The sequence below is a fragment of the Apus apus genome, chromosome 1 (genome assembly GCF_020740795.1).
Source record: "Apus apus isolate bApuApu2 chromosome 1, bApuApu2.pri.cur, whole genome shotgun sequence".
NCBI lineage: Eukaryota > Metazoa > Chordata > Aves > Apodiformes > Apodidae > Apus > Apus apus.
In genome coordinates this window covers 48,700,864-48,772,952 of record NC_067282.1, presented here as the reverse complement: position 1 = coordinate 48,772,952, position 72,089 = coordinate 48,700,864, and the positions used below count along the sequence as shown (strand labels likewise).

General features: G+C 37.4%; 1 pseudogene; it reads left to right on the top strand.

Annotated features, from left to right (window-relative positions):
* Positions 1 to 51,944: 51,944 nt before the first annotated feature.
* LOC127385593 (ras-related protein Rab-30-like) lies at positions 51,945 to 52,727 on the top strand (annotated as a pseudogene).
* Positions 52,728 to 72,089: the final 19,362 nt, after the last annotated feature.

The window sequence follows — 72,089 nt, the reverse complement described above, 5'->3', positions numbered from 1 at the left end:
TTTCCTCCTACTTGAAGAAATCTCAGAACAAAATTTTCTAGATTAAAATAAATAAATAAAATCAGCTCTATAGCTGAGAAATCTTAAGACAGCTCTTGCTAATGCTACTCTTGAATGTAAGAAAACTAAGCAGCATCAGTGCAGAGATTTTACTTTATACTGTGATGTAGGCACTGTTAGATTTCAAATTCTAAATGCAATTTTGTTATTTTTATGTTTAAAAATTTATTGACACAAGGAAAAAGACTCTATATCCCCTTGCAGCTGTAAAGCAGATATTCTTTATTGCAGTGATGGGTGCAAGGGGGGTTCACTCCTCTAAACACACACACCAACGGACAAGAACTGTACATATTAATTAACTTAAAAATACACATATGCATTAACTAACAAAAGAATAGGTAGGGTTGTACAGATTAATTCCCTGAGTTCATTATAATATTTAAATATTTTCCCCAAAGTCATTAACATAAAGCTACACCCATTCCTGCATGCACACTGCCTCTCAGTGGTCATGGGCAGGGGTCTCTTGGAGGAAGGCTGGTAGTCTTCTTTGCTGTGCTGGGTCGTGTTATTCCTCATTCTGGCTGGTTGGCTGACGTACTCAGCTGAATCCTGCTTCTGGGCTTTCAGGTGAGACACATCCTAGTTCAACACAATGCCTCTAACAAACATTAACAGATTCTATTCTACAGCATCATATAGGTTTAGCAAATTTAACCCTTTAGTCTCTAATTCAGTATGTTGAAATACTGAGGGGAGCTGAGAATGGTGAAATGATTTGTGCAGCTGATGAAGCATCTTAAAGTGGGAATTTCCAACTCTTGGCAGCTTAGTAGGTCATAAGAAAAAACATCTCTGATGGAAGATACATTTTCTTCCCTTGAAGGAGAGAAAATGCTGAGAGGCAAGTAATGTTTATTTTTTCCTAAGAAAGAGAGATATATAATGAAATTGGTGGATAGAAACCAAATTCAAGCCTTCATTAATACATTTTAATTAATTTTGAACTGATTTGCACCAATGGCTATTTTCTAAAGCAGTCACTGACACCTTTCACCATCCATGGAAATTTGCAGTACCTGACAAGACATGGGACTGAGCAGGGAGATTCACCCCCTTTGAGAACACTTTCCAGCCAGTGTTTCTGTGATTCTTTAATTTTATTTTATTTTATGTCATGCTTTGTGGTCCAAACACCCTCACAGTTTTTAAAAGGAAGCCTTAACTTGTCTGCTCACCAAAACACAACAAAAGAAAATGAAAAAGCAAACAAAGCCCAACTAAAAAACCCTGAACAAAACCAAACCCAAACCCATGTAATTGACAAGAAAAACAGTTTTAAGATGGTTTTCAAATATTTCTTCAAGGTGATGATGCAAGAAACACCAATAGCAGGATGGGACTTATTTTCTAACATATTTCTCCATAATTTTTTTCCATTTCATAGCTTAATATCTTGTGTCAAAGGTTAACAGTACTAAGGAGTTTTAGAACAAGTTGGCCAGACAACTAAACCTTTCATACAAATTTATTGTGCAATAAATAATAAATCTGCAATGTTGAATCAATGTTGGCTCTAAATTGATTTTATGTTATTTTTAATTAAGTGCTACTTCAGCTGGATATTTCTTAGGTATTAGAAATTATTATACTAGTCTAAGTAAAGATTAAATATGAATTTTTTTCCTACTATAATGAATAATTAAATGGTCATTTTCAAAAAAGAAAATGTGTTTTGTTAAGGAAAAAAATATTTTTTTAAAATAATCAATAAGTTACATTTAACTTCAGCAACACTTGAGTTACATTCATCACTTGTTGGAATATAATAATAAATAAGAGATAAAACATTTAAGCTAGGCAATATTAACCAACATGGGATATACTTAGGAACAGCATAAGTATTTTCAGAATTTTGAGATAACTTTTTGTAAATTTCAAGGACCAAAATGATATGTATTTAGCTGAAATTTTATTTAGAAAAAATATAAAGTGGAAATTGTGCATATTTGCTTTCCTCAGTTTTCGTGGTGGAATTCTTAAAATTGTTTTGTATGGAAAGGAGACTCTGAACATTTTGATGAAGTGAAATTAAACATTTAAAAACATGTTAAAAGAGAAAGCTATTGTCTTGACATTCCAGCTCATCCTGGCAATCTGTAAATTTTAACACAATTAAATGAATTTTATTACTATTGTTTTCTGAAAACTATACTTTAGTAGGTTTTGCTTGGTTTCACTGATAAAAAAATTAAATTAGAATGTTTTATTTCACCTTTAAAATTTAAACTAATGTGAGTAGAACCAAGGGGAAAATTAAAAATTCAGAAGAGTTTTTAAGTAAAGATAAAAATAAGGCTACAGGAACCAGTAGATTAGAGTTCATGATGCACCTAAAAAGTTCCACAGGATTTTGATGCAGAAGGATTAAGGCCTAGGCCAGGTGCTTATAATCTATCACTATTAAAAACATGATTCAATTCAATTAAAAACAATCCAGTATATTGAGCTCTTAAATTGGTAATTAAAAAAAAAAAAAAAGTGAGGAAAACAGAAGGCTTTTTAAATTAATAAGAAATACAATTACTTTTTTAAAGATTAAATGCTATAGAGAATATTTTAACTGTATCCAGAATTTCTGTCCTCTTATTGCATGTCTATGCAAATATAAGCCAAAATCCTGCAAGAACACACAAAAGAGGCTTGACTCTGAACTTACAAAAGGCCACATAATTACCATTATATGATTCAGAATTAATCTCAGTGTCAATTATATGTACTCTGTCTCAACAATGATCAAGAATAAGAGATTTTCCCTAAAAAACTGTATTCACTATGACTTCCAGAAGGCTCAATGAGCATTAATACTGTTTGAGGTTTATTCACATATCTGTGACCTCCCCAACCTTGCTGTACACGGAAAAGAGTACATGTTTCGTAGTTTTCAAATATTAAAGCTCCCCATATAGTCTAATAAAGACTAGGACAAGGAAACATGGTCACACATTCTGGGAGAAAAAAATAACTCAAGCGCCTTTCTTATGTGTCCTTTCTTTCTGCTAATCCTTTACAGTTAAGGAAAAAGGGGAGAATTGAAAGGTCTGCAGTTTGATTTCTTAGTAAATTTTGTTTCACACAAATGCTTCATTTGGGTTTCCCTTCATGTTGACCCAAGTTTATGAAGGAGGTTTCTTCTTTGAATAACTGTCTTACAGTCAACTCTAAGTCTACCAGTTCTTACTTTGTTGTTTTTTTTTTTTTAATTATTGAAACAACCTCATAATATGAAAAAAGTCTTAACAAAATAAGTCATGCCAAAACTGAAACAATAGCCTATTAGTCACTGCCAAGAACAGTTTTATTTAATTTCCCACTGACACTTCTTAGCAAATGCATTTGTAATTTAAAATCTCTACAGCAGTACAAGTACTTAGTCTGAAGTAGCCCAGGGTTGCTGATGCTAGATTTGGAATTAGAAATAATGTGGCTGCATGCCCAGAGTGAAGCAAGTCTGTTGCATGGTATTTTGGTTTTGTGCTTAAATTGTAAGGAGAAATGCAGACATGTGTCAGTTGAGTCTCTTGTCTGATGTCGATTTCTGATTTTGCCAGTCACATCCTGATGCACAGGATTACTGAACTATTCCCTTTTTTAAGCAAACATTTTTCCTAGTGGTTCATCCTTATTTTATCTCTTGTTTTATGCAATCAGTGTCCACCTACTGCTGCAGTTTTATCAAATGCTAGATTTTAATCCCTACATGGTCAAAGGGAAAGTCCTGGAACATTCTTTTTTCCTTCTTCCAATATTTAACAATATTTTAAAATGTTGCAGTATTAGTCATTCTACTTACTGGCTACCCATATTTCACACATGGAGAGGTTTAAATTCTCATATACATCAGTGTGACTTTTTCCCAGCTGTTCAGAGGCTCTCAAAGAAGCCAGTGCTACAAAGGAAGTGGATATGGCAATACTTGCTATTCTTGCATATATAGACATATCTACATGGTCAAGAAATTTACCATGTCCAACTACTGATCCAAAGATTTGTAATGAACTATTAGTTCAAAACATATTTTCAGTTAAGCATGTAGGATAGATTAATAAAATACGTGAGGTTTGAAGAAACCTTTTAAAGGTCATCTGGACAAACTCCTTGATCAAAACAGAGCTACATTACAGCTAAAGCAAGTTGCTTATGGTCTTACCCATCTGAGGCTTGAGTATCTCCAAAGGTTGAGATTCTGCAGCCTCTCTTTGGGCAACTTGTTCTGGTGTTTGATAATACCCATGGTGAAAAAAATAATCAGACACAGGTTTTCCATGTTCCAACTTGAGTTTGTTGTCTTGCATCCTTCCACTGTGTAATTCTGAAAAAATAATCAGATGCAGGTTTTCCATGTTCCGAGTTGAGTTTGTTGTCTTGCATTCTTCCATCGTATTATTCTGAAAATCTGGATCTAGCTTCTTTACACCTTCTCTTTAATAAACTGTAGACAGCAATAACAGTCCCTCCCGAGCCTTCTCTTCTTCAGACAAAACAGATTCCTTCCCTCAACCTCCCCTCATTTTTTTGGTGCTTCAACACATCACTGTCTTGATAGGCCTTCACTAGACTCTCTCCAGTTTGTCAGTGTCTATCCTGTACTGGGAAACTGGACACAGCACTCCAGGTGTGGTCTCATCAGTGATGACTAGAGAGGAAGAATCACCTTCCACCACTTGATGGCAAAGTTTTTCTTAATATATCCTCAGATGCTGTTCACCTTGTTTCATGCAAGGACACATTGCTGGCTCTCATTCAGTTTGGTTTCCAACAGGATTCCAAGCATCTTGGGAGTCCCCATCCATGACTTATTGAAGTATAGCCTCTCAGTGTTTCTTTTCCATGCAGCACGGGACCCAGGCTTTTGCCTCTGCAGAGTCTTTGTGAAGATCCTGTTAGATTTTCTGTTATTCTGCCTAATTTTGCAATAGTAACTATTCATTTTAATCATTCAATGTAAATAAAGATTTGAGACATTTATTCTGACACTATATAATCTGGGGTTTTTTTGTCTTTTTTTTCCTTGTCTTTTAATCTGTAGTCTATACACCTTTTACCATGCAGCTGCATTACATTCTCACATCTTCTGGGTATTGCCTACCAAATTTCTGAAGCCCAGAATTTTCTTTTCTCTAACCTTTGATTCCTTGTATATCTAAATTCCTATTTAACTTTAAGTTTGAGTGTAGTTTCTGTGAAGTCAGTTCCATTGATTAACGTTAAGCACAACCTTAATTGCATTGTTGGACTATGGCCAGAATGATTGATGTGTCATTTGTTGCAAGTTAGTAATGACTTCTTGTAATCAATGCAGAAGTAGTGAGAAAGCAAGATGCTTTATTCCACCATAAAGCGATGTCTGTACCCCAAATTTTTATTTCTAAAACTTAAAATTTTGAACTAGAAAGCCTAAACTACTAATCTATGCTCTCTGTGATACAATAAAGAGAGACTAAGAGCTTCACAAAATCTATCTTCCCATTGCAAGGTAGGTGATGTGTTCTTGGGATCTATGTCTTTCTCGTTGTTGCCATTAGAATGAATGAAGACAACTGGCTTAGAATGAATGATAAACTTCATGTAAGAAAGACAATGAGAGATTAATATATCTTGATAATAAAAAATGTAACACTACAGTGTTTTATTTATGGCTATTAAATATGTGGGATAGCTTATGTTTTTTTCTTACTTATGCCATAAGCACAATAATACGCAGAAGATTGTCCTGTTGACCTGTATAGAGAGGAAGGCACAGCTGCTAAAGAATGTGGACCCTTGGGGAATATGCTTCTTAGAGCAACTCCTTAGAGGATCCACAAGAGGAAAAGCAAATCTTCATACAGTTCATAACAGCAGTCAGATAAATGTAAAGTTCAGTGTACTAATAAGCATAAAGTATTCAAATTCAGCTTCTCTGTGGAAAGTATAGAGCTGACCCATCAAATTATATTGTAATAATTCCTAATTTTAAGTTCAGTGTGTTAGAGGCTTTAAGTAAGATCTTATCACTAAAAAAAAATCAGCAGAGGCAAATAGAAAAACAAACAAACAATTCCTTGCTCTCCTGAACATCATAACATAGCCTTGCAGAAGGAAAATAAAATAATTCAAAATATAGAATGCTCCAAGTAAAAAATGGATTGATAAAAACCTTAAATGTAAAGACGTAATGAGGTAAGTCATAAAGTAAAAATGATTTGGTATAAAATTGTCTTTGACCACTCTAGAAGTGGGATCTATATAAAGAGCTGAAAGGATTCATAGATAAACAGGGATTAAACAGACTGCACAGAGGAGATGCAGTACATTAGAGTAATAGAGAAATATTAAATTATTCTTCTAACATACATATTTAGTATTGATGAAGGTAGATAAATCATGTCACTTAAAGCTGAAGCTTCTTTATGAAATTTAATCTCAGAAACTTTCTCACATGTCAATAGAGGTGTACTTAAAATAAAATTAATAAAATAAACATATTACCTGGGTTGCAGACTGTTCACACAATAGTTCTAAAATGTGGTGTGTATCATCCAGAACATTCTTCCACAGGAGAACAGAAGGCAGTAAACAAAATGTCACTCTTTTAAGAGGGCCTTGGCTAACCTGAGGAACTGTAGGCCAGAGGAAATGCAGCAGAGAAAGGGATACAAAAAATACAGGGGACAGGAACCTGAAGGAGAAAAAACTTGAACGTAAAATTTTCTTCCACCCACACTGTTTGAAACCATAGCAGGAATAGAGTTAGTGGCTTTATGTATCATTATAGTCTATTTAGAGAAGAATATTTTTTAAAGTAATTTGTGTTTTGCACACCTTTGAAGCAGTTAGCAAGCAAAGAAAGAAATATGATCCCCTCAAAGTCCCTGTATTACTTCATCTAGAAACACTTCCAGTTTCCTAGGACCTTATGCACAGTATCACAACATCACATAATGTCTGAGGTCGGAAGTGATGTCTGGAGGTCAGCTTGTCCAACTTCCCTGCTGAAGCAGTCAGCTGCAGTGGGATCCCTAGGACCATGTTCAGATAGTATGGTCACAATTGCACTTGTTGCACTAAGATTGCAGTACCGAGAACCTGCCTGTGCTCTCCTCCCCTGCTGCTGCCTACACAGGTGATCTAGGCAATCAGGCTGTTGGAAAGCTGTTGTGGAGTTCAAAATTATGTAGGACATCAGTGTAAGAGGATCCCAGATATACTGCAGCCTATATCTAAGTGCAGATACAGCCATAGCATGTGTAGATCTGTTAAGAAAGAACAAAACAAAACCACAAAAAAAACCCCTCAAACTAGTTATCTTGCTATTAAGTTAATCAAATAAAGTCACAGAGCAAGAGGGAAAGTCTTTCTATAAACAAAAACAATTATGCAAGGAGTAAATTGACATTTATTATAGTAGAGATAAGTTGCAGTGAAGTTCCCCAAAACTAGTGTGGAGTTGTTAACATGTTTATAAAGTATACGGAAAAAATCGTAAAAAATGAGGCATACACATTAAATGATACAATTAGAACAGTAAAAACTAAAATGTTACTGAAGATCATCAGAAGAACTTCAGAAGTTTGAAGGACTTAGTGATAAGTGCAATTAAATATTTTATACACAAAGTAAAACTGGGGAGCAGGAGCAACCATAATCATGTACACACAGTGATGTGTTGTGAATTAGTTATCACAGTTCGCAAAAAAGAGTATAGAGTCATCCTACATAGTTTTCTGAGAACCACAGAACAGAGTCCATAAAAGCAAGGATATTTGTACTGTGTCTGGTTGGAATGGAGTTAATTTTCTTCATAGCTGTCTATATGGTGCTGTGGTTTAGATTTGTGATTAAAACTGTAGATACAACACCAGTGGTTTGGATGTGGAGGAACAGTGCTTGCACAACATGGAGGGTGTTTTTAGTTTTGTTTCTGTTCGAACTTTTACTCATTTTGCCACCTGTGTAGCTCAAGAAGCTAGTAAGGGACAGAAGGGACCCCAAGTGATCAAAAGCATAGTCCATACCATATGATGTTGTGCTCAGCAATAAAAGTTTAAGGCAAAGAGGAGGAAGACGGTTTGTTGCTGTATTATTTGCTTTCCAAAGCAATCATGTGCTGGGACTGCATCCCAGGAAGTGGCTGGACATCTGCCTGCCAATAGAAAATGGAATAAATTCCTTACTTTCCTTTGATTGCAGCTGTGCTTCGTATGTTAATCTGTCTTTATTTTGACCCATGAGTTGTTGGGGATTTTTAACTTTTTCCCTTGTGATTCTCTCCTCCATCCCTCTGATGGGAAGTGAGTGAGTGACTGGGTGGGGGATTAGCTGCCAGCTGGGATCATAGAATCACAGAATGTCTTGGGTTGGAAGGGACCTCTAAAGGTCATCAAGCCTGATCCCCCCCCTACAATAAGCAGGGACATCTCACACTAGAACAGATTGCTCACAGCCCCGTCAAGCCTGACCTTAAGTATCTCCAGGGATGGGGCGCACACCACTACTCGAGGCAACCCTTTCCAGTGATCCACCAACCTCAGAGTAAAGAACTTTTTCCTGATTTTGAACCTAAATCTACCTTTCTCTATCTTAAAACTGTTACCCCTGGTCCTACTGTTACATGCCATTGTGAGCTCATGTAAAACAAAAATATTTTTAATAGGATTCTGACTGGAAACCTGTAACATATAACTCCACTCCATTCTTTAAAAATGTGATAGAAGCATGTCTGACTAATTTCCAAGCAATCTTGACTTAGTAGTCCTTTGTAGAACCACACAGACTCAAAGGCAAAAAAAAACCCCAAAAAACAAAAACCAAGCCAAAGAAAACACGCCACAACAAAAACAAAAAAGCCCCACATTATTTTCTTCCAGATTTCACTCATTTATTACTAGGTCATATCAAGGTGCTGTACTTGTTCTAATAGTACCTCACTAGATGCTGTATTAGGATGCTGCTGTTTCAGATATTTAAATTCCTAGCTTTAACACTCTCTGCCAAGATATGCCATGAATGTCAGAGTGCTTTAAATCAAAACTGAAAACTGACTCAGTTTTCCCTTTGCTTTCCATGATTAATTTGGCACTGGAAGCTGTGTTATTAGTTATTGTACATCTCTTGTAAAGCACCTTGAGACGTCTTGCTGAGATAAGGTACTATGTCCTGTAAATGGAAGTTGCTGCTAATGTTCAGTCAGAAATGAGTCTAAAGTACAGCAGAACAAAGTATTTCAAAATTTCCATCAACTAAAGAAAATTCAATATAAATTAATGCTATAAGACTTGGTTCCAGAATCCACGGATTATAGTCTATAACTCACAGAAGTATTTAGTAATGTGTACTATGCCTTCAAAATTATTGTATGTTCATGCGTGATTTACATTAACCTTGCACGTATTTATTCAGGTACAATAAGTGATGTAAAGAGGACAAAAGAGATGTAGATTTTGGGTTTCTGATATTATTAATTTTATTAACTTCCTATACATAGAATTTGCACCATATGTTACTGTGTAAGCATAGAGGGATTAATGAGAAAGACAGACAGCTCAGCCCGAGTTAAAAAGAGCAGGATAGTTTCTTGAAGGAAGGAACTTATTTGACACTGTTGAGCTATTTTAATACTTTGGTTAAACACCATGGGGTTTCAAAAAGCATGAGAGACATTAACAGCTTATTTTAAAAGGGAATTAGAGTAGTTTTGAGATACTGGAATTACCTTTGGTTTTAGATGAACACTTAACCCTAGCAACACTGTTTCAAAAATGTGTTTAGCCTAATTTCAATGCAATTTAGGCTATTTGTGAACGCAAATAGTTTTCTACGGCAGAAGAGGTTTAAAGTTTACAAAACAGGTATCAAAATTATGAAATCACAGGAAAAATTTAAAGATTGGGAGATCTCAATGTTAGGCTTCACTTCATTGCTGAAGTCAAGGCTTGTTCAATTATATGGAGTACGAACATTTCTCAGTTGTCCTTCTGACTATGCATGCAATAAGCATCTAGCTCATGCATCATTGTTTTTATCTGTATATATCCAAATATTTAATACACTAAAATAATGGTTTCTCACAAAGCAAAAGTGATCTTTCAAAAGCTCAGAAGATGACCTCTAATAAAGACAGCACAGATAATTTTCTGCAGAGAAGGTCTAAGGTTAAGATGCAAGCAACTCTAAGACATGGCCAGTTGTATATTAAAATCACCCATTAGTAACAATATTTTCTATTACAAAAATGGAAATTGTAAAACAAATTTGGAGAAACATATTCATCACTATTTTTTAGTTCTTCCTTGTCTCATTATTCTTGTCCTGTGTTTGGCAGGAAATAAACAGCTATTCCCAATATCCCAGCTCCACCTCTCCTCATTTCTGCCAGTGAATCATAGTATGTTAAATGCTGCTGTACTGTGGAGATGAAAGAAGCAGACTTCTCAGTACCCACAGAAAATTTCCAGGGAGCACTGAGACTTTCATAGGACAAGCTTTACAACAAAATGGATAATTTTTACAATTGTTGCCTAGACATTGCTAGGCAGCAATGAACAAGCATAGAAAGAAATTGTTGCAACATCCAAGTTCCTAGTGAAAGATTTCTTCCTTGGTATCACATGTAGTCTTCAGACAAGCTTGGTGGTTAATGAATGTTTTGTCATTAAGTACAGGATGAGCATACATGAAAAAAACCACACCTCATTATGGTGAAGGCTTCAATCATGACAACATCATTTATCATTCTGAGCCCATAGACAATTAAATGAATCTGGTATCCTGATGAACAAGAAGGAACAATTTGCTTATTTCTTGCTAAATTTTTTTCATTCTTCAGCTGTGTATGGTGACAAAGTGAAGTATGTAACTTCTAACATCAAGGACACAGAGTCGAACCTGACGATACAACATCGAGCACTCAAGAGTATCAGCAGTTTATCCTTATCTCTAGAAATTTCCAGACTCAAGACTAAGCTGTATTTTATTTTGCCTTTACATCTTGCATAATGCTTGCAAAAGCATGTGTAAAACACAGGACAAAGGCATCAACAGTAAAAGAGAAAGAAAATGTGACATAAGCTATAACAATATAGCGGTAGAATTCCAGAACCTGGACTGTATACTGATGACAAATAAGGATCATCTTTTGCTTTTATATCTGCAATTTCTATCAGGCTTAAAATTGTTAGAAAGATTGGACACCTTTTAAAAATAAGCCTTCAGTCTTTCCCTTCTTTCTTGCATATCAATACAGCAATAAACAGCTTTTCATGCACTAGTTCACTAGCTTTTCACTTTACTAGTTCAGATGTCAAATTTTCTATAAAAAGAAAATGTATCATGAACTCATCTTTACCTCCTTGGAGATACCATGAATTTATATTTACATGTTCCACAGCGCTCAGCTAGAACTCTCCTGCAGCACAGGAGTCAATGGCTGACCTGTCATGTGCTGTGCTACTCTAAGATTAAAATTATTATTCACTGATTTTCAAAAAGTTAGATGTCACCTCATGTTCTTGTGTGAGCAAGAATGAAAAATTCAGGCTGCAATAATTATTCATACAGAAATGTAACTTGCTCAGGTCAGCAGTAATCTATAGCTGCAAAACTGATAGACTTTGATTTTTTTAATTATGCTTCAATTAGTTATTCTAAGTATTACAACTGTGATATAGCAAAAAAAAATATTTTTATTAGAAATTCAAATGCTCTGAAAATGTGTTAATTTTACAATATTTTTTCCAAAGGTATCAGAATGTACCATTTTGACACTTTCTCATATAACTTTTTTGAATTCTTACTTTAAGTTAGTTTGTAATTTTTATAATAAAAAAACAAACTGCTAAGATATAAAATATGTATATTGATTTGAAACTTTTTTTCCCCTGAGAAATTTACTTGGGAAATTTTAATTTAAATGGAAAAAAATCCCTTACAAATTTTGCAAACCCAAAATCCTTTAGGTCATTAAATTTATTCTCCTTCCACCTGTAATTTTTAGATTTTTTTCTGTTTTCAAATATCTGTTTATCTTACATATTCACATTTATTTCAACAGCGTTTCTAAAGAACATTGAAAACTTTAAGATGTAAACTCAGATTAACAGTAGTCTAAATAATGGGGTCTTATAAATTATTGTAGGTCAGATGTGATCATTGCAACATTTCTTCTGAGCTTGCCTATGTCAAACAATTGCATTTATACAGTCACATTTTACTGAACCCAAATAATTTATTATGATTAAATAATCTTTGCCAACAGCTCTGACACTAATAATTTCTTCAATTTTTTACTTTGTTCAGCTTCAGAATTCAGAATTTTTTGTCACTCTTGGGAATAATAAAGGGGCTTTGAGGACTTAGTATTTTCTTGCAAGAGACTGATAACTGAGGAAGGCATCTTCTAATTTTCTCTCTGCTTAACTAAACAGTTCTGTATATTCAGTTCCTCCTTGGATTTCTTCTTCCTTCATGGTAGTCACATCATCATGTGAGATCTTCTGTGAATTTTCTCATATCTTATGGACAAAACTTCTAGTAACTGGCAGTACAAGGTATTAAAGGGTTTATCCAAGGTGCACAGATGAAAGCAACAAAATCAACATTCCAATTCCATACACTACACAGTTGTACTAGTATCTAATTAAACTATTTGTATACTGTGACCACAACATTTTTTCTTAGCCCTAGCAATATAGGATGCACTCTGTACAGTGCGCTTGATTTCTCTTCCTGGCTTCTAGACAGACTACTATTGTGCAGCTTGAAAATTTTGTTTTAGTCAACTCAGCATAAGCAGTGACCCAGATCATTATGTATGACTGTCCTGAATAGTTCATTATTTTTCACTCTGTCAGTCTTGTATTATCTGCATATTTTGTCAGCAATTATTTTATATTTTCTTCTATGCCACTGATAAAAATATTAACAGATCTGTTATTGTGCACTTAAGAAATCCAGCAGCAATGCCCTCATTCAATGCTTAATACTCACAGACAACTTCAGGGGACCTATCAGCCAGGTTTTACTATGCTCTAAATGTGTCCTATTTTTGCCATACTGCTTTTCTGTATTAAGTTAAATGCTTTAAAGAAGCCTTTTCCACAAAATATTAATTAAAGAAATTAATACTAATTTTTATAAATTAAAATTTTTAAATTATCAAAACAGATATGTAATTAAATCACTGAAGGATATTTAAGACATACACAATGAAGTAAACTGTTATCCCTCAATAGTCATTTTATTACATGACTGTTCTTCAGTAGATTTTGAAGTTGCGTAAAAAAAGATGTTTAATAGTTTTCCATGTCAAGGCTTACACAGCTAGAACTAGTATTCCTATCTACCACCACATTTTAAGTTGTATAGATTATGTACTGCTAACTATGGCTTAATTTTGAAAAAAAAAAACTTAAAGAAAAAAAGAACCACAGGACTAGTGTCTTTAAACCCGACATAAAGGATGCCTTAAAAGGCATTTTGTTTAGACTTACGTGGGGAAGAAGAAAAACTGTTTCCCACATCATGTTAGTTACTCCCTTTACATGTATTTGAACAGCAGTTCTCTAGGAAAACAACAGTGACTTATTTGTTTATTATGAAGTATGCATATTTATTATTAGTAATATTGTCATTTCTATTGTCGTTAGGTATTTTTTCTGCTTCATTTATCAATTCTAATTGAAAACAATTCTTACAGAAAAGGATCTGGGCCTAATTCATATACATGTTTATTTCTTCTGACTAATAGTAATGTTTTCTTTAAATTCAGTTCACACTAAGAAGTTCCATCAAGTCACCTGGACTACTATAATAACTTCTACATACTTGGAACAAAAATGATTGTTATATTGCAGCTTTGTTCTTTCTACATACAGATATTTCTTTTACTGGAATTGTAATAAATCTTGTAATTATGACACCTAGAACTGTCTAGGTCAATAATGTAGGAAAGAACATAATCTTCTCAAATAAATTGAACAAAATTATTAACATTTGTCAACCATGATAGCTGTCCTGTTTTGAGCCAGGATAGAACCAATTTTTTTTTTAGTGATTTTACTTTTCAGTTAAGTCCTCTGTAAGTGCTGCAGTTGCTGAAATTAATGGCTTGGTTTTTAGTCAGTGTTTGCTTCTACGACTGATAATGCTCAATGTGTACAGGCATTGGGGCAACTGATTGAAGGCTCGGGTGTGCAGCTGGTGTTTTCATCAGTCCCTCAACTGGTAGGGAAAATACTGAAAGCAGGAGAAAAGCACACCTGATTAATGTGTGGCTCAGAGGCTCTTGCCACAGTCAGAATTTTGGGTTCTTTGATCATGGGGAAGTTTATACAGCACCAGGTCTGCTGGCGACAGATGGAGCACATCTGTCTCAAAGTGGGAAAAGGATCCTCGTGTATAAGTTGACAGAGCTCATTGACTATAGTAAGGCCTTTGACACCATCTCCCACAGCATTCTCCTTGACAAACTCGGGACCCATGGCGTAGACAGGTGGAATCTTCAGTGGGTTAAAAACTGTCTGAATGACTGGGCCCAAAGAGTTGTGACAAATGGAATTAAGTCCACCTTGCAGCTGATCACAAGAAGTGTTGCCCAGGCTCAATACTGGGGCCAGTTCTGTTTAACATTTTTGGCCCAGGTGGCCAAGAAGGCCGATGACATCCTGGCCTGTATAAAAATGGTGTGTCCAGCAGAAGTAGGGAAGTGATCATGCCCCTGTACTAAGCCCTGGTGAGGCCACAGCTTGAGTAATGTGGTCAGCTCTGAGCACCACAGTACAAGAAAGACACTGAGGTCCTGGAGCCTGTCCAGAGAAAAGCAATGAGGCTGGTGAGGACTTTGGAGGACATGTCACATTAGAAGCAGCTGAGGGAACTGGGATTGTTTAGTCTGAAGAAGAGAAGACTCAGGGGAGATCTTCTTGCCCTCTACAACTACCTGAAGGCAGGTTGTAGAGAGGCCAGTGTTGATCTCTTCTCCCAAGTCATGAGTGGTAGGACAAGAGGAAATGGGTTTAAGTTGTGCCAGGGGAAGTTGAGATTGAATATTAGGAAAAAATTATTTACTGAGAGAGTGGTGAGTCATTGGAACAGGCTGCCCAGGGAGGTGGTGGAGTCACCATCTCTGGAGGTTCTCAAGAAGTGTGTAGATGTGGAGCTTCAGGATATAGTTTAGTGCTTGTGGTAGCTGGATTATGGTTGGACTCAATGATCTTTACCAGTACAGGTTGGGGGCTGACCTGCTGGAGAGCAGTGCAGGTAAAAGGGACCTGGGGGTCCTGGTGGACAGGAGGATGACCATGAGCCAACAATGTGCCTTTGTGGCCAAGAAGGCCAATGGCATCCTGGGGTGTATTAGAAAGGGTGTGGCTAGTAGGTCAAGGGAGGTTCTCCTCCCCCTCTCTTCTGCCTTGGTGAGGCCACATCTGCAATATTGTGTCCAGTTCTGGGCCCCCCAGTTCAAGAAGAACAGGGAACTGCTTGAGTGAGCCCAGCGCAGAGCCACAAAGATGATGAAGGGAGTGGAACATCTCCCTTATGAGGAAAGTCTGAGGGTGCTGAGTGTCTTTAGCTTGGAGAAGAGGAGATTGAGGGGTGACCTCATCAATGTTTACAAATACCTTAAGGGCAAGTGTCTGGAGGACAGAGCCAGGCTTTTTTCAATGATGTCTAGTGACAGGACAAGGGGCAATGGGTACAAACTGGAACATAGGAGGTTCCATGTAAACATCAGAAAAAACTTCTTTCCTGTGAGAGTGACAGAGCACTGGAACAGGCTGCCCGGTTGTGGAGTCTCCTTCACTGGAGACATTCAATAGCTGCCTGGATGCATTCCTGTGTAATGTACTCCAGGTGATCCTGCTCTGTCATAAAAATTTGAAAGGGAAAAACACATAAACAAACCACCTTTAAGAGGTTTACATAAGAAAAGCTATGTCTACATTGAAAAAAAATACCATAATATTTTCCTTTGAAAAGCAGAATACTTTTTTTCATTAACCAAAGCCTTATGATTTTATATTTTTTTCTATGCTATATTGCACTTGTTATTCAGCACAGAATTAGATAAAAACTTCAGGAAAAAATTCTAAACTTTAAAATAAATTGGAAGCTTTTCTGAATAATAATTAATTTATTTGTGTTCGTTTTATTCCTTGTATTGTCGTGATACTCACCCAGTGGTACACTTAAGTCATAGAAGCAGAAGTAAAAGGGAAAAAGAATAAAAATTAATGACTAAAACAATGCATGTATACCTATAAGAATGTAAATAGCCTGCATTACTACATTGGAACATGAAAGAAAATATATTAAGCAGAATGGTACTCAGAACTTCCTACAATTTCACATAATGTTTAAAAATCTTACTTCCATGAAAAGTAAAAATAATTTCATTCAAAATTACAACCAAATCTCCTACAGAAGTTACAAAAAAAAGTTCTTAAAATTTGGCAAGGTTGCCCTGTCAACACTGTGATATGAATTGTGTTCTTTTGCATGTTTCTCATGCCATCACTTGTTTTTTTGACCCTCCTCCCACCTGCTAAAACCTCTTAAAGATTACAGTTTTCTTTCTTAAGCTACAAAATATTTTATGCATGATGTTAGCTTTTCTTGCCCTTATCAAACTCTATTTCATAGAATCATAGAATTATCCAAAAAAAATTGCCATAAAAATAAACTAGTTAGAATCATAGAATCATTACGTTTGGAAGAGACCTTAAAGATCATCAGGTTCTGCCATGAGTGGGGAACCCTACCACTAGATCAGGTTGCACCAAACCTCGTCCAACCTGGCCTTAAAATCCTTCAGAGAAGGGCCATCCACAATGTCCCTGGGCAAGCCATTCAAGTTCCTCACCACCCTTATCATGAAGAATTTCTTCCTAATATCTAACCTAAATCTCCCCTCTCTCAGTTTAAAACCATTACCACTTGTCCTATCACTGTCTTCTCTGATGAAAAGCCCCTCCCCATCTTTCCTCACGGCCCCTTTCAAGTACTGGAAGGCCACTGAAAGGTCTCCTTGGAGACTTCTCTAGGCTGAACAGCCCCAACTCTCTCAGTCTGCCTTCACAGCAGAGGAGCTCCAGGCCTTTGATCATCTTGGTGGCCCTTCTCTGGACCCTTTGCAACAGGTCTATATCTGTCTTGTGCTGAGGGCCCCAGAACTACACACAGCATTCCAGGTGGGGTCTCACCAGAGCAGAGTAGAGGGGCAGAATCCCCTCCCTGATCCTGCTGGCCACACTTATTTTGATGCAGCCCAAGATGCAGTTGGCTCTCTGCGCTGCAAGTGCACACTGGTGGCTCATGTCAAGCTTTTCATCTAATACCACCCACAAGTCCTTCTCCTCAGGACTGCTCTCTAGTCATTCTCCCCCCAGCCTGTATTTGTGCCTTGGGTTGTGCTGACCCAGAGTGCAGGCCCCTGCATTTGACCTTGTTGAACTTCATGAGATTCGCACTGGCCCAGCTCTCCAGCCTGTCAAGGTCCCTCTGGATGGCATCCCTTTCCTCTTGGCTGTCAACCACACCACACAGCTTGATATCATCAATACCTGATGCTCAGGATTTGACATCACTCTAGAATTTTAGCATTTGGAAGCTTATCCTGCCATTTGGAAGTGAGTATTCTTACCATTTAATGTGTCTGCACAGAAATTTCAGTGGAAATTAGACAAATTTAAACCAATTTTTCATGATAGGAAGGATTAATTGTGGAAATGTCAGGTTCTGTACATTAATAATTCTGATTTGTATCTCTGAGCTAGAAGCTCACAGGGAAAAGGCTCTGTCCCACAATCTGTTCATATCCAGAGTACGAGACAAAATTAAGCCTACCACATTTGCATTACTGTTGGGGAATTTTCTGATTCTTTGTCTGAAATTACTATAAATTATATCTGCAAGGATAATCCAGTACCTTTGTTCTAATTTTGGCATTAAAAATGAACAGGAAATTCTTCTTTAGATGTCCTATGCAACAAGCTACGCATTTGTGCTGTACTGAGTTTTCTTCTTTTAGTCACATACAATTTTAATTATCTTCTGTAGACTATCAAGGCTTCAACAGCCCTGACCTGAATTTGTCTATGTGCTGGTAATCCAATCCTGTCTAATTTTACTTTGTCTATAGCATAGTGATAAGTATCTGTCCTGGATGCTGGAAGTACAGATCTGAACACCTGAATGCCAGAAATACAGATTTGAACTCCTCCTAGCTAAGTATAAATCCAGATTATTTCTTGGTGATTAGCCATGAAGTTATTTCATAAAAATCTGATGGCCAACCAAACATGATCAGTGATGCATGTTCATACAAATAAGAGTGGGATTGGTATCTGGAGTCCAAATAAATATATTTTCCAAGAAAGTGAGCGAGTTTCAGGGAAGATGGTGGGATATAGTTCTTATCAACCTACCAGTCTTTTTGGACCACTCACTTGAGGTGACCTGTCCTCTGTGTATTGTGCAGAGTTTCAATGTTTCCAATTCTTATTGCACCATGAGAGCCTTCTACCTGAAACCAATCATTGTACTTCAGAATAAGTTCCTGTCTTCCATACTGGATCCAGCTCTAAGCATTCATTGACCTTGCTCCTACTTAGATAAGTCATATTGCAGCTTAAAATTAAGTATTACCTTTGCAGAATTCTATCACTATCTTGTTTATCTTCTTAAGCATTAGCAGGATTTTTCAAAATATAAGAAATAGTTAGGATGTATAATAAGAGAGAAACAGTTTAAATCACAGAAAAGAGCAGTGATTTCTTGCTAATTATTACATATGATCCACAGAATATAATGTTTTATTATAACAAGAATCCAGACTATAAGTATATAAATGAGGAAAACTAATTTGAAATTAGATGGTTATTGAGTATGGCAGAAAAGCAGGGAATGGTCATGAAAGCTGTAATAACTGGAAAACTAAACAGACTTTCAAGGAGTAAGAGTAACTAACCATCAATGAAATTGGCAGTGATTTTAGATTATTTTCTATCATGGAAATTTTAAAATAAAGTTAATTATTTTTCTCAGCAATAAGCTTCTGTATAAGGAGCTACTATACGTGTAATGGGAAACACCTGTCTTTTCAGAAAGCCAGACTGAATAATTAGATTTTATTAGTCATAGAGCTGACAAGGGGTAATGGTTTTAAACTGAAATAGAGGTGATTTAGGTTAGACATCAGAAAGAAATTCTACACCATGAGGGTAGGCATCGGAATAGGCTGCCTAGGAAAGATGTGGATGCCCTCTCCCTGGAGGTGTTTAAGGCCAGGGCTTTGTGCAGTCTGGTCTAGTGTGAGGTGTCCCTGCTGACAGCAGGGAGGTTGGAATCTGATGATCTTTAAGGTCCATTCCAACCTTAACCATTCCATGATTCTCTGATTCTATTTTTTTACTCTTTTTTTTTTTTTTTTTTACCCCCAGAGAGCTGAAGGTGAAAGGAACTTACTCATTTTCAACTTAAAACATGGACCCTTTATGGCTGAGACTTCATGATTCTGAAACCAACAACTGTTATATGCTGATCTGCACATTCATAGAAAACTCTTAAAATCTATTATGTAGGTGCAGTTCACTAATTATAAGATTAATTGTGAGTCCAGTCTTCTGTGCAATGTTTAACTTCTTACATGGTCAGAACAAGAACCTCAAATTATAGAACAAATAAACAGAATGTAAGTCCTTGTTATGATGTTTTTTCAGAAATCCTGGACATAAAACACCCATCCTAAGTATTAAGGTTAAGTGTATGCACAAAAAAAACAGAAAGTGTACAAAGAATTTATGTACTTAGTCCAACAAAGCCTAAAAAAATTTATTTCCTACACTCAAAGGAGAAGACCTATTCTGTTTATTTGGGATTAAGTTTTATAGCGTCTCATTACACTCGTCAGTGCAAACAGTATTTTGCCTCCAGCCTTCCAATTTCTGTACAGACTTTTGTGTCAACAGGCTATTCAGAAAGACATAATAGTATTTTTTCAACAGAAGGGCAGAAGTCATATCTGGTCTATTTGTTCATGCTTAAAAAGAAGAAACAAAACCAAGGAAATATATATATATACTTATATAAAATATATTTTATTACTCTGAAAATGTATTTTTAGGAGATAAATTGCTTGATTATGGTTGGTAGTTGAAAAGGTACAGCACAGAAAAAAAACTGTGCAATACCTAATACTCCTCACTCAGGTTCTGGAGACAAGGAAAAATGGTGAGAGTTAATAGGATGCCATTCTGAGTCCTTTCTTCCATCTAAAACTTCCCCTCTCTTAGGTGATATGTACCAAAATGCTACCTATTTCATAGCATCTTAGCAACAGTTTTGTCACATTTCAGAGGGGAAAAGTAAGTATAAGTTCCATAACTTATACATATACTTAAATACTTGTTTAATCTATAATTTGTCATGGTTCAGTTATAATGGTCATTATTCTGTACAGCTACAGAATTTGAACAGTCTTCAGCCACTGCATCAATAATCTTAGTCAACTTTCATGCTGTTTTTTTCATGCTGTTGCCGGCATGAAACGGTAGGATAAGCTTATAAATGCAAAAATTCTAGAGTGATGTCAAATACTGAGCATCAGAGCAATAATCCTGCAGACTTGCTCTTTCTTGTCCAGGCATTTGGTACACATATCAGGAGAGGGATTGCCTGCAGCTAGTTTCTGTCACTTATTAAAATACAGTGAATGGCTGAGAGGTCAACCAGTGAAATACTGCAGAGAGAACCTCAAGACAAATCTCTCCTTTTGTGGTATTATTTCCACAGAATAGAAGGTTATAATTAAACACCGTCTGCTACAGCAGAGCACATATACGGTGTTCTCAAAGACAACAAGCAAAGCTAGCTTAACGTCTTTGTACAGAATCCAGTTAGTATCTTTCAGGTGGAGTGATGCTGGAGGAATTCAGAGTCTTCTCTAAAAACAAGAAACAGCACACCAATTGTGGGTTTTTTAAAGTTGCACAATGCCTTCAGAGTCTTAGCCAACAATATTCATTTACCAGTCTGTTTTCCTTCTGTATCCAGGTTATAAAATTTCATTAATGTGTGACAGATGTTCATGCATAAGTTCTTGTTTTGTGTTCATATTGAGATTTAAATTCTTGATTCTATGTTATCTGAATAAGAAGGTTGTGTTCTTCCAAAATAATTTTATTCCAAAATTATCCTTTTGCTGTCTTTGATATATCCTTTCTAATAGATTTTGGTTTTTCCCTAGTTTTTGTGTTACTTATTCTATCCACACTTGCAAGCTGTGGCATTCCTGGGGTCATAGATGTCATGGACATGTAGATTTTTAGATAAAAGATTATACTGGCTGCTGTTGAGGCAACTTCCTGGAATTATTGTTTCATTCACAGATAGACCACTGAATTTTATTTGCTTCTCAAATTTCTTAATTTCTTTACCAGTCTTATTACTTTTTTTTTTTTTTCGCCCCCCCTAAGACAAAATTAGTCTGACTTACTGAGCTATGTTGTGGTGATTTGTCTCAGTTCTCTCTTCTAGGTAGAAATTAATTATGCCTGTTGAAATGCTTTCCTTCCCTGATATACTGATATGCTTTTCTCGTTTCTCTTTTATGGTCACTTTATTAGTCTGACAGAGTTCATGCATGATTCTGTATCTTGATGAACTTTATATGCCTAGAGCTGAAGCACTTGAGTCTGATTGAGTCTTTCTAAATTCTATTTAGCACCACTGGAGAGATCTGGAGACAAAAGACAGTGTTTTGTCTGCACTCATTTGTGTTTTGTCCTAGAAGCAGAAAAGGAGATGCCTGATGATGGACATTTCTATCCACAGGTCATAAAAGACAGTAGTTAATAAAAGTAATAATAGGTAATAAGATTGAGGTTTATTAAAAAAAAAAATGCCTCAAAGTAGATTTTAGGAGGAAAAGAACCTTCAAAGCTGTTCCAAATTCTAGAATAGTTGAGAACTTGAACAGATTATCTAGAAAGGCTGTGAGATTATTATTATTAGTCAGAATGGGTGGGAGGAATTTTAGGGGAAATACGTGTCCACTTGCAATTTTTTCTGTCTTTATCTTCTATGTTTTTGTGAATTTGTTCTGCTCACCAAATGGACAAGCAAGTGGTTTACTGCTTATTGTAAGGGCTAAATATTTTAAGATATTTTTATTTTTGAAAAGGTTCTAATCTGCAGCTGGGCAAGAGTTAGAACTTTCTTTAATACTATAGGATCTAAAATTTCCCATTAATATTGGTTTAATATTTTTTTTTTTCTATTTTGAATTTGCTTTGGGAAGAACTTTGCGGATTTCATGAGTAACACAAAAGAAAAGAAGAAAAAAAAAAAATGAAAAATCACCAAAATTTCCATTCTTCTATATAGCTGTTAAACTATCTTGGAAGCAATTTCTAACTAGCCTTGCTATTACAGTTCTTCTGTGTCTTATGGCAACAGGAGCTTTTGTACAGAATATACACCTTCCTGTCAAGAAAATCACTTGATGTCAAGGTCAGAGAACACCTTTCAATTCAGACTGAAGACAGATTTCAAGTAGTTCTCTTGAGGTGAAAATTCTACTACATCAATATATGAACAGTCTCTCTTTGCAATTATTTTAATTGGGTCCCAGAGAAGTGCATACTTTGAAACACTTTTTTTTAATTATTTTTTTTTCATGTAAATTATATGCAATTCTTCAAACTGCAATTCCAAAAATGCACAAAGTAATCTTTTTAACTGAAATGCTACAATTATTTCAGAGAAGGAAATATTTGGTTTTGGTGACATATTTCTCCCAGCCCTATTCACACCAATTAAGACTTTACAATGTGAGTAATCTAGGGAGAACATTCAAATTCACTCTAGAGCATAATGTTACCTAATAAAGGAAATAAAAAAGTAAGATTGTTTGTTTGTTTGTTTGTTTGTTTCAATTGGGAATCTTTCCATATTATAACTAGTTAATTACTACAGTTGTCAATATTAAACATGTACACCTAGGTATTAAATGTGATGAGTATTACGAAATACCCAGTAATCTTCCTGCTGCCTTGAATCACATTATCAACATCACACACAAAATTTTAAGCTAAATGGACCCTTCATTTTTACAGAAGTATTGCAAATCTTGAGGTATTTAACATTTTCTCTTAATAAAAATTTTCCACTTAGGTTGAAAAATATTTTGGAAGGAGAAATGTGAACACTTGGAGCTGAAGATGTTCAATGGCAGGTATTAAATAGTTCCTATTTTATGATCTTCTGACCAAAACCCAAACAAAAAACCAAAAACAAAACCAACCAAACAAACAAAAAAACAACCCCTAAACTTCCACAAAGCCTTAATGAAAACAGAAAATAATTGTAAGAAGTGTCTGAGAAAACCACATTACCACTTTCATAAAAAAGAGCATCCAAACTCTACTTCTCAAATTATGTAAGTTTATTTTACCCCACATTTCAAATCATACATTTTATCTTCCTTTGTTGAAAGTAAAATTATTTTTCAGGTCTGTAAATAAAGCTTTCCGTTGTTCAGTGCTATTAATTCCATTGAAGTGTAACAACTGTGAATATAATGTAATAAAGCAGGTTCATTTTGGTTCAGGAGAAGGCACAGTTCTCTGCACTGGGGCCAGTTCTCACACTGGGAATCCAATGACAGGTTTGTGGCAAGGGTTTACTGTTTTTTAAATGTGAGAATAGTTTCTGTTTAATTTCTGGGAAATAAAAAAGGTCCTTTTCCCTGGATGAATATTTTTTACTAAGACTTCGTGCTTCTGCAAATCTGGAATAACAACAGTGAACTGTGAAAATTGGTTGAGGTTCCCAAGAAATGTGTGCAGACCATCTTGATAGTGAGCACACAGGGACCACAAATCTTGTCACATGCATTGAAATGGCACACAGTTGATGAGAAGCTACATTAGAAACACAAAAGTATAAAAAATTAAGATGAAAAAATATCTTTAAAACAAAGTTGATTTGTGCCAACATCATATCCCTACCAAGATGGAAAAAAAAAACAACACAACAAAAAACCCCAAAAAAACCCCTCAAAAACAAGCAAACACAAGCCTGTCATATTTTTAAGGGTATTCCCAAGTCAATGGTGCACCCATGACGAGTAAACAAATTACAGACTATGAAGTCTGTTTAATAATACTGACTCAGAAAACCACAGATCACATACTGTTCAGTATGAGTGTGAGAGTGAACAAATAGCAAGTATGTATTATTCAATGAAAACTTAACAGACAGCATGATCTATTTAAGGAGGCAAAAAAAAATCCAACAACCAACCAACCAAACAAAAAAAAAATCACAAACCAAAACACAACTAAACAAGCAAAACAAAGCAAAAAAAAAAAAAAAAACCCCAAAAAAACCAGTAGCATCTTTGTATGTCTTCCTCCTTTCTGAAGACAGGTACACAAACAGACTAAACATAGAATGTGAAACTTTTTCCAAAACAAGGAAAGAGGAAGATGAAACACCAATTTCAGGTTACATCAACTAACATTTGAATGAGCTGGATGACAGAATATGAAGTACAAAATGCTTTTCACTAACTAAAGTTTTGAGGTTTTTTAGGCAGGCATTGAGAGGTGAGATCAAGCAGGTGAGGTAAAGCAAAACAAGGCAAGCAAAGAAAAGAGATAGCTGTGTCCTGGTTTTGGCTGGGATGTTTTAAACTGGGATAGAACTAATTTTGTTCTTAGTAGCTAGGATAGCACTATGTTTTGGCTTCAATAGGAAGTTTTGTGTGAAAAGAATGTTGCCTGTCCACTGATGTTTTTAGTTGTTGCTAAGAAATCAAGAACTCTGTTTTGTTAGTGTCCAGGTGCAAAATAAGCTGGGTTGGACCATAGCGAAAATAACAGATGCAACCTATCCACTGAAATATTGCATACCATAACCTGATGCTCATTATACAAAACTGGGGAAAGAAGAAGGGAGTAGGGAGGGAGCAACACATTTAGAGTTGTCACCGTTTGACTCAGGTCCGACAACTACGGTCTCAATCCTCTCCCCCTCCCACCCAGGTAGGGAAGGAGAGAGAGAAAAAGAGAGAGACTTGGCTGGATTGAAAACTAAACTACACAGCTTTAATTAAACACTCATGATATAAGAAAATATATACAATTATATACAGATGTGTTCAGGTATGTGCAAGAGCCTCTCGCCTCCCGCCACCCCCAGCAACTCCCACCACACTCCCCTCAGCTGGAACAGTTCCAAGAAATCCCGGAGCTGCTGCTGGAGAAGAGCAGAGAGTGATGAGGGTCAGGAGAGCTCGAGCCTAAGGGTTGACGGTGATGGATGGATGGAGTCCTCCCTGGACACTGGCCATGGACGGAAGAGAAGGGAAGAATAAGCAGGAAGGAAGTTGTCTTCTGTGATCTCTGACCTTCCTCTGAGCTTACGTAGCTATATGGAATGGAATATCTCTGGCCAATTTTGTTGTGTGTCTAACTCAGCCTCCTACGGGGGGGTCATAGATCTTCCTGTAGTGTCTGAGCCGGCAGAGCGAAGGTGTGACCTTGAAGACCCAGCAGTTAGAAAAACATTCCAATGTCTTATCAGCTAGCTAGAACAGAATGTTGCTAGTTAAAAGAAAACTTACTGAAGGAAAAAAAAAAAAAAATCAGTAAAAAGGAAAATTGGCTTCATCCTGGCTCAAACCAGGACAAGAGTGATAAGTGTTTGTCTTCCGAATCAATCTTTACACATGATGGAGTCTGAAGATGGCTGAACAACTGCCTGCCAATAGGAAATTGTGTTTTGGTTTGCTTGTGTATGCGGCTTTTACTTTATCTATTAAAATGTGTTTATCACAACCCATGAGTTTTCTCACTTTTACCTTTCTGATTTCTGGCCTTCAGCAAGGCTTCTGATATGTCTCTCACGGTATCCTCCTGGACAAAATGTCCAGCATACAGCTGGACAACTATGCTATAAGATAGGTGAGCGACTGGCTCACAGGTCAAGCACAAAAAGTGACAGTGAATGGCGTAACATCAGGCTGGCGACCAGTCACTAGTGGGGGCCCACAGGGCTCCATCCTATGCCTAGTCCTCTTCAACATCTTCATCAATGAATAATACGCAGGGCTCAAAATAATTTTGAGCAAGTTTGCTGATGATAAAGAACTGGGAGGAGCTGTTGACTCCCAGGCAGGCCTTGCAGAGAGACCTTGAAAAGTTAGAGAGATAGGCAGTCACCAACCACATGAAGTTTAACAAGCTGAAGTGCTGGATTCTGCACCTGGGACAGGGCAACTCTGGTGGTTAAATACAGACTAGGGAATGGAGATCAGCATTGTGGAGTAGGACCTGGGGGTCCTCGTTGATGGCAAACTGAATATGAGCCAGCAGTGTGCCCTGACAGCCAGGAAGGCCAACCATGTCCTGGGGTACATCTAGCAGAGCATTGCCAGCTGGTTGAAGGAGGTGACTGTCCCATTCTACTCTGTGCTGGTGCAGCCTTACTTTGAGTACTGTGTGCAGTTTTGGGCACTGCAATATAAAAAGGACATCAAGCTATTGGAGAGTGTCCAAAGGAGAGCCATGAGGATGGTGAAGGGTTTGGAAGGGACAACTTGTAAGGAGTGGCTGAGTTCACTTGTATTGTTCAGCTTAGAGAAGAGAGGCTGAGGGGTGACCTTGTTGCAGTCTACAGCTTCCTCATGAGGGGAAGAGATGGGGCAGGTACAGATCTCTTCACTCCTGTGACCAATGACAGAACTTGGGGAAATGGTAGGAAGCTGAATCACAGGAGGTTTAGGTTGGATATCAGGAAAAGGTTTTTCACCCAGAGGGTGATTGAGCACTGGAACAAGCTCCCCAGTGAAGTGTCAGAGCACCAAGCCTGCCTGAGCTCAAAAAGTGTTTGGATGATGCTCTCAGGCACATGGTGTGATTCTTGGGGTGCCCTACACAGGGAGAGGAGTTGGACTCTATGATCCTGATGAGTCCTTTCCAAGTCAGTATATTCTATGATTGTCTCTCCCTCAACCCACCAGTTTAAAGCGAGCGATTGTCTGTGTGATGCTTAGTTGCAAGCTGGGGTTAAAGCACAACAAACTGGCATAAATCATGACAAATTTGGAAAAACGCAAACTATATGTGGAAAAATTCTCATCTGACTAATTAATGCTGCAGCAACAGAAGAACAAATACAGTTAATATAAAAAGAAAACAACAGACATCTTGTAAATTCAGCAAACACTTATAGCACAGAGAATATCAGTGTGCTCTGGAAATTCTATATTTGCTTTAAAAAATGTTATATATCTATTCCCTTTCTGTCATCACTGATTCTGATTTCTTTTCTCATCATTACTTGCATTTTAGCCAGAAGTATGAAAACCTCACCTCCATATACGTTGCCAAAAATGACTTTCATCTATTGAGATGGTGCCAATTAACAAGGCAATGAGGAGTCATTTCCACTCCAGGAAAGAAAGCTTGTTATTACTCTTCTTGGTTAAATTAATCAGTGGGAATTCTAAGGTCACTTTTGTATCTATGTCTAGACTGATGAAACACTGTTGCAGCCTCGGCTCACAGAAAGGGGTTTTGTCTGTGCCCCTTGTCCTCCTTCCACCTATGTTCCAGACCTTATGCAAGTCAGTTTAGCTTCTTTTACATAAAGACTAAGTTCAGTACAGACTCCTTATCCTAACTCTTACATCTGCTTAGTGATGAAAATATTATTCAGAACATACATGTGAGCATTTAGTTTAGTTCAGTTAATTTAATTCAACTGCTAACACTACCCATCTGCAAAGAATCGGTAAGATTCTTTTCCCCAAAACACCTAAGATCCTCTCAAAGCTCAGTCATCTCCTGCATATTGCCCCTGAACTATCTGTGTTATCTGGCCATCTCTCCTAGCACTGTTTTTCAACTTCCTGCTCAGTTACTTGTAATATCCCTCCATTTCTAATGTCACATCTAGCAGTTTCTCATGGTCTGTTCTGTTAGCTAAAATTTACATCCAGCTCCAAGCACAGAATCCTAGAATCATAGAATGTCAGGGTTTGGAAGGAACCTCTGGAGATAATTTATTTCATTTAGTGGATCATCAGATCAATTAGCCTGCTAAAGCAGGTTCACCTAGCGTATTTTACACAGGATTGTGTCCAGTCATATGTTTGCATACCACAACAAAGAATGTAGCTTCATATTATATGACTGAGTATTTTAAAATCACAAAACAAGGGGGGAAAAAAATATTAAAAGAACCAAACCAAACAAAAAAACCCACCCAAACAACAATTTAAAAACCCCACAAAAAATAAATTACTTTGAAGTTTCATGTTTATGTCATTAACCTTAAAAATTCAACATATATTATGTTTTAGAATACGTGAAAATCACTATTTCAAACAGTGGGTACTTCACTTTTATTTCTACCTCCTATATTCAGTTCTATAGAATCACATTTACTGGATAAGAGTCCTTATTGTATCACAAATGCCGTGAGCCGATGCCATCACAGAGGCTACCGGCAGTCAGCAGGGTGACTGAACAGGGGTTGTCACATTTCTCAATGAAAACTTATGTGGGGAAGAAGAACAATTTCCCACATCAATCTCTACTGTTGTTTTGTTTTTGTTGTGGGTTTTTTGTGGGTTTGCTTGTTTGTTTGTTTCTGAAATGTTGCCTTTCTTATTATTAATGATAAAACACTTTGTTGCAATCTGCAACTTGCTTATCCTCCTTTTTGGAGATTTTAATTCATCAGGATCTGCAGAGAGGTCTGTGTGTGGCACTCGCCTCTCACAGAGGAGCAGTGAACTTTGGCACTGAATTTTTTGGGTGAGACACTTGTCTGGTACTCACCAATGTTTCCAATGAAAGCAGACTACTCCCAATTAGAATTAATGAATATGCAGTTTATTAAAGGGATAAATAAATCAATTTGGGGCAGGAGGTTCAAAAAAGGGTAATCAGGAAACAATAGTAGCAATAATAATAATAGAGAATAATAGAAAAACAACAATAATACTATACCAAGGTAACTTGAATTAACGTCAATAGCAACACCGCCCCATTGATTTAAGCAATAGCAATAACAATAAGGAGAAAGGAAAAGAATGGAAAAGGAGGAGGTGAAGGGTGGGCCTAACAGATGGGAAGAGGGATGGCAGAGGGAATAGAGATGGGGGCTGGGTAGATGGACAAGGAAGGATTAAGGGCGAGTAATAATTTTTCTTTACCAAAGTCCTGAGATGGTCAGCTGTTTTATAGGTTTTCACTGTCTTTCTGCCTCACTGGTGGACAGGTTTAACCACACTATGAGGGCAGGAAGAGCAGTGACACCAGAGTTCCCCTGACGGTCCGCAACCCAGGTGAACAGTTGCTTGTCGTCCTCCTCACAGGCAGGCAGTGTTCCCCAGGAGCTATCAGGAACCGGCAGGCCTTCTCCAGCACTTCCAGGGAACAGCAGTATTATGCTCCCTTAGGCTGACTGACCGTAGCTCCCGTAGTCTCTCCAGAGAGCCAGCAGACCTCTCTGTCCACTGATGGGCAGCACCTCCCCTGCACTCCGAAAAGCCAGCACGAGCCTGGGCGCTGCAGTCCTTTTTAGAAGTTGTTACAATGTATTTCTCGTTCTGGATTGGCCTTTGTCTTCTTCCCAGGGCTACAATCCAATCACTGCGGGGTTGGCAACAGTCTCTGGGCTGCACTTCACAACAATGTTTCCAGTCGATTCCTGCCACAGGATTCTCCGTCTCCAATGTGGAGTCCAGTCTGCAGTTTGTGGCAGGGAGGAGAGGGGAGACAGGCAAAGTCCCCATGCAGTTCATGGGAAGCCATTTTGTGCTCACTCACTGCCTTGTGAGCCATGTAGTTTTTAGGAGAGGGGCACAGTCTCCTACATGCTTTCACTCCAGCCCCTGTATATAGTCAAAGAAGGAATATTTATCATAAAGGAGGAGAAGGGAGAGTTTTGACTTTATTCATAAAATTAGCTTGTTTGTGAACTAAACTCAAAATAGCAAAGGCTATTATACTGATATGATATTATTATACTGATATGTACTGGAAAGAATATAAAGTATGTGGTGCCTGTCCATTTATAGGACAGTTGATTCAGGTCACAATGTCAGTTGCATCCAAAAGCCAAAGTAGTGTTATTTTGGTTTGGTTCTTTTGTTTCGTTTTTCTTTTTGGTTGTTTTTTAATTAAAAAGCGGTTTTCTTTTGCTCAAGCGTATTAGCTGGAATAACTGAGTGCTTGAACAGATGCCATATCACTTCATTAAGCAGTATTTGGTACTAGTACTCTTTAATCGGTTGTATCAGCAGAAAACATTTGGAGAGGCTGTAAAGTATAAACTTTAACTAAAGTTGAAACACTTTATTTAAATTTTTCAAGTGGAGTTAATAAAAGTATGACTCTGCAAATTTAGAAAATCATTTGCATTTCATTTCCATTTCAAAGACAAACTATAGAAAAGAAAGACAAACTATAACAATACATGAGAAAATACACTTCAGAAAATGAAACATTTGTGGAAAACTAATTTGTTTCAGTTTTGCTATATATATCTAAATCTGTCTTTTCAGCACTTTTTCTTCAAGTTCCCAGTTTCTGCTACTCTTCATAAATAGCATAACTTTTCTTCGCTCAGTTTACCCTCTTAAAAGTCACTTTCTGATATTCCTTAAGCAGCACTTTGACTCAACTTTCTGGAAGTTCTTATTTTCACTTTCCTGCCTTCCTGCTCCCATAACAATACATCTTCATCATCAGTTCACCACTTTTGTCATATGACTCCTGGTGTTGCATTGTAAATTATTTAGTTTCAAGCCCAACTGTCAGGTTGAAAGGACTGGCAGCAGGGAGGCACCTCATTTGCAGTGCACATGCCAGGTGTGAGCTGCCACCAGCCAGGAGACAAAGAAAGTTGGATTCACTCCAGGCAAAAATTCTGTCCTACTTTTTCTGCCAGTTGCTGGACACCAATTGGTCTATCTGATTCTACAAATGACAGACTTGAAAAAAAACCCTAAATGACAACTATCACCTCTGGGGAAACTGACCTTACCCCAGAGCAGTTAGAAGTGAGCTGAAACTCAGAAGATTTTGTTTTATGTACTGTATTTGCTAGTTGTGTGGGAAGGTAGAGTGGTAAATTTAAAGAAATTTGAGAAATAATTATTCTAATCTTCCTTTTATATTCAGTGGGGTGAGATATGCACTCCATGAGACAATTTATCTGCAGAGCTACCTAGGTAACTAAGATAGATTAGACTAAATGCCCTTTAAGAGTGTATATGGTTCTCCATTGAACATGAAAGAAGGCAAGGACAGTCATTTCAAATACTGCTGTTTATCTTTTAGACATCAAGACACATGTTGAAACTTAATATGGATATAGACATATTAGGGAACTGTAATGGGAATGCTTAGATGACTGATAATTCAGTCCAGTTTCTATATTAAAAACAACATTACTGGGCTGATGTCGACAATACGCACCACCAATTTTTGTCACTGTCTAGCACAGTCATTCTTTTATGATCATATACTACATCCGCTGAGTGTACACAGTACCACAAAGCATATTCTGTGTAGTTACTGCTGATGGCTATGGATCTTATCATGTTCTTAATCACCAAAAGTAAATTGGCCAGCTGAGAGTGCTCTTTGATGACAAAAAGAGAACGGAAGTGACCAAACTGTCTTCCCCGTCATTCTTCTTATAATTGCTTTTATGCTCCTGACTCCTTCCCAAAACAAATGGAGAGATTTTATCTTGCCCTAACATAGTCCAGCCTGTTTTAGAGACTAAGAGTGGTTCAGAATTTGTCAGGTATCTTTTTTGCTTCTTTTGTACCCTTTTTTTTATCTTGCAGATTTTACTGCTTGTATGTGGTTTTCAGTTCTCCTTTTGAGCAATTAAATCACAAATTTTGTTTTGTTTCTTTGCCATTATTTATTATTTAAATATTTAGGTTTAAATGTGTCACAAAATGTCAATGCACTATTGCTGCACATGCTATACTGGTGTGTTTACTTCCGGGTTCAGGGCAAGTCAATACCATTTATGCTTTGCTTAGCTTGCAGTTTATTCTGCTTCCTGAGTGCAACAGGGTTCTATTTTAGCTACTAAGGTGACAGAAATCTACTTCCTATTCCAAATACAACACTGAAGCATAAAATCTGAGAAAAAAGAAGTATTTCACTGTTATTATTTCAGAGATAAGCATACCTAGATGTGCAAAATATCTATCCCTGTAAATCAATCAAAAAAACTTCCCTATTAATATATATTACTTTTTTTTTCTTTTTATTATTAATGTTTTTTTCTTTTTTCTTTTTCTAGATAGTTTAATATGATACCTGTGATATTCAGACAAGTGAATAAATACTTCATGAAATATATACCTTCAAGTTAAAACCATGACCATTTGTTTCCTTTGTCTATATAGATCAGCTTATTTAACAGTCAATAACAGTGTTCCCAGGAAAGGTATTCTTTAACCATTGTAGATAGTTTAAATGTTGTGTCAGCTTGTCATTAATTTATTTATTGTCACTGAGATGTGGCAAGTCAGAGGAGAGGAGAGGAGAGGAGAGGAGAGGAGAGGAGAGGAGAGGAGAGGAGAGGAGAGGAGAGGAGAGGGGAGGAGAGTGGAGAAGAGGGGAGAAGAGGGGAGTGGAGAAGAGAAGGGAGAAGAGAAGAGAAGAGAAGAGAAGAGAAGAGAAGAGAAGAGAAGAGAAGAGAAGAGAAGAGAAGAGAAGAGAAGAGAAGAGAAGAGAAGAGAAGAGAAGAGAAGAGAAGAGAAGAGAAGAGAAGAGAAGAGAAGAGAAGAGAAGAGAAGAGAAGAGAAGAGAAGAGAAGAGAAGAGAAGAGAAGAGAAGAGAAGAGAAGAGAAGAGAAATGTTAGTGGATGACTGTTGACAGCATTAAAAATCAATTAAAAATATTCAGGATGCAATTGTCCTTACTCAACATAAGTTTTCTAAAGTTTTCTAAAATTGAGGTATAAAAGCCATATATTTGAAGAAGGATAAAAAGGAAAAGAAATGGAAAATTCTATCAAGACAAAAATGATTGTAGAGGGCCCTTTTACCAAGCAGTGGACATGTGAACAATTCAGCCTTTACTGATAACACCTGGGGCCCCTGAGCAAGGACATTCCCATGGATACCAACCGAAAAAGTGAGCAGCGAAGTAAGCAGCTTCTGGATGTGCCAAAGAAGGAAGTGAGGCGGAGAGTCATGATTGCGCATGCGGGTGCTAGGAACCAACCACTGTTTAAGTCATGGCAGGGCTTTATGGCAATTGACCAATGACAAGAGTGGTTTCAGACACGTGTGCACAGCAAGGGGCTATATAAGAAAGGTTGGCGGGTAAAATAAATTGGCATTTATCTAATCATATTGATTCCTGCGTGTCTGTCCATGAATCCTCCCACAAATGATAGTCAAATGGAAATCCAGACTTGCAACAATGACTTTCTATATTTTTAGCAAAGAGAAATGAAAAGTGAAAAGACTCGTAAACTTAGAAACAAGTCTTTCATATGGAAGTTGTTATTTCCTTTTAAATTTTGAAATGCTCTGCAACTATACACATTTGACTTTAAATAAAGTTTATGACCAAATGAAGAATTGGTTTTATGTGTGGGTAGGATTGCTGAAATAAATTCTTCACTTTCTTTTCTCTTTTTCAACAACAATGAAACCTTCCTGTAGGGCATTGGGAGCAGCCTGCATCCAGCAGTGGGCTGGCAGCATGGGGACAGAAGGCAGGGACCCCACCACAGGGTGCAGTGTCATCCACAGGACATGTCTTCACCAGGGGAGGTCCATTAGCATGGTGCCAATGGGAATAGTTCTAGAAGGATATTTAGAAGGTTTTAGGTGTTTGCTACCATTTAAAAAATATCTAGTATTGAGTTTATCTGTGATTTATGTTGGTTACATTGATTTTGAATATCAAATTCACTGATTCTTTGTTAATTATAAATAATTTGTAAAACAATAAATGTATTTGATCCTGATTTGATTGAAGACAAATAAACAGAATAGTTCTCTTTACAGTTGATCAAGTAGTACATCCAATTTTGTGAGATTTTAAGACAGATGGGAAAAAACCCACAAACTTATATAAAAGGTTGATTTCATGATCCTCATGATTTAAGACAACAGTGATTTGGTAGAATAATATTATGTTTTATGATTTTTGTCATTTGAGGCTGACATTTTGTGAGAACAGCTGTTCATGTTTTTTTAGTGTCTAATCACACACCAACATTAACCTTCAAATAAGATATTTCATGAGCTTTTACATCTACTGGAGAAATCGATCCTGCTTTTCCTTCCAGCTCTAAGGAGTATACTTCCTCATGTTTGAAGACAGCAACATGAGTTCAATATTATATCTGATTTATAGTAACACTGATGATCACAAATTCAAAAGAATTTGAGTTTGCATTGCTCTGTTCAGTATTTACAAATCATAGAAATGAGACAGACCATTTAGAAGAAATAGTATTTTTTTCTGAGACAAGGTGAAAAAAATTTGTGGAACTGAGATAAGAAAGAGGACATTTTTTGTAAGAAATTGTGAAGAAACAGTCAGTAAGGTATAGTAATATGTAAAGAAATAGAATACAGAGATATGCACTATATATGAAAGACAAACAGTATCAGCATATTGCAATGCTAGTTTAGGCATTTTACATATGAAATAATGTATTAAGTATTAGGTGATATATTATCACTGAAACATAACTTCATGCAAGTTCTGAAACTTGCTTAAGTTATTCCTTGTATATTGTCAGCTACCAACTTATGCACATCACAATAGACAGAAATATGTCTACATTGAAGGCAGCAGAATTAATTGAAAGACTTACCTCTTTGCCTCAAGTTGGTTTTGTATTGTGTGAAAATAGAAGTGGTTGCAACATGAAGAGATGCTTGTGCCAGTAAAAGCAGAGGGAAAGAAGCAAACAAAGGAAGTAAAAAACAAATTGTGCTGTGGTAATAGCAGTAAGTCAAAGGATACTCTGCATTTATAGCATCTTCATAATGTTGAATTTGCTTTGTGTGATGAGATTTAGGTATCAGGGAGCTGGCTATAGAGGTGGTTTCTCAGAGAAGCTGCTAGAAGCTTCCCACATGCTGCATAAAGCCAATGCCAGCCAGCTCCAACAGTGACCCGCTGCTGGCAAAAGCTGGTCCCACCAGGAACAGTAATTGGCTCAACACCTTTGTGATAACATATTTTAGAGGGGGGGGTATGGGTGGGGGGTGGGGAATGCTGCACAACAGCACCTGGAAGACAGAAGTGAGAATCTGTGAGAGAAACAACCGTGTACACACTAAGGTCAGCAACAACAGAGAGGGAGGAGGTGCTCCAGGCAGAGCAGTGGCTCCACTACAGTCCTTGGAGAAGACCGTGGTGATGCAGGCTGTCAACAGTAGATCAGATATCCACCTGCAGCCTGCAGAGGGCTTCACACCAGAGCCAGTGGATGCACCCAAAATAGTCTGTTACTCTATGGAGATCCTGCACTGAAGCAGGCTTCTGACAGGGCCTGTGACCCTGTGGAGGGAGGAGCCTACACTGAAGCAGGTTTGCTGGCAGGACCTATGCTGCAGCAGTCTGTTCCTGAAGGACTGTACACCATGGAAAGTACGCATACTGAATCAGTTTGTGAAGAACTGTAGCCTGTGGAAAGGATCCATATTAGAGAAGTTTGTGGAGGACTGTCTCCCATGGGAAGGACCCCAAGATGGAGCAGGGGAAGACTTTGAGGAATCTTCCCCCTGAAGAGCAAGGAGGAGCAAAGGAAATGTGATTAACTGACCACAACTCCCACTTGCCATACCCTGTGTTGCTGAGGGGAGGAGGCAGACAAACGGGGGGTAAAGTTGTGCCTGGGAAGAAGGGAGAGGTGGGTGGGAGGTATTTTAAGGTTTAGTTTTATTTCTCATTACTCTGCTGTGACTGGTAATAAATTGATTTCCCTCATTTGAGTCTGTTTTGCCCTTGGTGGTAATTGCTGAGTGATCAGCATGTCCTTATATTTGAATACAAATGACTAATATTTTCTCCTTCCTTTCCAATTTAGGAGGAGCAGTTATAGAGTGGCTTTGGTGGGTACCTGGTGTCCAGCTAAGGTCAAACCACCACAAATTGATTTAATATTTATCAGATTTACCACACACTACAATGTAACAACTATTGGTGTAATTGAGAACACCTACCAGCATATGGGTATTAATTTACTATTCAGACATTGGCTGCTGCATTTAACGTTCTTCTGCACTTAATACTTCACTAAAATACTATTGAAGCTATAATGATTAGTTGTACCATAATTTGGGTTATCTTCAGTGAAATGATGAAAGTCACAGGTGTTTTTAGAACTGAATTTAACCATGGATTTCTCAGCTTTAACATTTCTCATAGAAGCTGCTATTATTTGAATTTTACTCCTTCCTTTTAACATTTTATGTTTCAGGAAAATTTAGCATAAATTGATGATCCGAGTCACTGGGCTGTATCTGAATATGACAATAATTATTAATGGCTTCTCTAAATAGTACTTTGAAAAGCATATCTATAATCATTTCACTCAATGCTTCTTAAATAAATTATTTTTTAAATTGATTAACATTAAAGACTGATGTTGTTAATCTCAGGCATTTTTGTTACTCGGAACCACATTTAGGATAGATAGCTACATACAGATGCCTAGATGGTAACATGTAAATCTATATAGAAATACGAATATTTTTATAATATCTAAAGGGAATTATTACACCACTCAAAAAATCATTTCAAATCCTGTGCATTTTTAGGATGTAAATTGCTGTAAAATCTGTATCTTCACTTTTCATTTTAGACTATAGCATGAAACAGAGTTCTGTACTTAAGATCTTGTCTTGTGCAAGCTCCAGACAGGCTGATTACTCTGCAGAATACATACTAATGCAAAAGTTATAGCCTGGATCCTTAAAAGAGAATAGCTCTGTTACCAGGCTCTTAAGCCTTGCCTTAGATATGTAATATGATGGTGACAGAGAGACTATAGATACAGAACTTCATATTCTGAAACTAGCTCAACCAGCAATGCTTGATGCAGGCACAATTTACTTCAACTAGTCCTATCTTATTTCCTTTTTTTTTTTTTTTTTTTTTGTCTGTGTGTGTGTGTGTGCCCTTATTCTACTGTTGCACAGTATTGGCAGCACTGCTAATGTACAATCTAGAAATAAAAATAATTAAATATGTGATAACTTGCAAATGTTGTACCAATGGTTCATACAACACTAACAATTTCTTCTTTGTAATATTAGAATTGCTTTTCATAGTGATGAGTCATGGAATCAGAATAGTTATTTGTTATTTGACTGAATAAATCATAAATGAAGATTAGGCTAAGGATGAAGATTACATTCTCTTCTTCCATGAGGTGAAAAATAAATGCATTAAAAATATATTTAATATAATGCTGAAAAAAAAATTAAAAAACATTGCCTTCAACTTGTATCCCTTTTCTTGATAAAAATGTAATTAAAAATTAGGAAAGCTCTGTTCATGTGAGGGCTGTAATGTGAGTAATGTCCCATTAAAATTATAAAAAATGTGGAGGTACGACTTCTAGTTTGGTGTTAATAAATTTTTCTTCTTTCTGCTTTTTTCTTTTTCTTTTCACTATCCTACAGGACAAAATAATGCTCCTGTACTTTCTCTGTGTGACTTCCATCAGAGGTTTTGCATCCAGTCCAGTGGGAGAAGGAAAATGGCCGCCTTTTAAGTCAATGTCACAATTTCCAACTCATTTTGATATTTAACAATGTACTCTAAAAGGATTCATAGATTCACTTTTCAATTGAAGCTAATTTCTGTGTATTTCTATATCCCAGTTCTATACCGAGCCTGGCATAACTGGTGACAATAGCAGGGGACAGTTGTCTGTTACCTCTGAAACTCCTTATGCTTTGCCATATTCTGTTACTCTATTCCCTTACAGAAGCTCATACAGAATTTTCAATCTGCAAGAAGAATCTTACTGTGTGATTTTACCTGTACAAGGAAAAGCCATACAGTTTTGAAAGTATTTGGATCTCATACATTCTTTTACCAGTATTATGTCCAAAGCTAGTGTCTTCTTGAATCTTTGTTCTTATCTGTTACTTTAAGCCCTGAAACTGCTCATAAATTACATCAGTCCTGAAGATTTCAAATTTATAAGTGACCAAGCAGTTAAGTAAGCTGTACCATTGTCACCAAAGGGTTATAGGTTAAGCCACAATTCCATCTATTACATTATTCCTACATCAAGCAGAGTATATATGAGAGAAAAAACAAAAACAAACCCAAAATATTTTAAAATGTGAAATACGTAGCAAACCCAAAGAGGAAGCATTTCTATGTGTAGAAAATGTGAGTAAAAGTAGCTACTAAAACAAGAATTTATTCCTAAAATATATGTCTACTTCAGTCTGAATAAAAAGAAATAAATTCTTCAGGGACAGAAATAAATGTAAGGGTAGCAGAGCTTTGGTGACCTATACTGGCCAAAGATTTGGCTATAATAACTTTCTTTGAGAGCAGAAGTATTCATTTTTCCAATATAGGTGGACTGACAAACTAACAACTTTTCAGACACAGGAACTCGATAATTACTTTTGTGGTTGGAATGTTCTGTGTGTCCTGGATGGGATGGATGACAGACAATGCATACATGCAGTAATCAAGATTTATTGCATACAACGTTGGGGGTTTTAATTATTCTGGATGAGACAAATAAGTACAGTAAAAGTGTAGGGAAACTGGGAGAAAAGAGCAGCAGTGCAGTTATGATGCAAAGAATATATTAACAGTGAATTTTACCACTTATAACTGAATGAAACAAGATTAACCAACAAAATGCTGGCAACTTACTTATTACCAAATACCATGCTAGGCCTAAAACATCAACCATCATCTTTAAAGGATCTTACAAGATTAAACTTAATAAAGAAGATTATTTAATGTTAAGTTTGCTAATAAAGACAGTGAATCAGTAATATTTCTCACCCTTGTCAGTTCACAGCTGAGTGTCCTTGCTTGGACAGCAGCTTCCAAGAAGCAGTCTCTCTGGCAGGCGTTCCTGCTGGAGGAGTGAAGGTCCAGCAACCTGCCAGGGAAAGTGTATGGAGATCTTTCTGATAAAAAATGGGACCAGGCTTTTATAGAATAAAGTGGATTGACTGCTGTTATTTAACCATTAGCCATATCTCTGACATCTCTCATTGGAGAATAAAAAGAGAATAGTGGAAAAAACCATGAAGGCCCTGTTCTTACCAAGCAAACTCTGTTGTTTATCTATTCGTTACTACATTATCTCCATTTTGGACCTAGTTGTGGCTGGGCTGAGCTCTGTGTTCTTCAACACCAGAGAGCAGCTGGTGTTATGCACATCCACTTGGCTCTCTGTTTATACCTTTCAAGGTTGTTACTAGCTCAGAGTTTGCTAGGCCATTTCCTTTCTCATGGGAACCTTTCACTGCATGCCAGGGCCCTCAAAATGAGAGACAAAAAGCAGTTGAATCATAAAAGGAAACTGAGGCAGGCATACTGACAGATGGAGAGTCCTGCTACACCATGTCATGTTTCCAGCAGAGACATCTTTCTTCCAGCTGCTCAAGACCAATGGAAATAGGAATTAAGAGTAGAAATACCTGCAAATTCTTCAATTTTTGTTATTTTTATTTTTTCATACACAATGTAATAAAATCTCGAATCAATAAACTGGTTCCAAAACAAAAGAAATAACTTAAATTGCATAAAACAGTTCATTGACATCCCATAAGTAAGCTCTGGAAATTTATTTGTTCTCCAAGAAAACCATCTTATTTAATGGAAACATTTAACACAGAGGAAAATGGAAGGCTAATCTCATCACATTAGAATCTTCAATGTATATTAAACTTGTTTCAAACTAACACCTACAATTATTAATACAAATACATATGTTAAAATAATTTTTAGTTTTATATTAGTTATTCCTACATGTCAAACCTCTTCCTCAGACAAAACATTCCTTTAAATCAAAATATTTTATTTAAGAAGCTTAATAAATAAAATATGAGTATCCTAGAATTTAGACTTTCAGATCTAATACAGCTTAGTTGACAAAAACTGTTCTATATACCACTATTGTGAGGGTTTTTTCCTTTGCCTGGTGTAGTTTAATATTAGATTGCTTATAGCAGTAACATGCAGAAATATTTTAATTGCTGAAACTAATAATATATAATTAACAAATGTTGCTTATTTAGTAGTTATCAGTGTACATTCCAGCGTATTTTTACATTTTGGGTTTCTATCTAAATTTCATATTTCAAGGGTTACATCTGCAGCAGTTATATGAAGATTGAACTTTTTTTCATTAAAATAGATTTCCGCTGGATTAGCTTTCCAGTTTCAAAGGTACCATTTAATCAGTGCTGCTATTGTCTTGTAATGGAAAATAGCAAAACTTATGATCATTAGCTTTGTAAAAGCATATTGTACAAACAATAAGATTTTCTACTTATACTGCAAACTCATGCAACCATGGAGAAAAATACTGTAGTATGGAAGAGTATGTAATTATGAAAAAATTGTACTAATTTTTCAGTTGACCAAATATTAAATGGAGCAAAGACAAAAAACTCCTCATGTATTTCGCTAATGTATTTTACAGATTGTAGATATTAGTTTTGAAAATGAATGCTTGGAATGGATTTCTTCCCTGGAAGCATGAGACAGAAAGACCCTCAAAAGATGCTGAAATAGATGACTGTGTTGATTTATGTATGGCAAGGATTTAATGCAGTGACTTTAACAGAAAGACATTCTTAAAACGTTTAATTTTACTTTCACATTGAGAGCAGTAATAGCTCAGAAGTGATTAAAAAAAGATACTTCATCTGGAAGCTCAGAGGTATTATAAAGAATTTCTTGCTATTCATTGAAGCTTGGTGGCCTGAAAATAAAGTTAGAGGAAGGGAAACAATGAGCAAGCAGGAGAACAATTTTCAGTTATTTCTACTAGATGTGTTTAAAAGTTGTCTAGATGTGGCACTTGGGAATATGGCTTAGTGGTGGACTTGGTAGAGTAGGGTTAATGGTTGGACTCAATGATCTTAAAAGTCTTTTCCAACCTAAGCGATTCTATGACTCTATAATTCTACTTTAACTTGGTTTACACACTAAAAGTTACTGATAAAGCTAGGGTAAAAAAAATTAAACTGGGGTAGTTGTGTATTTATTTTTATTTCAGTTCTATCTTGGGCCCAGCTCCAAAATACAATTTTCCACTCTATTCCTCATTAAAATTTTTAAATACATTTCTGATATGGTTATTTTAGGGAAAAAGAACTGAAAAATATTATGAATAAAGCACAAATAGCTGTTAATGAATAGAGTGTAGTGAGTTGTCATGGACAGAAGTGGAGGGACTTATGGTCACTTAAGGAATCAGATGCAAGATATTAGGAAAAGGTGATTTTAATATAGATTTATGAATGTGCAAATTAACAGGTTCACTCTATTACTTATTAGGTAGAAGGGATGCTATGGAGGTTGGAATTGGATTGCAGTAACTGACATGTGGATCAGAGAAAATGGTTTATACAGGGACAGGGAAGAGTTAGTCAGGATCAGGTGACAATGATTAGCACAGGGATCAGAGGAAAGAATGAGGAAGGCCCATCCGTTGAGTGGCAAGGTTCAGAATGGACCCTCTTGCTTTCTAAACTCCTCCTCAGAGACCTAGAAATCAAGGGGGTCCATTTGTTATAATCAAATACAAACATTCAATTAAAGATTTAACAAAGATTCTACGATAAATTGTGGCAAACACACACACGGTATAAAGGTTAACCTATGTGAAGATGTAAAATTTTGGTACTTAATGATCCTTGAACAGTGAGAAAGTTACAATGAAATATACTGCCAAATCATCTGTAGGATAAAATTATAGTAAATCAATATAATTTAATCTATTTACCCTATACATGGGAAGTAGCCAGCTGCTTACTCTTTCCCATTGGATAGAACAACTTCCATCATGAAACATGGGATAGCAGTTTTATTGTGATCCCAGAGAGCTCCAAAGGGCCTCATTTCAGGATTAATATTCAGAGGGTCGTTGACTTCGGCCACTATTGTTCCATGACGGCCACAACTTGAATTAAGTCATCTTTGGAAACTTTCAGATTGAGCTTGTGATCAAAGCAGGAGGGGTCTCTGTTATGCTTCCCAGGCAACAGGAGTTCCAGCTGAAGTTAAGGAGTGCCAGATCACCCCAAATCACTGTATTCACATTAGGTCTAAAAGGCACGCAATCACTATCTGGACTCATACATCTGTTCCTTAGCAAATGAGCCAAGAATCAATGCTGAATTTACTTTAGATGTTGCAAAATGTATGTAAAACATCTGTGATGCAAGCCAGGCAAACCTGTACTCGTAAGTCTTTATTACTTATAAACTAAGATCTAGGTAATAAAACAAACTGATTCTTACTTTTAGAGTGAATTTTTTCAAGCTGCCTTTGACATCCTGGCTTGTATTAGAAGTAGTGTGACCAGCAGAAGTAGAGAGGTGATTGTGCTCCTGTGCTCAGCACTGGTGAGGCCACACCTGGAGTATTGCATCCAGTTTTGGGCACCTCAATTCAGGAGAGAGATCGAGGTGCTGGAGTGAGTACAGAGGACGGCAATGAAGCTGGTGAAGGGCCTAGAGAATAAATCTTATGAAGAACGCTTGAAGGAGCTGAGAATGTCTAGTTTGAGAAAGAGGAAGCTGAGGGGAGACCTCATCAGTCTACAACGACCTGAAAGGACATTGTAGAGAGGCTGGTACTGGTCTCTTTTCACAGGTAATTAGCGACAGAACAAGAGGGAATGGCTTCAAGCTGCAACAGGGTGGGTTTAGACTGGACATTAGGAAATTTTTTTTCACAGAAAGAGTGGTTAGACACTGGAATAGGCTGCCCAGGGAGGTGGTTGAGTCACTGTCCCTGGATGTGTTTAAGGGTCGTTTGGGTGTGGTGTTGGTGGATATGGTTTAGGGGAGAACTTTGTGGAGTAGGGATGATGGTTGGACTCAGTGATCCCAAGGGTCTTTTCCAACCTGAATAGTTCTATGATTCTGTGATTTTCATACAGTTCACTCTTTAAAATTCATGAGCCTGAACAAAGTACTTCCCTTGACTTTTAACAAAGTATTCACACAAGCAAGATTTTTTAGAAGTTAAATCTAATTTTAAACTATGAACTGGAAAGCAGAATAAGAACACAAAAAGTAGATTGCTATGGGAAGATCTTGCAATAACAAGCCTTAGTGAGGAAAAAAAGTAATTGGGCTTTTTATTTCAGAACAACGCTAATAATTCAATGAATTTTTAAAAAAATATACATTTGAATTTTCCAAAATTAACCACTGTCCTAAGGTTCATATCTAGGTTCAGATATTTTCAGAATTTTTAAAATGTAATTTTTTAAACATAGACTAGTTTGAATCAATACAACTGAGTGAAAAAATGGGTACAAGCTATTACTAAGCCAGGCATACATGACCTGATTATTCTTATAACATTGTTAAATTATTATTTCAGATACCATTTTATTTTAATATCTCTGCATCTTTAATGTAATTATCATTAGAAAAATCCTGTCAAACAGGAAATTATTGTTGACTCTTGGGAACTGAAGTCCAGAAAGCTTAAAGGTATGCCTAGTTGGATATATGTGTAGTTGACCAAACTCAATCACCAAATGGTAACATATAAAATATGGTGGCTTATAATATATGTTTGAGTATGATAGGCCTGTGTCACAGATGTACTTATTGTTTCTCAGTTAAGAAGCAGTTTCTAACAGAGGAAGACTAGCTTCTTTAATTGCTGCTAATTTGTGGCTATGGTCTCCATTTATCCTTAGGTTAATTCCACTAGATAGGGACATATAATTTGTGACAATTTGCCTAAATACAAGAGTTGAACTCATGTTTCATCAACCCCATATGTCAAGACCCAGGTGGGGAAACCCAGGGATATTCAGACTGGACCCTCTTGCTTTCTAAACTCCTTCTCAGAGATGAGTCTAGGTGCAGCTGAAGCCAACCTTTGATTCAGACCTGGCCCTTCCAGGGAGAGTGATTAAAATGTCATGGTCCAAGGAAATGCTCGACCATCCAATACCCCTTGATTAGATTAGGGTGAAATGAGACTCAAGATCTGCATTTGAATATTAGTTTAATTAAAACTATAGAAGGAATACAGATACTTCAATTATTATCTTAGGCTGCACAAACATAAAGTCTGACATTTAGATCACAAGAATAAAAAATTGTGGTTAGGCCTTGCGTTATTTAATGATGTTAGGAAGAAAGAGAGTAGCAGAAAAAAAAGTTTAGAGAGAGAGATAGATAATAGAAAATCACCAGTCCTGGATCCAGCGTTGAGCCACCCGGCGGGAGAGAGCTGGTGTCAGTGAGGCTCCCAAAGCCCACCGTTGCAGCCCCCTGTTTTGTAGGCAGTTTCCTTGTTTTGCAAGGATGAGGAAGCATGTTTGAGTGGTAAGCATGATCAGGTGGAGTTGACCTTCACCCCCTCCACCCCTTGATCCTTATCTCAGTCACTGTACATGCAGCTTCAGGCCTTATGCTGATCATCAGTGTAGTCTCCATCCTCTCAGGTAGGCCTTTTGGGATGCAAACAAGACTTTGTTTAGGGTTTACAATGGGTTTTCGACACCAGTTCCAGCAAGTATGGGTCCTCAGGGCTGGTCCTTCACACCATATAAAGACTGTAATCACTGATGTTTCACTGATGTTTCGAGGTTCTAATTACATTTGGAAATTATTGTATTTGTTCTGAAATAAAATTTAATTTAGTGACAAAAGACAAAGTTTTAAAAAACTGAGGATAACTGAATTTGCAATCAATTCAAATTAGATTGTTCATGTTTTGATTTTGGAAGCTAAATTAACCACTCAGGTAAGAGTAAAATCTATCCGGTCTCCTTATTTGACAGTGCCTAGCTGTCCCTAAGTAGGATGCATCTTGTCTCTGCAGGGTTTCTCTGAAGAAACTGTTCATTTCCTCTTCATCCTTTGAGTAGGTATCATTGTTGTCAGTTATTAATTGAAATAAGTAAAACTTGGTGGAAAAATCACCTTTGGGAAAAATCACATAAAAGAGAACATAATGAACACGCAGAATGAAAGCAAGGCCTAGATAACAGTGAAACAGTAAGAATTAGACAAAACCAGATTCCAATTTGAGAAAAACACTCCCCAAGTTGTCAACAGCCCAGCCTTGAGACAGGCCTGAAGGACATCTGCAAAACAGAGGAAACTGGGTAGAAATGAGCACTCCCTACAACTTACCTTGGTTACAGCCCTGAGCACTCAGGAAAAACACAGTGAGTAATAAAAATCACTGTATTAATAATATTAACGATCTATTAGCATACTAAAATTCATACCCACAGGCCAGAGAAACCCTTATTAACAATAAGCCCCTTACTCTTTGAGTATGTGTAGTGAAATTCCTGAGCATTGCCACTTTAAATGGAAGTGAGGAATTAGTGTGTGCCAGTGGTAGAATAATGCTAGAGATAAAGTTCTTTCTCACATTTTTGGGTATAAAAGCAGCACTTCCATTTTGGGAGACTGAACTTGCTTTGTGGAATACCACCCTGCTCCCTTTTCTGTGCAGAACTGAATATTAAAGCAAATTATCTTGACTCTGTGTGAATCGGCTTCTTGCACACCAGGTAACAGACCCGGCTTTCGGGACAACATTATGACGCTTACTTACCATCTGTCTCATCCCATTCGGCGGGTTTCGAGGGAGGTGAATGGAGGAACCACAATAAATGCTTTATTAAGGACTAACTACTTAGATGCCAATGGAGGGCAATCAGAATTTGTGGACTCACAATAACTATTTCTGTAAGCAGTGAATTGATCGAACGGCTAGGAGTTTGTAACGCTTTAACTACTAGGAAGAAATGAGAAGAAGAAAAAAGGAAAAGATGGAAAGATAGAAAAGGAGATAGAACAGATGTACCACCACCCTTTGTTCCAGTGACATCTTTTTCGACATGTTGTCTGCCTCTGCCAGAGTCCAGTCTCAGGTCCTGGTCTGCGGGTGGTGGGTTGGCAAGCTTATGGCACACTTTCACCGCTTTTATAACATTCTGTCCCCAGAGACCACCCTCAGGCAGCAACATGCTGTTGAGCTTCTGCACTTGTGCAGTTCATTGTTCTGGAAGTTTCTGGGATCTGCAGCTCTGCAGTTAGTCATTGCAGAGAGTTCTGGAATGGGGCTGGGGAGGGCTTCTTCCAAGGTGAGCCCTGGTGGTCAGCACCTGTGCAGAGCAGTGGCTGGAAATTTACCTGGGAAGACAAGCTTGACAGGAGCAGATTTTGTGATGTGGTAGTAATAAATGACCTAAGAATATTTTCATGGATTATATATGAATGTGCTTAGTTAAGCAAAAATTAACTCTGTTAATATTCTCTGTTCACAAGGAGCAGGTCCAGGAAGGCTCCTTCCCTGGTTGATTCACTCACCAGCTGTGTCAGGAAGTTATCTTCGACACATTCCAGGGACTGCTCCCTCTCTGCTGTGTTGTAGTTCCAGAAGACATTAAGGAAGTTGAAGTCCCCCACAAACTAGACTCAAAGGGGTGCTTGTGGGACAGTGTGTTTGTAAGGGATTTCAATATGCTGTCTCAGTGGAGATGGGGGATCCATGTGACAACAAAAATACAAGGCTCATTGACAAGTTAGTAACTGTGGAAGTGGCTGAGAATGGTCAGGGAAATATTAAGGCTTCTCCTCCCAAAACAGTGACAGGATCATTAGCCCAGATGAAGTGCATCTACATCAATGCATGCAACATGGAGAGTAAACAGGAGGAGCCGGAGGCCGTTGTGTGGTAGGAAAAGTATGATATCAGTGCCATCACAGAAACCCGCACAACTGGAGTCCTGCAATCAATGGCTGCCAACTTTTCAGAAGGCATAGAAGGAAGAAGAGGTGGTGTGGTGACCCTCTATATTAGGGAGACATATGAATGCTTGCAAATTAATGAGAGTGATGATAGGGTTGAGTCCTTATGGGTAAGAATCAGGGGGAAGGACAACAAGGTTGATATCGTGATGAGAGTCTGTTATAGACCACCCAACCAGGATGTAGAGGCAGATGAAATATTTTATAAGCAGTTGGGAGAGGTTTCACGATTGGTACCCCTTGTTCTTATGGGGCACTTACACTTACCAGATGTCTGCTGGAAATACAGTACAGCAGAGAGAGAACAGTCCCAGAGGTTTAGGGAGTGTGTGGAAGATAAACATCCTGCAGATGGTTGGAGGCCATCTAGGGCATAGCAATAGCTAAATGATAGTGTTTTAAATTCTTGGGGAAGTAAGGACGGTGGTCAGTAAAACTGTCACCATGGACTTCCAGAGGGCAGACTTCAGCCTGTTGAGGAGACTGATCAACAAAATCCTTTGGGAGGCAGTGCTGAAGGGTAAAGGAGTCCAGGATAGTTGGACATACTTCAAAAAAGAAGTTGTACAGATGCAGGAGTGGGCTGCCCCCATGGGCTGAAAGATGAGCTGAGAGGAAGACCTGCCTTCCTGAATAGAGAGCTCTGGCTGGAACTCAGCAACAAAAGGAGAGTTTTTGACCTTTGGAAGAAGGGGCAGGCCTTTTATGAACACTACAGAGATGTGTTGAGGCTATGCAGGGACAAAATTAGGAGAGCCAAAGCCCAACTAGAACTCAAGCTAGTTACAGCTATTAAAGACAATAAAAAAATGTTTCTATAAATACATCAACAACAAAAGGAGAAGGAGGGAAAATCACCCTCTATTATTGGATTTGAGGGGAAACTTAATGACAAAGGATGAGGAAAGGCTGAGGTGCTTAATATTTTCTTTGCCCTAGTCTTTACCAGCAGAACTAGTTGTTCCCTGTACACCCATCCCCCTTAAATGAAGGACAGGGAGAGAGGACAGAATGAAGCCTTCTCAATCAAGGAGGAAATGGTCACAGACCTGCTGCAACATTTTGACATATACAAGTCTATGGGGCTGGAGGGGTTGCACTCAAGAATACTGAAGGAGCTGGCAGATGTGCTCACCAAGCCTCTTTCCGTCATTTACCAGGAGTCCTAACAAACTGGGGAAGTCCCAGTGGACTGGAGAGTGGCAAATGTGACACCTATCTATAAGAAAGCCCCAAAGGAGGATCTGGGAAACTACAGATCTGTCAGTACGACCCCAGTGCCAGGGAAGGTCATGGAGCAAATCATCTTGAGTGCCATTATGCACCACATGCAAAACAACCAGGTGATCAGGCCTGGTCAGCATGGATTTATGAAAGGTAGGTCCTGCTTGACATACCTGATCTCCTTCTATGGCAAGAAGACCCAGCTGATGGATGAGGGAAAGGCTGTGGATGTTGTCTGTCTGGACTTTTATAAAGCCTTTGACACTATCTCCCCAGCATTCTCATTAAAAAACTGGCTGCTCATGGCTTGGATGGGCATGCTCGCTGTTGGATAATACACTGGCTGGACAGCTAGGCTCAGAGAGTGGTGGTGAATGGATCTAAATCCAGCTGGCAGACAGTCACAAGAGGAGTTCCTCAGGGCTTAGTGTTGGGACCACTTCTGTATAACATTTTTATCAATGACTTTGGTCAGGAGCTAGAATGCACCCTCAGTAAGTTTGCAGATAACACCATGTTGGATGGGAGTGTGGATCTGCTTGAGGGTAGGGAGGCTCTGCAGAGGGACTTAGACAGACTGGATTGGTGGGCTGAGGCAAATTGTATTATTTTCAACAAGGCCATGTGCTGGGTCCTGCACTTTGGCCACAACAACCCCAAGCAATACTAGAGCCTGGTGGAAGAGTGGCTGGAAAGCTGCCAGGCAGAAAGGGACTTTGCGGTGCTGATCGACAAACAGCTGAATATGAGTCAGCAGTGTGCCCAGGTGGCCAAGACCTATGGCATCCTGGCTTGTATTAGAAATAGTGTTGCAAGAAGGTTCAGGGAAGGGATCCTCCCCCCGAACTTGACACTGGTGAGGCCCCACCTTGAGTGTTGTGTTCAGCTTTGAGCACCTCAATACAAGAAAGACATTGAGGTGCTGGAGCAGGTGCAGAGAAGAGCCACTAGGCTGGTGAAAGACCTAGAGAACAAGTCTTATGAAGAGAAGCTGAGGGAACCAGGGCTATTTATTCTAAAGAAAAGGAGGCTGAGGGGAAACATTATCGCCCTCTACAACTACCTGAAAGGACATTGTAGAGAGGTACGTGCTGGATTCTTCTCACAAGTAAATAGTGATAGGACAACAAGGAGTGTCTTAAATCTACACCAGGGGAGGTTTAGAATGGACATTAGGATTTTTTATTTCTCTGAAAGGGTTGTCAAACATTAGAACATGCTGTCCAGAGAGGTGGTTGAGTCACCATCCTTGGATGTGTTTAAAAGTTGTCTAGATGTAGTGCTTGGGAATTCGGTTTAGGGGTGAACAGGGTAGAGTAGGGTTAAAGGTTGGACTTGATAATCTTAAAGGTCTTTTCCAACCTAAATGATTCTATGATTCTCTGTTTCTCTGTTAATATTTTTAGGCATGTTTGTCTCGAATTTTAGGTATAGTTTCTACTGGTCAGTATTCTGTACCAATATAAAGCTTAATGCCAGTCCCCAGGTCTCTCTTTCTGCACCAAAACAGGTCAAGAAAGTCACTGAGATGCAGCAGTTACTTAGAGAAACAACCCCTATATTATAGAAAAGGAGGAACATGTACTACTTGCTCCTGTGGATTTTGATTTGTTAACATCCTGCTGCTCATGTCTGCAGTGGATTAACTCATTCAAGCATTAGGTGCCCATCTTGCTCTGCAAGGAAGCACAATTAGTAAGTAATTTGACATAGAACTGAAAAAGATATTTTTCTACCATCTTCCTTTCAAGGTGATATCAGTGTTCTTCCATGTTTCTTGCATTTATTTTTTCCTTCTTGATACATGACAGTTTATCAGATTTCTTCTCTTTGAGCAACTTAATTTATTTAGACTCATTTTGAATCTACAGTTTCATTTTCTACATCAGTCTCCCCTTGTTATTAGATAACACACAAAACATACTATCACTTTCACAGCTGGAAACAAAATCTATGATAAATTTCAAAAGCACTGAATATGTTAGAAGTACATGTAGGACGTTTAACTCCGTGAACATTTAGAAATCATTTATGATGAAATCCATATGTTCAGTCTTTATATAAATAAGGGATACATTTCACAAAATCAATATAGATAATTTTCCTTTCTAATGTATTTGAACAACATTTGTTACACCAAGGAAGATTTACTGCCAGGTGCTTGAGGAAATATTTCTGGTCAGGTCAAAAATTGACTCTGAGAGGTGTGGGCCAGCAAATCACCTTAGAGAGAGTGAACAGCTAGCCTCGCTCACCACGACATGTAAAAGTTCAAATAGTGACAAATTGTGTTACCAGGCCCCCAGTGTGTGACTTGATTATCACCAAGTACAGGATACACTAACATAACATTTACTGGAAATAAGCTAAGATATGCAATTTGATCCAATTAGAGGTGTCACCAAGGGGGAATGCAGAGTCTGGTGTTGCATCTCAAGTGCTGATTTCTGTGTAACAAGGTCAGCCTTTGCTCAGTTTTGCCTGACATCTATTCACTAAGTTGTTTTAGAGTTTGTAATAGCTTTGAATAACAATGCTTCCCATTGATTATGTAAAGCCCATTTGTGACATGTCATGTGATGCAAAAGTGGTTTAGAAATCCCTGTGTAAAACTGAGGAGAGGAAGCGGTAGAGGAAAGAGGAGAAACTGAAAGAAAAAAACCAAGATAATAGAAGGATGGGCAGAAATAACTTAGAACTAATTATTTCAGTGGGATGATCTCAAAGCTCTTCTCTGATTAACTCAAAACATAAACTCTATTTGTATTGAAAGACACTATTATAGAGTACACCTACTGATCATCCTGAGGTTGCTTCTTTCCAGGTGTTCTAGGAGAAGATAAATTTAATCACAAAATCATAGAATGGTTAAGGTTGGAAGGGACATTAAAGATCACCAGGTTCCAACTTCCCTGCTATGACCAGGGACACCTCACACTAGACCAGACTGCAGAGAACTTAATTCAACCTGGCCTTAAACAACCTGGCCTTAAACACCTCCAGAGAAGGAGCATCCACAACATACCTAGGCAACCTGTTATCATAGAATCATAGAATCATAGGGGTTGGAAGGGACCTCGAAAGATCATCTAGTCCAACCCCCCTGCCAGAGCAGGGTCACCTAGAGTACATCACACAGGAATGTGTTCAGGCGGGTCTTGAATGTTTCCAGAGAAGGAGACTCCACAACCTCTCTGGGCAGCCTGTTCCAGTGCTCTGTCACTCTTACAGTAAATTTTTTTTTCTGATATTCACCTTAAACCTCCTATGCTCCTATTTGCATCCATTACTCCTTGTCCTATCACTGATCATCACTGAAAAAAGCTTAACTCCATCTTCTTGACACTCACCCTTTACGTATTTGTAAACATTGATGAGGTCACCCCTCAGTCTCCTTTTCTCCAAGCTAAAGAGACCCAGCTCCCTCAGCCTTTCCTCATAAGGAGAGTGGGCTGCCAGGGAGCTGCACCGCTCTGAGGGCACCTCCCCACCTCCCCCTGGGTGTGCGGGGGCTGCACTGCACCCAGCCCTGCTCCCCTCAGCGTGGGGCAGCCCGGGGCTTCCTGCTTTTCTCCCACCGCCGCTGACCAGCTCCTGGCTCCCGCCTCATTTTATGGTCATGGAGACGGAGGAAAAATCCCAAACCAGCTGCGTAAATGAGTATGGAAGATTATTATTTCCTCTTCAAAATTGTTTTAATTGGCAATGCTGGTGTGGGGAATACCTGCTTAGTCCGTCGCTTCACTCAGGGGCTTTTCCCACCAGGTCAAGGAGCCACAATTGGGGTTGACTTTATGATTAAAACTGTGGAAATAAGCGGCGAAAAAGTAAAGCTGCAGATCTGGGACACGGTGGGACAGGAGCACTTCTGATCCATCAGGCAGAGCTACTATCGCAACGCCAACATGCTGATCCTGACCTACAACATCATCTGCAAGGAGTCCTTCCGCTGCCTGCCCGAGTGGCTGCAGGAGATCGAGCAGTACGCCAGCAGCAAGATCATCACCATGCTCGTGGGGAATAAGATTGAGTTAGCTGATAAGAGGGAAGTCTCCCAGCAAAGAGTTGCAGAGTTTTCCAAAGCGCAGGACGTAGTATCTGGAAACCTCAGCAAAAGAATCGGATAATGTGGAAAAACTCTTCCTGGACTTGGCCTGCAGGTTGATCAGCGAGGCACAACAGAACACCCTGGTGAACAATGTTTCATCCCCCTTACCAGGAGAGGGGGAAAGTATCAGCTACTTTACTTGCTGTAATTTTAATTAAAGAGCTGACATGGAATTTCCCCTTCTGCCGTCGGCCAAGAGGATTTTTTTTTGTGTTGGGATTTATCTACTTGAAGGGTATTCCTGTCACTTTGACCCATCTGACTTACCCTGAGTCAGGTTGCAGGCCTGGAAGCATGGCAGGCTGGTGGCTCCAGCTGCATGGCAATGTAGCAGAACCTGTTCCAGCACCTTATTACCCCCATGGTGAAGAATTTCTTCCTCATGTCTAACCCAAATCTCTCTCAGTTTAAAACCATTACCCCTTGTCCTATCACTGCCCCGTCTGGTGAAAAGCCGCTCTCCAGCTTTCCTGTAGGTCCTGTTCAGGTACTGGAAGGCTGCTATAACGTCTCCCTGGAGCCTTCTTTCTCTAGGATGAATAACCCAAATTCCCTCAGCCTGTCTTCACAGAAGAGGTGCTCCAGCCCTTTGATAATTTTTGTGGCCCCTCTCTGGACCCTCTCCAACAGCTCCATGGCTTTCCTGTGCTGAAGGCTCCAGAGTGGTACACAGTATTCCAGGTGGGGTCTCACAAGAGGCACAGGTTCCTAGACATAAAGATGTTTAAGTCAGTGGATGATGAAGAGCAACTTCGTTTCAAAGACAGGCCAGAAAAGCCTATCTTCTGCTTTAATTCCTGGAAAAAACCAATCCATTAAATATGCTTAGACCATGTTTTAAATACATGATACTACTAAATTCAGGGCATGAAACTCAGACACTTATAAATAGTTGTTGTTGAAAAGTTTAAGTACTCCCATATGAAACAGAACTGTCAAAGTTCCTCTTCCATACACAGACATTTTAATTAATTATTTCACTTTTTAAAGGGTATCCTAGCCAAATCAGAGAACATACTTGGAAGTATTTATTTTTCCATACCTGTTTTTAAAGGAAATAATGCAAGTTCTTCTTTTCTCAGATCAAGCAAGACTTTTGAAACTGTTACCCATAACATCTTCCTAGATGAATTGAAGAACTACCTGTTAGGTAAGCAGGCTGTGAGGTGGATTGAAAACTGGCTGAACTGCTGGGCTTGAGGGGTGGTGATCAACAACATAAAGCCCAGCTAGAGTACAGGCATTAGTGGCATACCTCAAGGTCCATACTGGGGACAATGCCTTTTATGTTTTCGTTAAGGATCTAGATGGTGGGACAGAATGCATATTCAGGAAGTTTGCAGATTATACAAAACTGGGAAAAGGGGTTGATAAGCCAAATGTTTTTGTTGCCATTCAGAAGGACCTTGATAGGCTTTAGAAACGGGGAGACAGGACTCTTATGAAAGAGAACTGCGAAGTTCAAATCCTGACAGAGGAATGACCCACCCCAGTACAGGCCAGGGGCTGAACAGCTGGAAAGCAGCTCTCCACAGGAGTTTCTGGTTGGCAATGTGTTGTTTCAGCAGAGAAGGCAAATATCCTTTTCTGAGTTAGGAAAAACATGTCAGTAGGCCAAGGTAGGTCAACTACATGTCACATCCTTCCCCACCACTTAGCATTGATGAGACTTATATGGAGTGCTGGATTCAGATCTGGGTTGCCCAGGGCTGAGAGAACTGAGATGGTTAAACTTGGAGTAGAAAAGCCTCATGGGAGTTCCTAATGATGGCTATAAGCATCTGATGGGAAAAAGTAAAGAAAACAGAAAAACATAAGAATACCAACAAAGCATGAGTGTGTTCAAGCCCTGGAACAGGTTTCCCAGAGTATCCAGCTATAGAGGTAAGAAGGTTGGACTAAATCTCCAGATGAGATGTAGCAGTCTTCTAAAGAAACAGTCTCATCATTAGGTTAAAGTGATGGCTTCCCAAGAAACAGTTCTGCTGCCAGTACCTTACTAAGAAGTGTTTAAAGACTCCCGTTGAATTATGACTATGGAAAAGGTTTATAATGTAACCTCTTCACTCTTTTTAAGGAATCCAGTTGCAGGAAAAAATGTTGCATTCTGAATCCCAAGTAAAGAGATGTGAAGGTCACTCAGCTCTGACATGAACGATCTTTAGCAAATCCGTATGGCTTATATTTCTAATGGCCAATTCTCTGCAGTTCCTGGTCTGTTCTTAAAGAGCATTAAATTGCCTATAGAGGTGCTTATGCCTGTTATAGTCAATAACTCAGTGCATAAAAAGGTAGATACTTCTTTTTGGTGCTCTAAATTGTTCTTCAAAGGAACTTAGACTTTTTTATTGACCATACAGGGAGTCCTAGTGCTGTAATTTATTTCGATTGTCCTGCAGAACATAGATTTTAAAACTTGCTAAACTAGAAGGCAATCTGAGCACCCATCTTGACACTTCAGGCTAAATTTTTGAAATTCAATTAAACTCAATTTTCCTAAATATTAGGCATTTTTCACACATTGTTGCTGCCTACATTGCTCTTTTAATAAGGCTTCTATTAGAAATTAGGCTCCTACTGATTCATAGAGGAAGATTAATTAACTATGTATACTTACAGTGTTGGAACTTATAGTACTTCAGATAATGAAATAGCTAAAGATTTATTTTAAAGGATAGTAATGATATATATACTGACAGAGGTTTACAGACTCTGCCAGATCTCTGCAAGGATCCTTTCACTTTATTCCCTGATGCTATGCAATCTGCTCACCATCTCACTCATCTTCAGTCTGTGGCTTAGCAGCTTGACCAGAGCACAGGTCCTGCAGGTGAAGCTACTGTCACTCCCAGCTCACACTTGAGAGCAGAGAGCATCAGGCTCACCCTGAAGCCCAAGACTCAATGACTGCATCCTCCTTGGAAGTACCTCGTGGATCAATGCCTCTGTTAATCTACATGTCACATAGATTGGACTGTGTTGTTTTGTATTACTGTACTGAGCCAACTGGTAGTCTCAAGTAGCATATCTGAGTCTTTGGTGTTACGATGTTTCTGCCAACTGTTGTATGGACTACTTAGCTCTCTTTTGTATGACCAGTTTACAGTACTTGTGGTTTGCTAGCATTCTTCGCTATCAGTTTCCAGTAAGAAATGGTATGAGTCTTCCCTGTCTGCTCAGAAAACGCTCCTGCTTGGCAGCCAGCTTTCTCCCCTGGCAGTCATTGTTTCTCAGCTTCCAGCTCCTTAGTGAATAGACTCTTGAGATTTTAATTTGGAGAAAGAATAGCCTCTTGTAATTTTCATCTGAAGAAAAAAAACTAAATTAAAAATTGTTTGTAATTTGTTGTTTTTTTTCTTTTTTTCCCTCCCAGTTCCACATATTCACATGGAGTACAGGTACAGAGCTCTGGTATTGAAGGGGTGTGTATTTATATTGAAAGATACTTGAAAGATTAATTGATACTCTGTCAATGACAGTGCTTTTGAGTAAGAATTTTCTATGTCTTATTTTTTGTAGCTGTCTTTTACTGTTTGCAACACATTTTCCATTTAAGAATGCAGATTACAATTGCATTAAATATATTACACTACTCTGAAATGGCTAATCCTGCTTTTGCCATTCTGTTCTCTTGATATTCCATTCTAGGCTTGCAGAATCTATGAGATTATGGAACATGGTGCTATCGTGTGTAACCCTACATGGTCAGAAGTTAATTGCTATTTAAAGCTTTTATTCCAAGAACCTGTCAACATTTTGAGCCTTATTTTAACAGCAGAATACAAAAGAACAGCAGAAGTGGAGCTTTATAAGTATACAAATGAGAAGCTGAAATTTGAACCTAAGATATTTATATAGTTGAATATGCTTTAGTGTGTAGCTCTCTGTTCATGAAATGGATTACTTGTCATCCTTAAGAAAGTGAATCTATATTCTTCTACAAGTACTATAGGTAAATAATACTAGGGAGATCAAAATTGAGTTGGTATCAGGCTTTAATATCAGTAAGTCTGCAGTGAGTGAAGGAAGTAACAGTTACCCAGTCATTAAGAGCAATAATGCCTAAAAGTCCTTGTCTGACTTGGACTCAGAATGATTTGTAGTTTGTGTTTCAAATGGCAGATAATTTTTTTATTTTTATTTTTTTTACCTCATATAGCAATGTTCATTTGAATCACCTGATGTTGGATTTAAATTCAGCCTTGTTTATTATTAAGTAATTTTTTTATTAAACTTACTTGAATGTTTATGTCCCTGACATTTATGAATTAATTTCTTCAGACTGGATGAGCCATTTTTAATAAATGGAAACTAATTTCCAGTCTGTTAACTTGTTTCTACAGAAAGAAATTTTGAGTACTAATGTGAAACTGTATAAAAATTATGATCCTTTTCTGGATGGTCATAGAATACTGTTGAATGCTTAAAATCATATATACTATAAGTCATACTGCAGTGCTTTTTGTTACAGTCAGTGGCTAATAAAAATTCCACTGGGCAGTAATATTATACTTTAAGTATTATAGCTATTCTGACTTTTTAGTTCACTGACTGGCTTGATGTTTACTATCTTCTCTGTAAATATATAGAATATACTCAAAATTCCATAAAAACTGCCATGCATTCTAAACAAATGAACTCTAAGATAACTTATGTCCACTGTGAATAAATTAAAACTGTTTATTTCAAGCAGATAAAATGGATTATTTTTTCAATTCAAGCCACAAAATTTGGATTCTTAAACAGACTTGCTGTCCTCAGTATTGTCCTAAGTTAAAATATCTATGAATAGATAAACTGCATTTTCCCCTGAGTGCTGTGTGTAAGCTATGATATTTTATAAAATCTAATAAAAATGTTCTAAAAATGTAACTAAATTCAGCCAAAGAAATCCATAATACAAAAACATAACAACAAAACAGTATCTATTTCACACATGTAACTAGAAATGCATTGCTTCAGTTGGAGGTAGGCTATATATTCCTGGGCTCAAAGGACTTATGGATAGAGGAATCGGAAGTATATACAAGACACAAGCTTTGTTGTCACTTTCTATGACTGGTTAGGGGCTCTTCCCTACTTTACTAAAAACAAAGTATCATCATCTGCATGTGTCTAATGTGGCTGTTGTTCAGTAACTATGCTCTGATCCACACAGATGATTCCAGATCAGATTGTAGGTAGTGCTAGATATTTTTTTTTTCTCTGCTGATGTGTCTTAAAAAAGATTCTGAGTTCTAAAATTTAATTTTCATTCAGAAAGAAAATGCGTTCTGAAACAGACCGTGTCTCACAAAAAAAAAAAAAAAAAAAAAAAAAAGTTATTTGATAAATAACAATTTTTGAGATCCCTGAAGCAATTAATTTGGCTACATTCTTTCTAGGTTTTCATACATGAGAGGATACTTAAGTGATATTAGGAGTGGCCACCTCTTCCAATTGCTCATGCTAGGACTTCCTTCTTTCCAGCCTCTGGAGCCCAGCTGAGTGCGGGAGGCCCCAAGGTCTCTTCCCAGGCTGAGGGACACAGTTGCCCCTTTCCTGTTTGCAGCTTCAACCAGTAGTGAACTCTCCAGGTTCACAAGTACACACATATTTGTAGATCTCTGAGTATCAGCTGTCTACTTGGCACTTCTACCCAGATCCCGGTCCCTCTTACCCACCCCACAGATCCTTAACTCTCTGGTCTCAATGCTTGTTACAAACATGCAACATGCACACGCTCATCCTATAGGCACCCCGCACTTGTGAGTTTCCTCAGGAATACCGGCATAGGCCTGTACATACCTGATTCCGCTGTTGAGACTTGAGGGTATAGCTTAAACTTTGGTCCAGAGGTACCCACACCCCTGGCCTGAATCCATTTATTGATACCAGATTTCACTCACACACACAGGTCTCACCAGCAGCTGGTGCTGAGTTCTTGCAGCACACACAGATACACATGGGATAGAGTGTGAGATTACACAGAGAGCGAGTTAAGAAAAGATTTAGTAAGAAGATAAAAGAAGACAGGACAGACTGCTGTGATCAGGTGCAGGGTTCAGCCCAACAAAAGTACTGACTGGCCCTGTTTTAACACAAAACTGGCCTCTTTTATACCACTGTCTGCCTGCACCCATCACTATTCCCCCTGCTCTCCCTTTCCTTTCTTCCCTTTTTTTTAATTGCCTCATTATTTGACACAGTCCCATCAACCACCTCCAACACACAGGACCTTCAGATTTGCAGCCTCCATCGCAAAGTGCTGTTTTCCCTGCAGTTTCTTGATAGCTCAAGAGTCAGTGCGACTGATCAGGTTTGTTCATGGTCATTGTTTATTAATACTAATTGCCCAGGTTTTATGTCTCTGTATGTCCCTTTCCTCACCCACTCAGCTGGAAAAATAAACATTTTTACACACCACACACTCCTATCGGTTCATGACACTGATCATGTTTGTTCTTATAATGACCTTCCTTATAATGTTTTGTCCAAGTTTGAGTCTACATGTTCTGATTTGTGGCTCCTTTGATCAGATGCCTTCAAAAGAACAAACAAGCTCCTTCCATATAACCTCGCACTTCCAAATTCTTTCTGCATAGGTGTGCATAGTTGTGACAAGTATGTATAAGCTTTTTTGATTGCATTGCCTTTGACATTTGAATGTGGGCCCTATCAGCATAAATTGCAGACATAAAAACCTGGAGGAAATGTTATTGTCTTCAAGAATTCACATCTTAAAAATCATAATTGTACTTTAGGATGTTTTTTTTCAGATTCGATATATTATCAGATATAATAGCTAGTCTTCAGTAAATAGATGTAAGAAATTGCAAGAGGAAGAAATTGCTGAGACTTTTCCCTAAAGAGTCTTGCAGCTGTAGTAGTAGGATCCCTTAAGAATCAACTGTGAGACAAATTATAAAGAACAGGACATGTTGAAGCCAGTGATTTTTATGTGAAATAAACTTTAGTACAATTCCTTTATCCCATAGTCCCACAGTCCTCTCACTTTACGTCATACTGCTTCTGCTACTGTAGTAGCCTTGGAGTTGAGGAGCCAGTTCAATCCTGGAAAGAATTATGTTCAGAAGAACAGATACGCTTATATTATCTTATATATGGGGGATATATGGTAAACAGTCATCACGCTACTCCACAAAATTTTCTGTATACAGTGAAATAATAATAATTTACCCAGCATAGTTCTGTCTAAGAAAAAAGTAAGATCTCTAGCATGCAACTAAAAATTTAAGACTGTTTCTCACAAAGCACTCCTTCAGTATTTGACCTCAGTTACAATGATCAAGAAGCATAAAGATAGGGAAGAAATTGTGTTCATAAGCCAAATGGGTAAATGCAGTCCCAGTGACACTGAGCTTCTGTTTTACAGTATACCACATCACCTTTGCCAACATCTATTTTTACTCAGATAATCTGTCTCTTCTTCTCTTGACAGAGAATGCTACCCTCATCTTTTCAGTTTGAAACACTATCTTTCCCTTGCATTACTATGGATGAACTCTGCCATCAAACTGTCTGAATGATTAACATATTTTTAACTTAAATTTAGAACAAGTTGTTCTCAGTTTGCATGCAATTTCAAATTTGTTGCTTCAATTTCAACCCTAAAAATGGATTTTCATGCTTTAAAGATTTTCATTTTTTCTGAATACACATCTGGTCTAATGAAGGAGCATATATTTTCCTACAAACATTACCTCATTTTATATATTGCAGGATGCTTGTCCCCATTGGAGGCAAGAAGATGGATTTTACAAAGTCCTGTGCCTTTAAATTCAAATGTATTTCATCACTAAGTCTTGATAATATGCTTAAGTCTCTTTATCCAAGGTGTTCATTATCTTTAGTCACTGGTATATTGACCTGATGAAAAAAAACATATTTTAAAATGCCGTCAAATAAAGAAATTATGTCAGAGGGTTACAGCAACAGTGCATGAATACATGACTACATCAAGTGTAAAGTAATTGAAAATCAGCTTTGTGGTATCCTGTTAATTACAGCCAGAGAGTATGAATTAAGAAACCAAGTTGCTTTTCTTTCATATACTGTTTTTGATTCACTAAATGATTATAAGCAATTTAGACTTTCTTGAGCTTCTTATGTTTAATACTCATTTGGAAAATGAAGGGTAATAAAATAACATTCACTTACATTCAAATATTCAAGGGACATTTCTAACAGGTTTGTAAAACACTTAGAGAGACTTATTTTTATTTATATAGGCCTACATATATTTATTTATTTCTAGATATATCTTTAGATATTTCTATATACATATAAATTGTGTTGAACTGTGCAAAACATTGTTAAAGTTTACCTGTAAGACCTCACTTTCATTTTAGAACATGCAGTTCTGTGCTCAGAGGCATTCGTTTTCATCTATTTAAATAAGTCACCTACTGTAATGAATTATCTTTAGAGTTTCATTGAAGGGTACTGACTATATCTGAATAAAGCAGCAGGACAAGTTCAGAAGGTTCTGACAGAGTGGGAATTAAAGACAGAAGGCAGAGAAGCTTTGTGGGGTTTTAACCTTATCCAATTAAAACTCCCCCTGAAAACTGATTAATTTTGACCTTTAATTTTATTTCAGGTAAAATATTTTAATTTCTGTTTTCTGAATCAAGGAATTAAAAAAAAAAAAAAAAAAAAAGAGTGAAAAGGTGATTTTGGCATTTTAGTCAATGCTTACTAGCTTTTAATACCAGATTCCTTGTCCAAAGTTTCTATCAACATTTTAAAATGTATACTTAAATCATTTACTGTCAGAACATTGTATTGTTTGTGAGAAAAGCTTATGGTTTATTAAAGGTGTTGTTTATTGTAAAGAGTCATAAACACTACCACATCAGAACTATTTTTTTTTCTATATCTTGCTTTCATTTTTCCTAAAGGACAGAACTTTCCTTTAATTAGAACTACATTAACTAAGCTGATCAAGCATATCTTATGGAGATAGTTCTCCTTGCAGTAGCTTAAGTAATTTTTTTTCCAACTGCTAGCCATTATTATCTTAGAGTATTTCTGTCCATCAACATATTTCATAGCAAGTTAGAAGCTTGGAAACTCTCTTCACAGAGATGCAATAATTTTAGTCAGTTCAGTTGCAATTTACATGATGTTACGAATCACTGAGATGAAGGAATACCTCTCCTTAAAGAAGTTTTATTGTGAAAACCAGTCTAACAATTCCAATACTTGCAATAATTCTTTTCTAAAAATGTAGTCTACTGTAGGACTAATGGTGAAAGAATAAGTAATATCTTAATGAGGAAAGTTTTTATGCAGAATTGAGCTGCGTACCTGTACAGCCATTAAAGACTGAAGTTATTATTGACATTGGAAATACAGCTTAAAATACCAGGGGCAACTCACTGGAATTGTAGGAAACAGGCCTGGAAAAATCTCTCAAGCAATGGTATCAGACTTCTGTTACTGCAAACAATATTGACATGTCTTTTTCTCTCCTAGAAAGATACATGTCCTAACAGGCTCTCTGTTAAATGTATTGGAAGGTTGTTCCAGCGTTTTTTAGGGGTGAATGCCTTCTTTTAATTTCTGATAAATCCTTGTTTCTCAAAGATAAATGTGGTCCTCATATATTATTCAAGCAAGTGCCTTGATTCCTCTGAAAAACACTTCCTGTTGTAAGCAAGCAAATTTCTTTGAGTCTTTGATGCAATCATATAAACACAGATACATAAGTGTATTAATTTCTGTTTATTTTATTCAAAAGTGAGTACTTTTTGGTAGCTTAAAAAATTTTAAAATTATGTGTCTGAATCCAAGGTATCTACACAGTTTCCCTTTGCTGTCAGAAGATAAGTGGGTGCACCTAGAATGTTATTCCTGTGTGTTGGATTATGACAAGAGGAATCTTCTGCTGGAGATGTCTATTTCTCTCCCTTAACTAAAAACATGTTTATGATTACATAAGCTTTAGAAGGCTCATTTTTAGAAACCTAAGATGAGGTAACCCAAGGTACTACTGGCATTCATTAAAAACACTTCAGAGCTAAATTAACTGAGGCACATAAAATTTAAGAATTGTATAGTTGTGCATATATATTGGATTTATTGTTACTAATGTATTTTCAAAATATGAAACATCTTTTCTATCTATACAACAGGCAGACATAGCAGTGTTTAAAGTAATCTAGGCTAATTAGGATCACAGTAATACAAGTTTTCAGCTGCTAGCTATCACTCACGTAATTAAGAAGTCTGTCACTTTGTACTGCAGTTGCTTTTCAACCTATTTTCTTAGCAGATCTACGGTGTGTTAATGACATTTTCATTCGTTTCATTGAAGCACAGATTACTGACATCAAGACAGAGATACGGAGTCATGCTAGTAACATAAATAAGGATGTCCAGTACCTCAAAATTTAAAAAAACCTGAGATTTACATTAAGGAGAAGGTGGCAGCCCAAGATGATATTGTAAAGATCTGGTTGGGTTTTTTTCTGATGTTAATTTTATCTACAAAGTTACAATGCCTCTTGCAGCTTTCAACATAGGGTCATGAACATACAGACACTGATGTATCTATGAGAAATGATTGTGCACTGAACTCAGAAGTTTCTATTGATGTCTGTTAATAAAATCAATAAGCAAGTAAATGCTGTGGAACTGAATGTAACTCATGTTTCTTGTCACTGTTCAGGCAGCTGAAGTGCACATCTTACTGTATTCAACAATTTGCTATTAGTTTAATAGAAACTTTGTAAAGTCCATGTTTTCCTTTATTCATGACTATAATAAACAGGTTTCCATGTCAGGATCAGAGGAAATATGTTCTACAGAATCCAGGAATGAGATACAGCATGGTTCTTGCTGGATTTGCAAAAATACACATAAAAATATTTTATGGAAATATGTTCTAAATGTTTTGTGGGTACAAAGGTTGAGATAATGAAGGCCACAAAACAACTAAGTTTATATAAACATATGATGTATTTTAAGTTATGTAGGTCTCGATATTTTCAAGGTTTTTGGACACCCTAGTCAGTGTTTTCATTCCAATATCCTTATTTAGTGGGGACAATTACATGAAATACAGGAAATAAAGACTAAAAACCCTCAAGATACAAAAATTCTTTAAAACCTTTTCCAACATGTCACAAGTTACAAAAATTATTTATACAAAAATATTAATTATTTTAACTATGAAGACTAAATGTTTTTCATGTTGTTAAATAAACTCTGAATATACAGGGATGTAGTATCACTATATTTTCCAACATAATGAAAAAAAAAAAAAAAAGTATTTATAAAGTTAAAGATAGAATCACAAGTGCAGGAACATCAGAACTCTTTAATCTTGAACATTTAAAGTTCAGTCAGACTCCACACACTTTGGCTTACAGTGACAATGAAACATTATCACTATTTCAGATGTTTCTGGATATCCAAGGTATTGACATGGAATGATAAATATGAAACAGTACTTAGAGAAGCTTTTCACTCCTTTGAACAAGCTGGGAATCAGATAGATCTTTAACAGCTGAAGCTTTTATTAACTGAAATGAAATATAAAATTATGAGTATTTGGGACACACCATTTAACATAGGATGTTAATCAAGACATTTAAAGAGACAAATTGGGCTCTACACAGCAGGAGCTGCATGGGAAGAATTTTAGAGCTTTCTCTTGGAGAGTTCCTGTAACAATTAATAAATTACTCAATAAGAAGGTCTGTTGTGTTAAGCCAATCCATTAACTCATATCTGCAGATAACTAACTAGCTGGTGAGATTCTGGACCACCTCCAAAATTATTGACTAAGAGCAGGGGGTGTACACACTGCCCTATTATCCACCCCTACTGGAATTGCAATTGGTCTTCTATATTTCTTCTGCAGAGTCCCTGTACTATCACTATTACACTAGCAATTAATAACCTGAAGAAACTTGCACTGCCTGTAACGCAGAACTACAAGAAAAACTGAAAGGACAGCCAAAAAATACAGAGTCCCTGACATTTCTAATACAAGATCAGAGTTATGTCAGCATCACCATACTTTGATGAGTGAGTTCATGAAAATGTACAGTAATTACATTTTTCTATTAACTTGACAATGATTTCTGAAGTGATCCAAATAATGTGTATATATGCTAGAAAGCATCAAACAGATTGAGTGAGAAAAAAACAAACTATGATTATGAGTTCTACATATGAGAGAAGTTCATGTAACAAATTCAACAATTTTACTTGGGGACAGAAAAATGCAAAAGCAAGGAAGATGTATAGAAAGGGGGGCAAAAGAGACACTGACATGGAACAAAAGATGAAAAAAAGAAACAGATGAAAGGGGGGAAGGAAAAACTCTAATCCTGTGAAAATATCCATTATAACTATATTAACATGTGGCTCATCCTTAAGAAATGTTTATATTTTGTTTCATCTTTGATCAATGGTTTTTTACTTAAATGCAACTGTGACAGTTAAACAACATGAAAAATTAATAATTAGAGGGAAAAATGCCTGCAGAATCTTGTAACAGTGTGACCTGAATCAAAGGGAAATCAAACCTGCATCTTCAAAGGGCTTACATTTTTCTGGTTGGACATTCTACACAGTTCTAGGCACAAACAGAACAAGTCAGACTGCTGATTACATGATGGGTAAGAGGTATTTATATACATACATATATATTTATATAAGAAGAATATGCCTAGCAGGTCGATAGAGGTTATCTCCCCCCTCCCACCTGGCACTAGCGAGGCCACGTCTGGAGTATTGTGCCCAGTTCTGGGCTTCTCAGTTCAAAAGGGACAGGAATTTACTTGAGACAGTCCAACGGATGGCTATGAGGATGATTAAGGGGATGGAACACCTGTCTTACGAGGAAAGACTGAGAGATCTGGGGCTGTTTGGTCTAGAGAAGAGAAGACTGAGGGGATCTTATAAATGTACATAAATATCTGAAGGGTGTGTGTCAAGAAGGAGGGGCCAATATATTTTCAGTCATGCCCTGTGATAGAACAAGGGGCAATGGATAAAAACCAGAGCGCAGGAAGTTCTACTTCAACATGACGAAAAACTTATTTACTGTAAAGTTTGTGGAGCATTGAAACAGGCTGCCCCGAGAGGCTGTGGAGTCTCCTTCACTGGAGACTTTCAAGACCCCTCTGGATGCATTTTTGTGTGACCTGCCATAGGTGGTCCTGTTCTGGCAGGGAGGTTGGACTAGGTGACCTCCAGAGGTCCCTTCCAACCCCTAACACTCTGTGATTCTGTGATTTTGTGATTTGAATGTCCAGCCTTTCAGCTTCTTCAGTCCTTTTTTCTGCAAAGAAGTGAGTTACATACTATGTTGCTTATAAGGAGCTTTTGTTGAATAACATATTCTAACGGATGGAAGTGCATTGATGAAGAATCTATTATCCTGGAAGCTACACATGGGAGGCATTTAATTCTCTGGATTCCCTCATCTTCCCTCAGAGTGCATCTCTTGAAAGAGTTTAGGGCTCAGTTAACAAATGCATAATAAAAAAGTAGAATTATTCACATAAAATGAATCTGGAAGAAGTGTGAACCAAGGCAACGTTTGAGGTGAGCCCTCCAAAGACTTATCTGACCTGCAAGCTCTATTTTCAAGTATTGAACTTATTAAAAGGTAAAACAAAACAAACAAAAATCATTCCTTACTCTGTGTGTGTGACATATTCTAGTTTTTGTCAGAAGGCCCTGGGCAGTCTGACCTAACATTAGCTCTGCTCAACTCAGCAAGTAGTCAGTATGCTGGAGGGCAGGGCTGTCATTTACAGCATTCTCAACATGGTACAGAAATGGGCTGCTGAGAAGTTCAGCCAAGTCAGACAGAAATTTTTGCTTCTGGTGTAGGATTATCCTATGTGAAAATTTAAGCTCGAAGCTCAGTACAAAAAAAACACATTGTGGACAAATTGTCGTGAATACAGCAGAAGGACACTAATATGCTCAGGGACTCAAGCACATCACATAAAGAGAGTCCGGGAGAGATAGTCTGATGTGTGTAATGCTAAAGGGAAGTATTAATGGCTGTCTTAAGTTAACAGGAAGGTATTTGACTGAGCATTCTTCCTAGAATAAGAAGACAAATCTGGATTCTTCTTGGAAACACATAGCGAATGGAAAATACCAGCAATTTCAATTTGCAGCAATAAAGGCTCCAGTTAGATATATAAGAAAAACTGTTTGGAGAGAAAGTAATGAAAAATTTCACAAGCTGCTCTGAGATCATGTGGAGCCTTTTTTTTTAGAGATCGTGAAAGTTTCCCAGGAGATGACTTTTAGCCATTTGCCCTGATGTTAACCTCACTTTAAGCAGAAGGTTAAACCACATGACCTCCAAAGTTTCTACTCAAGCTAAACCGTTCTATAAAGATGTGATTCTATTGTTTCATTTAATCCAGATATCCTTGTATTATATCTAAATAGTGTTATTGGATTAATATATTTTAACCTTTCAGGATGATACTCATCTCCTTCCATAGCAGACTTGTACATTTTAGAAGTTTATATCTGAAGAGCTGTAGGAATGATTTGTCTCAGCTGAAGTAAATGCTGTTAAATGATATGTTTTGCTGTTAAGTGCTTATTAAAAAAAGCAGGTACACTTGCATTTATCAAATAGATTAGATTGCTACTGATGTTTGAGTCTCCATAAAGGCACGTAATTATTTAATGGTTTACTTCTACTAATTATGTAATCAGTTTTTTTCATTATTTTCCAAAAGACAGACAGACAAAAGAGGGGGGAAAAAACCTTCATAAAATGAAAGGTCTCTACTAATTTGCCTTAGGTAAAAAAGAGCTTCAATTTTTGATCACTTCAACCCTGAGCATGTTAGCAAAGTATACCTACCATGTCTTTCAGAAATAGCATTTAACATAGTATCTAAGGATGTTTACCCAGCACATCTAGTGTGCTAGATATAGTTGTGTCAAACCCCTGATACTTCTGAAAGAAAGAACAAATGGATTTAAAAATAAGGAAGACACAAAATATTGAATACATGTAGTGTGGAAAAGAAAGAAAAAGGTCTGAGGTAATTCCTTCAGTCAGTGACCTGAATCACTGAAATGCATCTTTTATGACTGTTTTGTCTTCACATAGTTGTGTTGGTTATGATGATAGAGAGAAAATAAAAAAATATATATTATTTTGTCCTAGAGGCAATTACATGACTAAGGTGATTCATAGATTCACAATTTGAAGACCATTGTGACCGATGTCACCATGGTGACAATATAAGAATATAAATCAGTTTACTTCTCTATAGGAGCACAGTTCATCTTGTTTTTACATACTCAGAATGCTTTTTGAGCTTTCTAGTCAAATTATACAGTTCTCAATGACAGTTACAAAAACATGTTTTTTGTTTTATCATTTAATTTCCCTAATTATCTTCAATCCGTGTGTGTTTTGCCAGCCATACTAAGAATTAAGTACCCTAATGTGACACATTTTAGAGATATTACCATGACAATGATAAGCTTCATTTTTTTTACTAGTAACTTTGCTTTCTGTTTACTGAATAAGTTGCACCTTCATCTCTTCAACATTTTTCCACCTGCTGGGGACACCCAGACATATGTGTCTTTTTTTTTTTGCTGGCTGTATAACCTGCAAAAATTCGTAAGATTGAACCTGATTTTGCTTCTTTATTATCAGAATTTCTTTCCACGGGGGTAATTTGTGATTATTTTCCTAATATTCACTCTTTTCTAATGCATGTTTTAAATTTGCACTCTTCTTTACAGATAAGTTGCTTTGAAGCTGTTTTTGTTAAAATATGTTTTGTTGGGTTGTGACCATTTTGTATTAGTAAAGTTTTTCAGCTCTATTAGGCAGAATGTCCAACTGGGAAACAAAATACACATGGCAACATGCATTGGGATATCAAAAGAAATGCATTTATGATTTAAAGGATCTTCATGTCATACAACTTGCTATTTTTAAAATCTGTATTAAAATTCATTTTAAATAGCTTATATTTCATTATTTCTCCTTCTTATTAATTAGAAATTATTTAAGAAAAAAAAAAAGTTCAATCCAGTATGTTGATATTTTAATGCTCATCTTATAAAGCTCCTACTTCCTAACTTTTGTTCAGTTTGAAGGAATCTGTGGTTTATAGCAGTTTCAGATGTTTTCAGAAACAGAGTAAACAGAGACTGAAATAAGTAAGTAGATCAATCCTTTTCTAAGTTGAGACATCAGTTTAATTCTAGTCATACAACAGGTTTTAGAATAGTTTGTTATTGTAGAAAAATAAGCGTGTTTTACTCGTGGACTGCAATGCATAGTAAGAAAGTACCTACCGCTTTAGACAAGTGCCTGCGAAGTGCGCTAACTGATCTGCAAAGAGAACAAGCTCACTTAAGAGACATTTCATAGCAATTTTAATTTGAATGAGGCACTTCATAGAGCAGGGAATGCTAAGACTCTCCAGAACTCTAATTCCTTCTCCAGTGACTCCCCAGCGGCTTCAGGGAGACAGGAAGAGAAGCAGTCTTTTCCCAGACTCTCCATGTGAGATCAAACTAAGGTATTTGCAGGGAAAACCGAAGTAAAACACAAAACCAACCACTAAAACAAACAGACAAACAAAACACAACACAATGCAACACAACAAAACAAACAAACAACAAACCAACAGCCCAAAAACCCCAAACAAACCACCACCAGCAATGAACTGTGAGAAAGGTCTCTTAGTCAGACAATCCGCCACCATAATGTTTGCTGTATTGAATGTTATAGACATGCTGACAGAAGCAAAGCTGTTAGATGTCTTGAAAACGTCAACAAGCATAATCAAGCAGGGGCAATCTGTAGGAATTTAGGAAGATACAAGAATCTGTGAGCACTTAGGAAGTGGATACCAAATCATCTAGCTAGCAGTCATATACTGTATACTGAGACAACTTATAGAAGAAAAAGGAATTATTGGGGAGGAACAGTAATAATTTAGAGATAAAATGCAGCTTTTGTCTGAAGTGGAACTGATGGAAGAAAATGAATGCAATTATTCTGTAGCACGGAAAAAGAATTAGCTTGGAAATAACATATTACTAGGTGGATAGATGATGGTAGAGCGGTAGATGTGGTTTATCTTGATTTCAGTAAGGCATTTGACACCGTCTCCCACAGCATCCTTGTAGATAAGTTGATCAGGTATGGGTTTGGTGATCAGGTAGTGAGGTGGATTAGGAACTGGTTGATGGGAAGGAGTCAGAGAGTTGTAGTCAATGGGGCAGAATCTGGTTGGAGGTGTGTGACTAGTGGAGTCCCTCAGGGGTCGGTACTGGGACTGGTGTTGTTCAACATCTTCATCAACGACCTGGATGAGGGTATAGAATGTACCCTCAGTAAGTTTCCTGATGACACTAAGCTGGGAGGAGTGGCTGACACACCAGAAGGCTGTGCTGCCATTCAGAGAGACTTAGACAGGCTGGAGAGTTGGGCAGGGAGAAACATGATGAAGTTCAACAAGGGCAAGTGTAGAGTTTTGCATTTGGGGAAGAACAACACGATGTCCCAGTACAGGTTGGGGGCTGACCTGCTGGAGAGTAGTGTAGGTGAAAGAGACCTGGGGGTCCTGGTAGACAGGAGGATGACCATGAGCCAGCAATGTGTCCTTGTGGCCAAGAAGGCCAATGGCATCCTGGGGTGTATTAGAAAGGGTGTGGTTTGTCAGTCAAGAGAGGTTCTCCTCCCCCTCTATTCTGCATTGGTGAGGCCACATCTGGAGTATTGTGTCCAGTTCTGGGCCCCTCAGTTCAAGAAGGACAGGCAACTGCTGGAGGGAGTCCAGCGCAGAGCTACTAAGATGATTAAGGGAGTGGAACATCTCCCTTATGAGGAAAGGCTGAGGGAGCTGGGTCTCTTTAGCTTGGAGAAAAGGAGGCTGAGGGGTGACCTCATCAATGTTTACAAATATGTAAGGGGTGAGTGTCAGGGAGATGGAGTTAGGCTCTTCTCAGTGATGACCAGAGATAGGACAGGGGGTAATGGGTATAAATTGGAGCATAGGAGGTTCAAGGTGAATATCCGAAAAAAATTTTTTACTGTAAGAGTGACAGAGCACTGGAACAGGCTGCCCAGGGAGGTTGTGGAGTCTCCTTCACTGGAGACATTCAAAACCCACCTGGATGCGTTCCTATGTGATGTACTCTAGGTGACCCTGCTCTGGCAGGGGGGGTTGGACTAGATGATCTTTCGAGGTCCCTTCCAACCCCTAAGATTCTATGATTCTATGATTCTATGATATTTTTTGAGATGCAAAGGTGAAGAAGCCTAAAAAATGTTACCTCTTCCAAAATGTCCCTGCTTATTGAAGGGGGGTTGGACTAGATGACCTTTAGAAGTCCCTTCCAATGCAAGGCATTTTATGATTCTTTGAATCACTAAGCCCTTTTAAAGAATCATATTAATATAAAAACCTGCCAGAAAAAAACAAAAAACAAAACCAAAAACAACAACAGCAAAAGACAAAAAAAACCCACAAAAAAACCCAAACCAAACCAAAAACCAACACTGAAAAGGCTTATGCTTAAGACACAGTTATAGAAGTAAATACCAATGAAAGAAGAAATTATGGAAATTAAACAAATATAAACTAAATATAACTTTTAATTACAATTATAAAAGTTGTGTCCTAACATATGAAACATGCTAAATAAATAAATAAAAGTAATAGAATTGTTAGGATATGCTTAATATTCATTCACTATCAGGAACCATGTAATTTGATGAGACTTCATCAGAAGAATATGTAGATTTTTCTTTATTTTTGTTTTATTTTAAACTGTGCCAGTTAAAATGGCTAACATCATAATAATAGTAGAAATAAAACTTTTCCCACACATATTAACTGCCTGAAATATTGAAAGCCCTGAATCTTTACTATCATTAGCTTTTTTTCACTGAATGTGAGTTATTCTCATTTTGTCTGGTAAAATAGATATTTTCTCAAATTGAATTTTTTGTTTTGTTTTGTTTTCTTTATTTAATTCAGCATGACATAATTACTCTCTAGAACAACTAAAATATATCACAAAGATATTTAAACAGTTTGTTCATTAAGGAAATTGTGATTTTCTATAGACTTGAAATATTTTTCTGATCTTCAGAGTAACCAAGTAAAAATTACATACTCTGCATGAGGTACCAATATGGCAGCATTACCTCAGCATGAATGACAGAATTTCCTCCTCCTTCCCCTTACAACAATGATATTGACAAAATACTTCATTTTAAGAGATGATTCAGTGGCAGCTTATTTGAGCACTTAGAACTCTTTTGTCATTGATATATCTTATTAGAAAGCAGTTTTCTTCAGTATACTGTTCAGTATACTGTCTGTCCAGAGATATATTTTTTTTTTTGTGGTAATGAGAAGCAAGATCTAGTATTTATATTTCTCATATAACAAAAGGTGTAGCTTGGTCATCATAGTAACTCTCACACGAATGTGTCACGTGAGTTAGAAAAAAATTAAAGTCAAGAAATACACTTGAAATTACGGTGGCAGTTTCAATTTAAAAAAAAAAAAGTTTATCTGACTGAGGTATTTATGAAGATTTAGGGCCTTTTTTTTTGCCAACAGAAATTATTCTTAGGAAGGTGTCTTTTTTTTGAAGGAAAAGGAAGCCTCTCACAGTAAACCTTTCCCTTG